This window comes from Pinus tabuliformis, chromosome X (assembly GCF_031772625.1).
Source record: "Pinus tabuliformis cultivar Carrire ecotype Pingquan chromosome X, CPIR1, whole genome shotgun sequence".
In the NCBI taxonomy this organism is placed as follows: Eukaryota; Viridiplantae; Streptophyta; class Pinopsida; order Pinales; family Pinaceae; genus Pinus; species Pinus tabuliformis.
Genome location: NC_142308.1, coordinates 971,688,532 through 971,760,620, shown reverse-complemented (window position 1 = coordinate 971,760,620; position 72,089 = coordinate 971,688,532).

The window sequence follows — 72,089 nt, the reverse complement described above, 5'->3', positions numbered from 1 at the left end:
TTATGCTAAGCCTTGACCTTATCATGCTCGTTTATTCCAATGAAATAGCCTAATTCTTTTGATATTGTGAAGTCTTATTTTGATTTGTGCATGCTCCCAATAATTTGGTTAGCACACTCATGCATATTAAAATCTTAGTTTAGATCCATCTAGCGCTAATATCTTTGGATAGTCTAAGCTTAAAACCTTGCCTCTATCAAGTGTGACATATAACACTATGTTTTTACAGTCATAATACATGAAAATGATATGATTTAGAATAAAGATTTTTGAGCTAACTTTTTTTCTTTTCCATGAATAAATTTGACATTATAGGAATAAGATATCTGTTGTGCATCAATGTATCTTCATCCATGAAAAGTATGCCTCCAGTAATGAGAAAAGGGCCAACAAGGCAAGCAATAAAAAGCAGTATTGAAGGAGTAGTAGATAGTCTTAGGTCCAAACTGTTGATCGTTAATGACATAGATTGCTTCATTTACAAGTCATTATCCTTATCATGGCCTGCAATATTAAAGGAATTCATCAGAAAAGAGATTCAAAAAACCGAAGTGAATACATATATGTTTATATCAATGTAAATAATTCCAGGTTTTATAAAATTGGCGCTCATGCTCCTTTGCTACCATGTGCTGAAACTATAGAGTGGATTATATGACATATTTATAATGAGAACATGATAGTTTTAATATCTATAGGTGTGATCTTTTCTTAATAGTAGTCAACAAACATTCACATGTATTACGAGCTGCCCAAACCATAAGAATATTTAAACTCTAGATGGTATGCCAATTTCAAGAAATTGTCCAAGGAAATCCTCAAGTCATGGTGTCAAGAACCAAGTAAATTCAAACAGAAGCCTAATGATACATATAAGACTAAGAGGCTCAAGAGGGTTTATTAGTATTTGATGGCTATGTGTTGTGGAATTTATGGGTGAGATAATGTTGAATTCTTTGAAGAGTAATGGGTTTACATGGTATACCCTTATGCCACTGAAGGGACTATCTTCAATTGTGTTATGTATGCAGATAAAAAATAACACACAAACATAGGAAAATAATGATCAATGACTAGATAATAGGCCACTTTGAGAGGAAAACCTCCCTTTACATCACATAAATGAACAATTCTTGGATGATTCAAATGATAATACCTCCTTGGTATATATAGGAGTCTAAAGGGTCAAGATATAATTAGGGTCTACATAATAATAATAATGTAAGGGTTCAACAATAAGAATAGTGAGCTGCTATAGGGCACAACAATAATAATATTGGGGCTACACTAGTATTACAGGAACCCAACATGCGCCCCTCCTTCAAAAAAATGTTGTTCTCAAAGCTTGATTAGTTTTGGATGCTTCTGCATGAAATACTCATCCTCCCATGTGGAATATTTAATAGGTAAGTTATTCGACTTAATGAGATATTATAAATGGATCGATTATGTAGCTACTAGATTCTTGTTTCCGTGATTATTTTTCCTTCCTCGTCAAGTTATGGAAATATAGTTTGAATTGGGAGCTTTTCACCTATAGACTTCTTTAAGCATGAAACATGGAAAAATGGGTGTACTCGTGAAGATGCAGGTAGCTCCAAACTGTAGGCCATAGTACCAATATTATACAATACATTGTAAGGGCCATAGTAATTAGGTGATAATTTATTATCCTTCTTATCTTTCTTGAGGGACAATTTTTTTGTATGGTTGTAGCTGTAAAGATACCCAGTCTCCCAAATCAAAACTTATTTCACTACGATGTTGTTATGCCTATTGTTTCATTTGATTCTGCACTAGAGTTAAGTTATCCTTTAAGATTTGGATAATTTTCCTCCCCTTCTTACTCTACTTGACTTAGTTGACAAGGAAAATTTGATCAATCATTAAAAATTATTAGAGTAGACAGTACTAGTTATAGATTTAAGCATCGTAATTTCACTAAGGTTCTCTTTGAGAAAGAACGTATTTTCCATCAGGGTATCAATGGCTAAAATATGCAAGGCCCGTGCAAAGAGAGGGAATAAACAAATAACCAAGCATCGATAGTAGCACAATTTCCTCTTGAACTTCACCATGCTTACTTCGAAACCAAACACAGTCTCATGTGGAAGTTATTTATAATGTAAAGGAAAGAAAAGGGGAGGGAGAAAAGAAAATCAAAACAAAACAAAGAAACAAGAAAAACTACCCCTACTCCTAAACTAACCGAGAATAGGCCAGGCTTATGTAAAATGAAACTTCTAGTGTAACCATCAAAGCATAGACTGACCTATATAGGTGAGAAAATCAAGAGCAATGTATATTTTTAGGAATAACAACCAACTAAAAAGATAAAACACGAAATGATACAACATCTGAAGATTGAAAATGCAAGCAAAAAAATACATTAAGAAAGAACATGCGAAACATTCTTCTAATGCATTGTGGTGTTCATGCACATCACAACAAGCTATCATGTGAAAGCATTCTTCTGAACTTTCAATCTCGAAAAACATAAAGAAAGTGGAAAAATTGTGTTTTGCAAATAGGCTTGCCAGGCATGACTCCTCCAATGATTGAGCGATTGGATAATGCAAAACAAACAGAGGATGTGAAACTTGTGAAATAGATTGATTTTAAAATTATATTATGAAATGATGAGGATTACTAAGAGATAAAGTACTATCCTAATCATGATTAGAAGTAGCATCAAGGCTGCGAGAACTTGACATAACCATTAGCATAGGCTAATGTGCCTCAACAACTTGTGGTAGTTCCAAGACATTAGAAGGTAGATCATCGAAAACTGGTGGCTTAGAAAAATCAACAGTAGAAAATACAGAGTCATTATTGGATGAGTCGATGAATAGGTCACGACAGCCATGATCAGAACTTTCATCATCAAAGAGAAAGGAATTCTCATGATCTGATGAATCATAGAGAGGGGGAGATTGAAAACAATAAATTTCACTCTTTGTTTCTTCACAATGATTAGATGATGGATGGGAGAGATCAAAAAGAGAATATTTTTCCTCTCCATGTTCAAATGTAAAAATGACATTCCACGAGTCCTGAGTGTGATCAAAATTAACATCATTAGAAATTGTTTCTTTGAAATATACAACAAGAATGACATAACCATGGAAGATGTCAGGATAATGAGGGACGGGTGATGAAATAGAGACATCGTCTTTCATCACAGATTCTTGTTCAACAATAGAATCCCACACATAGTCACCGTGAATGATATTACAAGTTTGTTGGTCGATACCAACTTTATCTTGAACTTGATCCTCATGAACATTAGAAGAAACGATTGAAACAGGTGGATATAACAACTCAAAATTAGGAGGACCAAAGGAACCAATAGAAGGAGGTCGAGGAGAAAGAAAATCACTGTAAAAATCAGATTCACAGTCAAAACTTGCACTTAAATTATGAATATGTGGGGTGGGAGAAGATGGTGGTAGATTAACAGATGAAGCATCAAGTCATCTGACCTCAACCTACGTAAATGGGGTTTTTTGATGAGGAGTCACTTGGAATAGAAACTTCCTTCAGCACTGATTTAAGAGTTCCATAACCAATGTATGTTGGGAGACTTGAAGCATTCATATTCTACTAGATTCATCAAAATATGAACAAGGAATTCAAAATTCTCTTTCATGAAATTCCAATCAATATCATCATTGGAAAATTCATAACAAAAATGAATGAAGTGATCATGAAAATAGTCAAGAAATTCATCAGGTGCTTTTCTAAGATGCATGATTTTCTTATAGACAGATTTATAATCATACCTGTCAAAGGTATGGTAGAGCTCCTTGACAAGATGTTAAAAAGAGTGAATAGAAGTGGTTGGAAATATGTAACACCATTATTTAACACGTGATTTGAATGTAAGGACGTGTTAGCGCTTGAAATTTCACCTCAGGCTGAAAAAGGTAAACTCCAAGGCAACATCAAACCACTTAGCCTCGTAGCTAGCCCTACGGGGCAGGAGAGGGCTCTCTCCGGTCTATGTCGGCAAAGATCTTCAACGGGCAGAGATAACCAATAAAGAACACTGATTTTAGGCTAGTAAACTGATAAAAAGGTTTGATTTGGGATTTTTAGGGTTTTGGTGGAAAATTGGGGAAAGGCAATTTTGGGTGCGGGGATTGGACACAGTTTTCGCAGGGGGTTCTTTGGGGCAAGGTAGGAGACTGTATTGATGCCTTTGGAAGAGTTGGATGGATGAGAATGACTGGTGAGGAGCTAAGGAGAGCAAACAATCACCTTGAATTCCCCTTAAACAGATGAAAACATTGATATTAAGCAAACTTAAAAGCAGAGCATGGCAATCATGAATTCTACTTTAACACTCCATTTGCCTAATTTGCAGAAGGAAAATTAAGAAGATGATTCACATAACAAACTTACAAGTACAAAGAGAAACACACCATCAATACATGTAACCACAGGAATCCCGAAAAGGACTGCAAAACCCTGGTCTTTCTTCCTTTGCCAAAATTGTAGAGATACAATGAGTAATACAATAGAAGCTTTCTCCCTCAAGAGTCCAACCATGAAAATGACCAAGAAAGTACATAATATATGCAATCTAACATCTTTCCTTGCCTCTAGGGGTCGAGCTCACTATCCTAGGAGCTGTTTCAACCAATTCCAAACTGAGCACTAAAATCTAGGCAGTCAAAACAACTTGCCTCTATAAGCTAGGAGACCAATTCATTCATTAAATTTTTGCCTATTTCATGAATGAATCTTCTAGAAGAGATAAATAAGTGTCAAAGTATCATAAAATTACATCATTTACATCAAGGAGGATTAAAATCCACTCCAAAAAGTCAAACCTAGTCAAAACTTCGTTTTGTTGAGCTGTAGGTACATTTCTGTGAAAATAGCCTGATGCGTAGCGCCCTAAATCTCAACGCATAGCGCGCCTTTGGGACTGCTTTTTAGGCACTTCCCGGTGTCCAAATAAGGCAAAAGTGGACTTGTTGGAAAGGTCTGGATATCTACTTTCCAACCCAAGTGGAATTTCTGAATTTGGTGACCATTTGCCCCTCAAAAATTGCAATCTCCCAAGACTGCTTCCTGTGTGTCAAAAAAGGTGGCAGAAAGTCATTTTTTGCTTGTTTTTTGACCTTCTGGAGGCTCAAAACTTGATGGAATCTCTTGGAAATTGCTGAGAAAGTGTATTTTTGCATGAAAAATCCAAAAATACTGAGTTTTCATGAAAACGAGTTTCCCATCTTCAGGGTAGCGCGCGGCGCGCTACGCGTTGGGGAGGAAAACCTGTTTTTTGCCCAAAAAATTCACAAATGACCAAAAATGCTCAAATTTTTTTGAAATTTGTGCTGGAGGTAAGTCATTTAGCACCATGCTCCTTCAAGGAAGCCTCAGCCAAGATGTGGAGGGGATCAGGCCTTTTTCTTCGTTTTAGTGCCTTGGCCAACCGTCCTTTGAGCACCTTCATTTTTGCCTTACATATGTGCATTCGAGCCCAATAATGGTTTTTCATGTTCCGGAGCATGTCCTTATCTTTGTTAGCCTTGGCTAGCAACCTCTCCAAATGAGCATTGACCTGGAGAAGCATAGCCTCTCGCTCAATGGGTACCAAATCACCGGGTCTCTTACGAGCCAAGTTGCGGTCTTCATGGACCCTTCGCAACTCATCGAGAGTGTGCTCATCCTCTAATTGCTTGTTGCGCTGCTCTAAATATGTGATTGTCCAATTTTCCATTTCCAACATTTTCTGCAACAAGTCATTTTCAGCCCTCAGTTGCTGGATGATCTCCTTTGGCTCTAGGCTAGGAGAACTGATATCGAGGTCAACAACATCTATGCCTGGATCACCTGATGGCCCCTCATCAATCATGGGCTACTTGCCCCTCTCTGATACCTGTGCTGCTGTCGGAAGCGAGGCCCCTTCCACCTGGTGTGGAGATAACACTCGCGGTGCTGATGAAGAAGGCGAGACCCCTTCCACCTGATGTGGAGAAAATACTCGCCGAGCTGATGCAAATAAGGCCCTATGGCCTCTCCGATATGTGATCAATGGAGGGTCGCTGACATGTCTGGGCTCAGGGATGTCATACTGCTGTGAAGGTCCTCCCTCCTCATGAACAACCTCATGGGGTGGTGGTGCTGTGAAGAAATCTCGAGAGATGAAATCCTCCCATGGAATACCTTGCTGGGCCAACTGATACATGACCACAATCTTGATCAAAGCATAATGGTAGATGCTCCTATGTTGCTGTGCTGGGCTCTTTCTCTGCACCAAGGGCACCATCCTCTCAATATTCCGGCACATGAAGAAAGGAATGTTCATCATCCGTACCCGTGTGAAATGCATCAACAAGCGGATATGGTACGAATACAAACGTGAAAATCTACCTTCACAGGTGAAATAGCGAATGATGAGCCTCATCAAGGGCGCATACTCATCCCTCAAGAATCTGAAAGGAAATACACCAGTCATGTGCCTCATATATACAGGTTTAATGTAGGGCTCATACTGAAATCTGTCCAACAGCTGGCGCTTGTTCCAATCTTCTCCAACATTGGGTATCCCTGTTGCTTGAGCAACAATCTCAGGTGACAATGTAAAATCCACCCCTGTAAGATTCACATGCCCGTTGTGCAAATGCAAAACAAACAAGTGGGCCAATTCCCTGTGGTGCTGGATTTGGGAAATTCTCTCGCAATATTCATAGCATGATTGATGACGGAAACATGTGACTGCAAGTGGACAAGCTTGCAAATAGGCCAAAGAGGTGGGCTCCTCTCTCACATGTTGACCACCCTTACCACCCCTGTGAGGCCTCCTTGGCACCTCAAACTCCGGTGTTGACTCATGGTCATCACTTTGCTCATAGTCTGTTTCGGTTTCTGACATGGTTTCAAGAGCAAAATGGCTGAAATGTACTGCTGCTTCTGCACAAATGACCTGTTGTTTTGACTGTTTGAATGCTGCTCCAAGGGGACAAAAAACACAAGTTAGATGTTAGGGAGGGGGACTTTTGAGGGGATTTAGGGAAAATATATATAAAAGGGAATTTAGGGAAGGAATTATGACACATACACCATCACATAATCATAGTTTGCAGGGGTTTGATAGGAGGTATGGTTTAGGGAGATTTTATTTAATTTTAGGGATAGGTAGGGTTTTAGGGCTTTTGATTTTTTGTTAGGGAGATTAGGTGAAGATGACAAGGGAGGTGATAATGGGAATGTGGGGAAATGAGGGATTGAAAAAGAATGACCTTGGGTAGCAAACTCAAAACCCTAGCTTCACTTGCAATTTGAAATTTTTTAACATAATACATATGACTTTCTTCATGCTTCACACTTGCTGGTATTTGACACATTTTCCATGCTCATTTTCTTTAGGCAAGAAAAAAAAATATTGATGATTGGAGGCCTACCTGTAAAACTTAGGAGATTTGAGGTCGTTTTGAAGCTTCATTGGCGGTTTCTGTAGGTGAAAACCCAATGCGTAGCGCACGGGTCCTGACGCGTAGCGCACGCCCAACGCGTAGCGCGCGGGTCCTGACGCGTAGCGCGTGCCCAACGTGTAGCGCCCGACCAATTCTTCCACTGCAGAGTGTGCCCTGACGCGTAGCGCGCAGGCCCTGATGCGTAGCGCGCAGGTGTTGTCGCTCAATTCGCCCAATTTCACACTAAATCGCCTTTCACACTTGCTCTTGGAGTCTTGGAGGCAAATGAATTGCAAAATGAGGAGAGAGGGGCTTCTATAAGCTTGATTTAAATTAATTTCCCCTCAAACCCACTTTATAATGTTTATGCAATGACACTTTTTAAAACTAATTGCTGCTGACTTGTGGTTTCCTTTTTTGTCATGAAATTGGTTGAAATGATGCTTTTTCTTGAAAATTTTTGCAGGGATAGCTTCTGAGGAGTCTTGACAAAGGAGACCAAGGCCGCATGCCGACTTCTGGAGAATTTGAATTTTTTTACAAAATTTTTTACAAAAATGAGAAAATGACCTTGCCTTCAAAAACAGGGTTTTTGAACTCAAGGTAAAAATTAGCTATATAATATGAAATCATCTGAAGTGATGCTTTGATGGACATCCCTCTGGCCTACTGGGCACTTATTGACCTTAAAAGACATGACCTTAAAAGACAAAATTGGACTAAACCCTAGACCTAGGACTTTGACTTCAAGACAAAACCAATGACCCTGTAAAGAATTTATTGACTGAAACAAACTTAATCCAGCAGTGCCAAGAGGGGAATAAAAGACACAAGCTCCTCCATCAGGGTTATGGCATGCCTAATGGAATGCAATAAGATGACACTGATGAGACACCTACTTATGCAAATGCAAAGAGCTTTGATCGTTGATGGAGGGCTACTAGACCGACTCTAACATTGGCTCCAATGGGGATGGTAGCTCCTTGGAGGTGCCAAGAACCTTAGACCTCTGGGAGAGCAGACCAGTGCCTTTCAATCATTGGGCAATGGAGTCATTAGTTACATATTTGACCCAAACTGGGACAGCTTTATTGACTTGACAACTGACTGAAAATTAGACCAACTTTGACCCAAACTAACTCAACTTTAAACAGAAAATGGACTGATACAAACAACATGACAAACTCACACCAACTAATCTTCATCTTCAGAATTATAGCCTTCACCGCGGGCCCCAGACTAAAGATGAAAGATCAGTTCACACTTGCAGTGGAATCAAAGTAAAATGGTAATTACAATGATAATGACTAAAACAGAAAATGCTCAGACATGGTACCTTTTGAGCAGTCGACCATTGACCGACCCTCCGAGACAATCATCACCGTTCATTTCTTTGAGAAGAAAGGCATTTGGACCACGGTATGCTGCAATTTTGTAGGGACCTTTCCATAGGTTGTCAAACTTTCCATGTTTCCCTTTGTCTTCATTTCAGGCATCCCACCTCAAAACCACATCATCTATTTGGAAATCATCCGGTTTTGCTTTCCTGTCATAGATTTTCTTTATGCTCTCTTGCAACTTGAGAGTATTGTGAAGAACCTCCTCCCGTGTCTGCTGTAAATGAATAATTTGACCAATCCGCCTTTGCATGGGATCCTCCTCACCAACAGCTTCTTGAAGCAACTTTGCTACCGGAATACTAAGTGAAGTAGGAAACACTGTATCTGTCCCGTACACCAGTTCAAAAGGTGACATACCAATTGACTTTTTCTAACTTACACGATCAGCCCATAATGCATTTACTAACTTTTTGTGCTAGCTCTTCTTATTGATTTCCAACAATTTCTTTATGATATTTACCAATGATTTATTCGAAGATTCAGCCAGCCCATTTCCTTGCGGATGATAGGCGGTCAAATGCCCCAAACTGATATTATATTTGTAGCAAAAATCAACCATCTTCTTCGATTTAAACGCTGCTGCATTATCTGTAATCAACTTATGTGGACAGCTGAAACGTGACAATATGTTATTTTCAAGGAAAGAAATAATTACCAAGTCCGTGGCCTGCCGGGTGGGAATGGATTCAATCCATTTCGCGAAGTAATCAGTGGCTGTCAATATCCATCGATGCTGTCCAGAAGATGCTGGATGAATTTCGCCGATGAAATCCAAGCCCCACTGCTGAAATGGTGCGCTGACTTCAATGGGCTTGAGAGGCAATGGCTGTAATTTCTGCTTTCCTTGAAAAATTTGACATTCATGACAACTCTTGACTGCTTTATATACATCTGAAAACAATGAAGGCCAATAAAAACCTGCCCTTAGGATCTTGTTTGCCATGGTCTTCCAAAACAAGTGGCCCCCACAGTCACCTTTATGAAAATCCTCTACAGCTCTCTTAGCTTCCTCCTCGACCAAACAATTCAGCAATATTCCACCGTGGTCTTTCCAATATAGTGCAGATTTTATGATGCAAAATTTGGCAGCCTTTAATTTCAATGTCCTAGCTTTGTTTCGAGGCATCCCGGGAGGTGAAGACAAATTTTGAAGTACATATACAATATCAGCATACCAAGGAGAAGAAATAAAGATGTCAGATACCTGTAGTGCTGAATTCTCCTCGTCTTCATCGGATAGGGCAGCTATCAAATTAATGTCTAGGACATGGAGATTTGTTTCAGCCATCAATTTAGCGAGACCTTGACCCTTAATCAACTTGGTAGGCTTAATTTCCACATCATATTCTAATAGTGCAGCAATCCACTTACCCCGCCTTCCTTCCGATTCTGCTTGTACCAAAACATCTTTAACAGCCGCGTTAGGAACATATGCCAAAATGTGGGAATTCAGTATGTACACACGGAAATCTTTCAAGGCTTTTACCAGCGCCAATGCTTGTTTTTCAATGATATTATACTTCAGCGCTCCGTCCCTTATAATACGACTGAAAAAAGCAATGGGCTTCTCAACTCCATCTCTCTTTTGCATCAGCACAGCTGCCAATGTATGCTCAGAAGCAAATGAAAATAAAATAAAATCTTGTGTATAATCTGGGCTGATTAGAGTTGGGGCTGAAGATAAAATTAACTTTACCAAATTGAAAGACTTTACCGCCTCTTCGGTCCATTTGAGTTGGCTGTCCTTTTTTAGCATGCTAGTGATTTCTCTGAGGTGTTCGACAAGATTCGGAATAAAGCGACGCAGAAAATTCAACTTGCCATTAAAGGACTGAATCTCCTTCTTGTTTCGGGGCTGCTCTAATTGCTGAATAGCTTCCACACGTGCAGGATCTATACGAATGCCATCTTTGGAAATAATGTGGCCCAACAGCTTGCCTTCACTCATAGCGAAAAGGCTCTTCTTTGGATTCAAGGAGATACCATATTTTCTGCACTTTTGAAACACCATTGTTAAATGATACAAATGTTCTTCATCAGATTTAGAAAACACAGTTAAATCATCAAGATAAACAACCAAAAAGACATCCTTCTCATTAGCAAAGGCCATGTCCATCGCCCGCTGAAAGGTAGCACCTGCATTTTTCAATCCAAACGGCATCTTGGCATAATGAAATGTCCCCCATGGAGTAGTGAATGCAGTCTTGTCGCGGTCATCCTCATGCACCAAAATCTGATTATACTCGGAATAACCATCAAGTAGCGACATCCTTGATGCCCCAACTACCCGCTGCAATATATGATCCATCTTGGGCAGTAGATAATTGTCCTTTAGCGACACCTTATTCAGATTTTTGAAGTCTATACACAAGTAGATCTCACCGGTCTTCTTTCTCACAGGCACCAAGTTGGAAATCCAGTCGGAAAATCTGATTGGCACTATAATTCCCGACTTGTACAACTTGTTAACTTCCTTCTCGATCAATGGCAGCAACTTAGGATTAATTCTTCTCAACTTTTGTCGGAAAGGCTTTTGATTTGGCTTTATGGGAATGGTATGTTGAATGATACTTGTGTCATAAGTTTTCAAATCTGAATAATCCCATGCAAAAACATTAGAAAACGAAGACAACAATCTGATATATTCTTTCTTTACCTTTGGCGACAATTCTTTCGATAGTTTCACCATCTTTGGATTTTCAGCTATTCTGACATTCACTTCTTCAACACCTTCTTCCGTTGGCCTCAAAGTTGGTTTGCGGGCCACGTCATCTTGATCGAACAGCTCCTCCAAAGGAATTAATCCTTTAGGAATGAAATTATCTTTAAGTTGCAATACATCCATTTGATTTACTTCCTCAGGTTCTGTGTCTATGGAGATGTCTTTGAACTCACCTTCAACTTGCAGAAAATCCTTGATTTCTTCGTCATCTTGGAAAACTTGCCAACATCTTTGATTGTCTGGAACTGTAGGACGGTGCTTCACATAAATCTCAAACTTATTGCTGGAATTCATGGGGATTTTTAGATTGCTTGCTGCCTTAGCCAATGCATTCGCAACACCATTTTGGACACGGGGCACACATGTCAAAGTATGTTCAGAAAACAACTTCAAGATATCTAGGACAGCATTTCGATATGCTAGCATGCGAGGATGCTTGGCCTGGAACTCACCTTTCACTTGCTTTATAACCAACTCGGAGTCGCCATATACTGCTATCTTCTTTGCCTTTAGCTTCCGAAGGATTTCAAGGCCAGCAATGAGAGCCTCATATTCCGCCTCATTGTTTGAACAATCGAATGCCAATTTGTAAGAACATACTCGTACCTTGCTTGGGACTTTGTTTCGGATAGAAAATGGACTTCGAATCCACACACCTATACCAGCACCATCGCTGCCCACAGCGCCATCAAAATCCATGGTCCAAAGACCATCCTCATCATCTTCTAAGTGTTGAAAATGTGATGTTTCTGCATTTTCTGTTTGCTGCCCATTGATTTCAGCTGTTGGTTTCATGACAGCGGACCTTTCTTCACTTTCCTTTCTCAAAATTTCTCTAAAATTTTCTGTAATGTCTGGTATATCTTCTGCTTGAACTAACTGACTATCTATCTCATTAAAATCATCCGCAAACAAAACAAATGACTCTAAATCTGTATGTACATAATTTACAGGATGATTAACTGGCTTTTCCTTACTAGTGATCATGTATTTCATCTTTTGTTCTCGATATAATTTCCTCATCTGACCGAAGACTGGGATTGTAGCATAAGAAAAACCGAGCTGAAGTGTACCTTTGAGCTTGGCTCCCCAAGATCTCGAAAGCAACATTCCGAATCGCGGAGGAATATCCGCCACCACCACATCCATCAAAACATTCTTTGCTGGGATTTGATCTAGGCTCACTACCAAGTCCTTGATCAAACCAATACATTTTACCCGGCTGGAAACAAACGAATACAAATCATGATATTTCCTCGTGATGTCTAGTCCCAGCTTTTCCATGATTGCTTTTGGCATCAAATTATGTGAAGCTCCCGAGTCAAACATGGCATTATGTAAAACATACTCATGCAATCGAAAACTGATATAGAATGGAGGAACATCACTTTCGGGAGACTCACCATTTAAAGCGGGCCCAAAAATCAATTCCGGCTGATCATCTTCTACATTCACCATGTCTAGCATTGGATCAAAATTCAACATCTTGGAGATTTGGCCTCGGTAAGTGCTGTTCTTCATGATTTCCGTCAAAGGAATGGGCACTTTCAATTTTGAAATTTCATTCTCCAAACTGAAAGCTGAAACCTTCTCACCTTCTTTGGCCGGGACTTCTCTTTTTTCAACTTTATCTCTCGGTGTACTTGATGGCTGATCTATCTTGCTTGCTGATGATGATTGACCTGCTGGAGGATCACTTATCTCTTTCCCTTTTTTCTGTGGGGTAGCTGAACCATTCTTTGCTGAAGTATCTATCCTCTTTTGGATGGGATTTATGGGAACAACTCGGTTTCTTAATTGTCTTTGCTGAGCGGATAAAGCATTCAAGTACCCTCTTTGATACTCTTCCGATTCTTCTTCAAGCGCTGCATCATTTGACAAGATATAATGCTCATCCTGAGGGACGATGGAGTTTCTCACCAACTCTTCTTCTTCTGTAATATAAGTGGGCAGATCATCAGGAGTGAAGAAGTGATTTTCCTCTCCCACCGTATCACCTTCATCCTCGGATTCTTGGCTCACAAAATTTTTCTGAAGTGGAGGTTTAATTTGCTGCTGAACTGCTGCCTCTTGTGCCCTTGTTTCACGCTATTTGATTCTATATTGTGGCTGCTGTGGACCTCGAAAATTTGGATTGCGAATCTGAGGCTCCGGCTTGTCAAGATGAACATGTTCAAGTGCTCTTTCAATCTTTTCAACCTTACGGAGGAGCTGATCTGATGTAGAAGCTTCCTCTTTGATTGTGACTCGCTTTTCCGCCTTCATCCTTGATCTCTTATCATTCAAGTTTGCCTCAACACTGACAGCAATTTTCTGCATATCCTCCAAGGTAGGAGGATCTCTATCTCTCAATGAATAAGCCATCTCCGGATCAAAAATTTGAGAAGTGCTAATTTTCTAGATGGCCTTAAATCATCTGGAATAACATTGTAAACTGTATTAAATCTGATTATGTAATCTTGAACGGACTCACCATGATTACGCTTGAGGTTGTTGTACTCGGCATTAATCTGAAGTGGATCCTTTCTGATTTCCCATCGATCTAGAAACTGCCTCTGAAGTGCTTCCAAGGTGGGTATGCTTCTAGCTGTCAAACCTCTGAACCATTTTCTTACTTCTCCATCAAATGTTTGTACAAACAAACGCATAGTTACATCCTCTTCATCTATCTCATATAGATCAAAGAAAGTCGTCATTTTGTCTATATGTTGTTGAGCAGAGATACTTTGTGGAGTGCCATCAAACATGGGAATTTTACTCTGATAATCGGCTGGCATATCATGCAGATTTTGGGGAAGAGCAAGGGGAGCAAATCGGGCAGCCATTGCTTTAGGTAGATTGGGTCTAGGAGTAGCAGGTGGAGTAGGTGTAGCTGTAGTATGAGGAGTATGAGGAGGAGAAGTGGTATGGGATGTAGAGGGCGAACCAGTTGTAGATTCTGGATAAGTGATTATAGGAGAAACAGAAATAAAAGGAGGATTGCTCTGCTCATGCGCCGTGATAGTGGATCCAATATGAACGGATATAGTTTCAACAAACTCAGCAAGATTGGTAGCGTGAATATCTGACTGAAGAGATCTTAGGATGAAATTGTCAACCAATTTGTTGTGTCTCTCAATTTCAAGGGCAGCAACAAAATTAGGGTTGGGAACTAGAGAATCAAGTGCACTTTCAGATTTGGTTTGGAACAAGGACAACTCAAAACTCTCGTCAAAATCAATGTCTTCAAGATACTCAAAAATAGCTAGACATGAATGAGATTTTGAATATATGACCAGAATCGGAAGCCAGTTTGGATATCAAGGAACAAATAACCAATCAGCCTGTGAAAACTCTTAACTTATCATCCAAAAGTTCAGAGTTTGCAAATATACTGGGGTAAAATGCAATCGAAGTGGCTGTATTCACAAGCTCACGGAGATTGACTGAAGCAGCGTTTATCTACTTCCGCTAATGCAAAGCAAAAGCGTTTCGAAGGCTACCTGGCATAACTTCAGGCTCCGTCTAAGACTTATGAAACAAACACATCAATCAACAGACAAGTTTTTTCTCCCCAGTATGGTCGCCAATATGTTAGCGCTTGAAATTTCACCTCAGGCTAAAAAAGGTAAACTCCAAGGCAACATCAAACCACTTAGCCTCGTAGCTAGCCCTACGGGGCAGGAGAGGGCTCTCTCCGGTCTATCTCGGCAAAGATCTTCAACGGGCAGAGATAACCAATAAATAACACTGATTTTAGGCTAGTAAACTGATAAAAATGTTTGATTTGGGATTTTTAGGGTTTTGGTGGAAAATTGGGGAAAGGCAATTTTGGGTGCGGGGATTGGACACAGTTTTCGCAGGGGGTTCTTTGGGGCAAAGTAGGAGACTGTATTGATGCCTTTGGAAGGGTTGGATGGATGAGAATGACTGGTGAGGAGCTAAGGAGAGCAAGCAATCACCTTGAATTCCCCTTAAACAGATGAAAACATTGATATTAAGCAAACTTAAAAGCAGAGCATGGCAATCATGAATTCTACTTTAACACTTCATTTGCCTAATTTGCAGAAGGAAAAGTAAGAAGATGATTCACATAACAAACTTACAAGTACAAAGAGAAACACACCATCAATACATGTAACCACAGGAATCCCGAAAAGGACTGCAAAACCCTGGTCTTTCTTCCTTTGCCAAAATTGCAGAGATACAATGAGTAATACAATAGAAGCTTTCTCCCTCAAGAGTCCAACCATGAAAATGACCAAGAAAGTACATAATATAGGCAATCTAACATCTTTCCTTGCCTCTAGGGGTCGATCTCACTATCCTAGGAGCTGTTTCAACCAATTCCAAACTGAGCACTAAAATCTAGGCAGTCAAAACAACTTGCCTCTATAAGCTAGGAAACTAATTCATTCATTAAATTTTTGCCTATTTCATGAATGAATCTTCTAGAAGAGATAAATAAGTGTCAAAGTATCATAAAATTACATCATTTACATCAAGGAGGATGAAAATCCACTCCAAAAAGTCAAACCTAGTCAAAACTGCGTTTTGCTGAGCTGTAGGTACATTTCTGTGAAAATAGCCTGATGTGTAGCGCCCTAAATCTCAATGCGTAGCGCGCCTTTGGGCCTGCTTTTGAGGCACTTCCCGGTGTCCAAATGAGGCAAAAGTGGGCTTGTTGGAAAGGTATGGATGTCTACTTTCCATCCCAAGTGGAATTTCGGAATTTGGTGACCATTTTCCCCTCCAAAATTGCAATCTCCCAAGACGGCTTCCTGTGTGTCAGAAAAGGTGGCAGAAAGTCATTTTTTGCTTTTTTTTTTGACCTTTTGGAGGCTCAAAACTTGATGGAATCTCTTGGAAATTGCTGAGCAAGTGTATTTTTGCATGAAAAATCCAAAAATGCTGAGTTTTCATGAAAAGGAGTTGCCCATCTTTAGGGTAGCGCGCGGCGCGCTACGCGTTGGGGAGGAAAACCTGTTTTTTGCCCAAAAAATTCACAAATGACCAAAAATGCTCAAATTTTTTTGAAATTTGTGCTGGATGTAAGTCATTTAGCACCATGCTCCTTCAAGGAAGCCTCAGCCAAGATGTGGAGGGGATCGGGCCTTTTTCTTCGTTTTAGTGCCTTGGCCAACCGTCCTTTGAGCACCTTCATTTTTGCCTTACATACGTGCATTCGAGCCCAATAATGGTTTTCATGTTCCAGAGCATGTCCTTATCTTTGTTAGCCTTGGCCAGCAACCTCTCCAAATGAGCATTGACCCGGAGAAGCATAGCCTCTCGCTCAATGGGTACCATATCACCGGGTCTCTTACGACCCAAGTTGCGGTCTTCATGGACCCTTCGCAACTCATCGAGAGTGTTCTCATCCTCTAATTGCTTGTTGCGCTACTCTAAATATGTAATTGTCCAATTTTCCATTTCCAACCTTTGCTGCAACGAGTCATTTTCAGCCCTCAGTTGTTGGATGATCTCCTTTGGCTCTAAGCTAGGAGAACTGATATCGAGGTCAACAACATCTATGCCTGGATCACTTGATGGCCCCTCATCAATCATGGGCTGCTTGCCCCTCTCTGATACCTGTGCTTCTGTCGCAAGCGAGGCCCCTTCCACCTGGTGTGGAGATAACACTCGCGGTGCTGATGAAGAAGGCGAGACCCCTTCCACCTGATGTGGAGAAAATACTCGCCGAGCTGATGCAAATAAGGCCCTGTGGCCTCTCCGATATGTGACCAATGGAGGGGAGCTGACATGTCTGGGCTCAGGGATGTCATACTGCTGTGAAGGTCCTCCCTCCTCATGAACAACCTCAGGGTGTGGTGGCGCTGTGAAGAAATCTCGAGAGATGAAATCCTCCCATGGAATACCTTGCTGGGCCAACTGATACATGACCACAATCTTGATCAAAGCATAATGGTAGATGCTCCTATGTTGCTGTGTTGGGCTCTTTCTCTGCACCAAGGGCACCATCCTCTCAATATTCCGGCACATGAAGAAAGGAATGTTCATCATCTGTACCCGTGTGAAATGCATCAACAAGCGAATATGGTACGAATACAAACGTGAAAATCTGCCTTCACAGGTGAAATAGCGAATGATGAGCCTCATCAAGGGTGCATACTCATCCCTCAAGAATCTGAAAGGAAATACACCAGTCATGTGCCTCATATATACAGGTTTAATGTAGGGCTCATACTGAAATCTGTCCAACAGCTGGTGCTTGTTCCATTCTTCTCCAACATTGGGTATCCCTGTTGCTTGAGCAACAATCTCAGGTGACAATGTAAAATTCACCCTTGCAAGATTCACATGCCCATTGTGCAAATGCAAAACAAACAAGCGGAACAATTCCCTGTGGTGCTGGATTTGGGAAATTCTCTCGCAATATTCATAGCATGATTGATGACGGAAACATGTGACTGCAAGTGGACAAGCTTGCAAATAGGCCAAAGAGGTGGACTCCTCTCTCACATGCTGACCACCCTTACCACCCCTGTGAGGCCTCCTTGGCACCTCAACCTCCGGTGTTGACTCACGGTCATCACTTTGCTCATAGTCTGTTTCAGTTTCTGATATGGTTTCAAGAGCAAAATGGCTGAAATGTACTGCTGCTTCTGCACAAATGACCTGCTGTTTTGACTGTTTGAATGCTGCTCCAAGGGGACAAAAAACACAAGGGAGATGTTAGGGAGGGGGACTTTTGAGGGGATTTAGGGAAAATATATATAAAAGGGAATTTAGGGAAGGAATTATGACACATACACCATCACATAATCATAGTTTGCAGGGGTTTGATAGGAGGTACGGTTTAGGGAGATTTTATTTAATTTTAGGGATAGGTAGGGTTTTAGGGCTTTTGATTTTTTGTTAGGGAGATTAGGTGAAGATGACAAGGGAGGTGATAATGGGAATGTGGGGAAATGAGGGATTGAAAAAGAATGACCTTGGGCAGCAAACTCAAAACCCTAGCTTCACTTGCAATTTGAAATTTTTTAACATAATACATATGACTTTCTTCATGCTTCACACTTGCTGGTATTTGACACATTTTCCATGCTCATTTTCTTTAGGCAAGCAAAAAAAATATTGATGATTGGAGGCCTACCTGTAAAACTTAGGAGATTTGAGGTCGTTTTGAAGCTTCACTGGCGGTTTCTGTAGGTGAAAACCCAACGCGTAGCGCGCGGGTCCTGACGCATAGCGTGTGCCCAACGCGTAGCGCCCGACCAATTCTTCTACTGCAGAGTGTGCCCTGACGCGTAGCGCGCGCCCAACGCGTAGCGCGCAAGCCCTGATGCGTAGCGTGCAGGTGTTGTCGCTCAATTCGCCCAGTTTCACACTAAATCGCCTTTCACACCTGCTCTTGGAGTCTTGGAGGCAAATGAATTGCAAAATGAGGAGAGAGGGGCTTCTATAAGCTTGATTTAAATTAATTTCCCCTCAAACCCACTTTATAATGTTTATGCAATGACACTTTTTAAAACTAATTGCTGCTGACTTGTGGTTTCCTTTTTTGTCATGAAATTGGTTGAAATGATGCTTTTTATTGAAAATTTTTGCAGGGATAGCTTCTGAGGAGTCTTGGCAAAGGAGACCAAGGCCGCATGCTGACTTCTGGAGAATTTGAATTTTTTTACAAATTTTTTTACAAAAATGAGAAAATGACCTTGCCTTCAAAAACAGGGTTTTTGAACTCAAGGTAAAAATTAGCTATACAATATGAAATCATCTAAAGTGATGCTTTGATGGACATCCCTCTAGCCTACTGGGCACTTATTGACCTTAAAAGACATGACCTTAAAAGACAAAATTGGACTAAACCCTAGACCTAGGACTTTGACTTCAAGACAAAACCAATGACCCTGTAAAGAATTTATTGACTGAAACAAACTTAATCCAGCAGTGCCAAGAGGGGAATAAAAGACACAAGCTCCTCCATCAGGGTTATGGCATGCCTAATGGAATGCAATAAGATGACACTGATGAGACACCTACTTATGCAAATGCAAAGAGCTTTGATCGCTGATGGAGGGCTACTAGACCGACTCTAACAGGACGAACAACCTGTAAGCAATATTCTCACAATGAATTCTGTGATGAGTGAAAAATTCAAGAAAGAAAGCTGTGTGCTCAAGAATTTTTTTTCCACCCTCGCCATCAAACTCTAGATTAGACAAGTCATTAATTATTCTCGTAGACACTTTCAGATTTTTGGTTCTGGAAAAACATGTTAGGGTTAAGATATGGGAAGAAGCCATTTAAATATAGGAATGCTCAAAAAGACATCACGGGCTCAGCTTGTCATTTGACCCTACTTCTTCCACTACAAATGTTGACGGTGCTGGACCCACCAAAATTTATGGGGTCTCCCTAATATGACATCCCAATTAGACCTAAAACTCTTTGGAGTAAGAGACCCATTCAAAATATGAACCAGTAGTTGAGATAGTGGGTTTTAGTGGTATTCCTTGGCTATGATAACGAATAGGATGATGTATTTGTGACTTTGGTGAAACAAGTGTATAACTCTGTTAAGAGTACAGTGCAATGCTTGAAAGGTTCTAACATGACAACGGGAAAGTGAGTGAGGTCCTTAGAATCATGTAATAGTACACAAATTGAAAGGAACATACAAGCATAAAAGGAATCATGTGTTAGCATGCAAAACAATTCACAAGATAGCCATGATTGAAATATATAACAACACACATTTAACAAGATTCATATTAATGCAAACCAAATAGTTCATAAGTGTTAGCGTACATGAAATAACATATATTGCAAACATAACAAGAGTAGTCCTACTATATTCACAACATATGCATGAAAACGTTCTGGCTCTAATATTTTATTAAAGTGAAAGTCCCACACATACATGTACAATTTCCAAGTCACTAGTCCCAATAGTGGAACATGAAGCCAACACTTGCTCCTCCAAAGAAAGATACTCCCTCTATGCTAAGGAGACACCAAGGCTCTAAAAAAAACTCCCAAGCTTCTAATCCTAAGCCAAAAGCTCGACCAAAAGCTCCTTACATGTGTTATGAGGGTATATTTATAACAAATGAGATTACTAATAATCTCCCATTTGTGACTCTTGGACTTCCCTCTTGACTCTTTGACTTCTTTCAACCATGACCTTTGGACTTCATTACAAAATGACTTTTCACATTCCACAATTGATACTTGGAATTTCACTTATAATTAATTACAAAAGAATAATACAATATTCTCATACCCATATAAGACAAAATTGGGTAGAGTCAACTAGACAACCTAATAAGACAAAACAAGCCAGCTTCAATTTGGGGAAACTCCAGCTTAGCCACTTTAACTTGTAGTTTCTCGGTTACATAGTGGTACTAAGCTTTGCACTGTGTGATGACTTACCCAAACTGTGTAATGGGATCAAACTGGAAGTAGAATCTAGCCTCCATTGCATCAGGTTAGACTGCCTTAGAACTAGTCTATGTTTCCTTCTTTAGCAGGAGCAACATGGTATTGATCTAGACATGGCCATTAATGTACTTATGTCATATTATTGTTCACCTCTAGATCTTACTTGGCGGTGATTTGTCTGAGTTGGTGCAAGTATTCTTCAACCTCCTTCCTAACATTATTCCTGCCTTTGGCTTCGATGAGTGAGATAACTGAAGGGATCTTGTTTGAATTCACCATGAAAACCACGTTATTGTACAACAGTGCGTACAATGCTTGAATGTTGGCAATGAATGAGCCAAGTTGTTTGTTACTCTAGTTAAGAATTTGAACCCCTTATTTCTCCAACTCAGCATATTACTTTGTTTTCTTCACAAACGCGGGAGGTGCGCCTTTGTGCTGCATTTCCCACTCATGCATGGTAGTGATGGTTGTATGAACAACCTTGAGAGATTTAGAATTATATTTTCACTTATTCTATGTGTTTTGCAAGTGGAAAAATACTTTGTGCATGGTTACAAGCTCCTCATAGGGGCTTCTCATGGTCTCTCCCAATGTTGGCACTTCCCCAAGTATGGATTCCTTAAGTTCTCGTAGATACACCTATGTGAGAGCTTCTTTCTAGGCCTCTACTTAGAGTTTTTCCAATTGTTTCCTTGCTTCCTGCAAGTTCTTTGCCATTTGTTTGTTCTCAGCCATGTGATACTCTGTGTTTGACTTGGTAGCACCTGTAAATGCCAAGTTGGATGCAATAATGGCTTTTGGATTCCTTCTAGTATCCATCACAATAACCCTTTCTCTAATGAATGCAGGAGACGTGAGATCGTCTGAAAAGTGTTTCTTTATCACTTGTACAATCTTCTTTTGAAGCTCATCATAGGTTAGATTGTACATATCCATGACTGAACCATCATCAAGAGGAATCGTTTCCTCTTCTTCCCCTAGAGCTTTCTCTGCTATCGGAGGAGGGGGAGACTAAATAGTGATCTGTTGCATGCTCGACATGAGATCAACATCTTGGTTTTTCTTCTCCAGTTCCACCTCCATGTCCTATATTACTATTAGATCTTCAATCTCTTGAGCAAGTTCCTTATCTTGCAATTTCTTTCTCTCTTCTTCCAATAGCCGACTTTGTTCCTCTTCCTTGACTTGCTTCGGTGCTTCTTCTTCTTCTTCTTCTTCTTCTTTCTTCCATCTTTCTTCTTCTTTCCTTTTCCATTCTTCTCATTCCTTCTGTTCTTGTTCTGCCTTCTGCTTCAATTATTCCTCTTGCTTCCTCTATTTTATCTTTCTTTATGTTGTTATAGCCGCTTTCAAGATGATTGTGTATGCTTTTCTTTTGCAGCTCTTTTCTTTTGTTGGATTGTGCACAACTTTTTACTTCCCCTTTTCACAGATTAGGTTGTGCCTCACTGATGGTTCTTCTTTTGGAGTTGATTTTTGCTAAGGAGTAACCTGTGATGTACCAGCAAAGCTAACTGGTTGGCAAGGCTTAAGTGCTATAGACATTTTTGGGCCCTACAACCCCAAGCATGAAATGTCCATAAACCAAGGGCTCCTAAGTCCCTAAAAGTGTTGTTCTAACCCCTAAAGGAACAAGGTCAACATATTATAGCTTCTCCCAGAAGTTCTCCATGAGAAACTGCTCAGAGTTGGTCAAAACAAGATCATTGCAGCTGCTCCACTGGCTAGGTGCGTTGCATCTCACCCAAATACACTATGAGGGTGCGTTGCATTTCAAAAGTGCCTTCTGTGGGCTGCGATGGGCGAGAAATGACAAATGGCAGTGTCATTCCGCGAGGTGGAGAGGAAATGGAAGCTTCCAGAATCTTCTCCTATGACACTTGCCTCACTGAATTTGACCAAGGATGAGTAAGAGGCCCTCAGTCTCCAAGTGGAAGCAAGAACTATCAGAGAGAAGACACTAATCAAATCACAAGCTGACTCATCCCCCTTACAGATATCTATATATGGATCCCTCATCCCAGAGATCCGGAGGCTGGAATTTTGCATATTGTAAGGAATTGCTGTTGGTTTCTTGAGACAAACATCAGATTGTTGGGTGATCTAAGCTTTGTCTGAGGTGAAGAGGGGCTTCTTTGCTGGGAGGTTGATGCTGGGTCAGAACAACCAGTTGTAACTCCTCTTGGCTCTTTTCTTGTTTATCAATAAAAGCTATTTGAGTTTTCCTCCATGCTTTTGTGTTATTGATGCTTATCACATTTGTATGGTCAATTTACATATGACCCTAGATTGTTTATGATTATAGATCCATGTCTTTGTATAGTGCCATGCTTCTGTGATCTTATAGGTACTTTGTGAAGTTGGGCGTGCAAGGGAGCAGGTAGCTGAGGACTATCAAAGAAGAGAGGGATCAAATCAGGAGATTGGCGCAAGACAGAGGTTGGTCTTTCTGTTCCTCTCTATCTATAATTCATAAAGGAAAAACAAAAGTAGCTTTTCTCTATTTGTTTCTAAGGCAGCTGTCACACCTTAGTGGGATAGAGCAGTTCTAAATAGACACTTTTCCCTGTAACATTAAGGAACTGTAACAATTCTTTATCCTTTACTCCTCGGGACTTAAAATAGCGTCACTCAACCAGTTGAAATGAATCCTCGCACAATTTTGTTTGCAAAAATTCCTAGGATCATACAGATTGTAATCCATTTTACTGAATGAAAATTTATTTATCTCTTTTCCTTCAGTGTCAGTAACCTTCATATTCTTGATCTTGTACAATCCAATTTTCAAAGGAAGAGTGGGCCAAGGCGCTTTCTTCTTCCTCTGCAACACTCTTGATAACCCTGTAGAAAGGTGATAAGAAACTTCTTTCTTGACCAACTTGTTGGTGGCATACCTTGGTAGAAGATGTGGATACTTCTGACATCCAAACACTTTGAGGTTAGTTCCATCCAGTGAGGCAAACTAATATGCCAATTCTGACACTGCTTCCACGGTCTCACGTGACATGCAAGATGGATCTTCCTCAAAGATCATCTTGTACTATAGAATGAGGAAGTGATATGTCAGTGTCTCCATAAATCCTTTGTGGATCCAATCCAAAAGCAACTAGCAATGAATGTGTACATTAGGTTCCTTTGGTGTCCAAGTCCAAGCCATGCCACGAGAGGAATTTTGAGCATAGTTTGCATCTAGCAAGTAAGCAGACATATAGAACCTAGCTTACTTACCCTTGGGAGGGTTCTTGGCATTATTTACATGGGTCCTCAATTGTTGAGCCAACAAGTCTGACTAGTTAAATGGTTTTCCTTCTTTCACAATTTGATGCAGCAAGAATGCCTAGACTTTGAGAAAGGTCTCAATACTCTTCTGACCATAGATCTGACAACATAGAACTATCAAATACTGAAATTCATTCCTGAGAGATTTGGTCTTGTAATTTTTTCTAGGAGTCTAGCAGAATTTGGATGGCTCTTTCACCCAACTTTTGATGACAACCTTCGTGTTCAAGTAGATGGTGACTGCATAGAAGTGGGAATCCTTGTAAGATTCTTGCGATGGAAAATGATACATAAAATGAAAATCATGTGCCTTAAAATAAGAAAGCCTTCGTCCACTGGAACTGTTGAGAGTCATGGTATTTGTTGTTAAAAATAGCAACAAGAAATTTCAATATAATTTTTCCTTGAATTAAATTGTGAATTAAATTGAAATTATATTCTCATGGCAACTTGTAATAGTTAATTAAGTTAAATTGACTTAATTGACATAGGAAATTTGAGTTGGAAGTCTATCTATATTCATGTATACTGATCCCTAAATTTTAGGAGCCCAAGTTGAGTTCTTTTGAGTTGTAATTAGAGAGCTCAGTCTAATTGAGTTATAATTAGTTAAGCTAGTTCTAACTGTTGGAGGAACTAGTAGGAGTCTAGTAGTGGGGAATTGCACCAGTGCATCCTCAATGCCACACTAGTTAACTGAAGATTCATTCATAAATAACTCATGCATGTCAATTCAGAGGAAGATTCAATTGATATTAGAGTTCAGGGATAGTGTACTATCAGTTGTATAAGTTTCTGAGTTGTACAAATGGTGCATGCAATCAGTAGAAGGCTTATGGATGAATTGTGTAGTTATGGAGAGTGGATTTCCAAATTAAATATGGGCTAATTCTCTCAGTAATTGCACAAGGAAGTAGGGCTTGGTAGGAAACAAAATTGGCTAATTGTTGGCTTGAGCTGGCTTGTGAAGCAGAGAGATAGATTGTACTTGTGAAGGAATTGTTCGGGTTGAATAAACATTGCATTTTCTTCTCAAATCTTCTAGTGAATGCAATATAGATAGTAGGGGTTTTTAGCAGTTTATTTCCCCAGAGATATATTTTGTTATGTACGATTGATATTCTTCCTTTTCTGTTTATTGTTTTCATCATTCAACTTTGGTTTTCGCTGAAGACTAGAGTAGATTCTTGTTTTGTGTTTTAGCATATTACATAAGTTGTTGAATCTACAGTAAAAAGATACATGGTATCAGAGATGAAGGCAATATAGAATAGGAGAATTTGAGTTTGTTTTGAAGGTGAAATAGAATTTGCAAGTTCATACTTCAGAGTCAGCAATATGTCATTCTACGGCCTAAGACTTGAGTATTCCTTAGAGGGTAGCTCGAATTACATAGCTTGGAAGGATAGGATGGAGGCAGTGCTAGAAGAAAATGGCCTCAAGGAACTCATATATCATGAAATTCCTAAACCTCTAGCATCGAATGCGAAAGATCTGGATGAATGGAGGAAGTGTGTGGAGAAAGAGAGAAGGATTATCCTGGAAGGAGTTCGAGACCACATTGTCTCGAGTCTCCATGGTAAGGTCACTCCATACACAATGTGGAATGCTTTCACAGACCTTTTTCAAAATAGAAGTCACCATAGGAAGTTGGAACTAATGGAAAAACTCAGAAAGATAAAGATAGAGAAGGGCAACTCAATTCCGAAGTACTTGACCAAGTTCACCCATTATCAGGATGAGTTTGGAAGTGTCGATATTACTGTTGCAAAAGATGATATGGTGAGACTAGCTCTTTTAGGACTTCCCAAGAGTTGGCACAATTACCAGGAATCAGTTAATGGGTGGGAGAAGCTACCAGATTGGGAGCAAATATGGTTGGATTTGGTACAGGAAGAGATTCGAAAGAACACTAGAGACGGATGCTCATCAAATAATGATGATGAGGAGAATTGTGCCTTAGCGGGTAAGGAAAATAAATATAAGGGGATGTCATCCCATTTCAAATCAGATTCTTGTCAGGGTGGGAAGAAGAAGTACATGTTGAAAGTCAAGTTCTTTCATTGTCACAAGTTGGGACATTTTGCCACAAAGTTCCACTCAAGAACATCGGTAAGAAGCCCTTAGGAGGAGTAGTAGGTGATGCTCTTGCCTCAAAATTCAAATTGGACTTTACCCTCATCATTTATATGGTGGCATCGATGATGGGTAGTGTATGGTACCTAGAAAATGGAGCTTCTTCTCGCATGACTGATAACAAAGAGCTCTTTAGTAACTTGGAGGAGAAGTATCTCCAAATTCATATCGATATGGGTGATGACGGGAGGTATAGCATTATCAGGCTCGATACAGTTACCTTTTAGAGGGATTCGAGTTCTCCCCTCACTTTGTGAGATGTTATGTATGTTCTTGGTTTGAATGAGAACTTGGTATATATTTCCATGTTGGAGGATAGAGGCTATTATGTGATATTCAGTAAGGGAAATGTGTTCCTTCATCACATAGACATAGCACAAGTAAAGAGGGTGTGGGTTCGAGTGAAGAATCTCTACAAGTTGGAGGTAGAATATTGTCCTTCCTTGAGCACGAAATCAGAAAAGGTGCAGAGATGAGACATCGGTGAGTTTTGACATAGGAGGTTGGGTCACTTGCACCATGGTGCTTTGAGGATCATGCAACAAATTTCTACTAGTCTTCCCAAGGGTACACTTGAGCAGGCATGCAAAGGGTGTACATTAGGAAAATACACCAAAGATTCCTTTCATGACAAGGATAGTCAAGAAAAAGTAATCCTCGATTGATTTCACTCGTATGTGTGTGGACCATTCTCAACAACATCCATGGCCAAGCATAGGTATTATGTTATATTTGTTGATGATTTTTATCGCGAGTGTTGGATCTTCTTCATCCAGAACAAAGATCATAATTTTTCAAAGTTTTGTGAATTTAAATCAATGGTCGAGAAAAATACTACAGGAAGGTTAAATCTCTTAGGAGTGATAACGGTGGAGAGTGTGTGTCGAATGAGTTCAAAAACTTCTATGTGTAAGAAGGCATTCGATGAGAGTTTATAACACCTCATAACCCACAATAGAATGGAGTGGATGGAAGGAAAAAAGGAAGCATTGTAGGAGAAACACGGGTGATGTTGCATGATCAGGGCCTACCACTACACTTGTGGGTTAAGGCATGCAACACAGTTGTTTATTTGCATAATAGAATCCCTCATCGAATTCTTGGGATGAGTACATCGAAAGAGGATTTTTAGGGAAGAAACCATATGTGGGACACTTCAAGGTTTTGGTTCATCAACCTATTGCCATGTAACCAAATATGCATGAAATAAGCTTGATCCAACAATAGAGTTGCGGATATTTTTGGGGTACACTGATACACCTCACAACTATCGGCTGTGCCTACCAACCAACAGGATGACAGTGGTTCATAGAGATGTAAAATTTGATGAAGATAAGACCATGAGATGTTCCCTTGAGAGGGAGCTTTAGCTACATGTGGTTGAGGATATTTTAGCTCTAAAGGAGGAACCTCAGGATGATTTGGAGTAGCCACATGCAGAGGATCAGGCAGTGGAGACACCCACTCATGCAGAGTATTACCGAGATGGGATAAAGCACACCGGAGAGGTTGACAGGTTATTTCATGATTCTAGGGAGAATGTGGGAGCACCCACATCGTAACTCAGGTAGAGGAGGTCATTAGAGAGATATATTGGCTACATGGCTCTGATGAGAAGATGTGTAGAGATTGAGCCATCCTCTTTTGAGGAAGTCATGAAACAACTAGTTTGGCTTGATGCCATGGTTGAGGAGTATGAATCCATTGTCAAGAATAGGGTTTGGGATGTAGTCCCAAGACCAACAGACAATTCAATGGTGACTTCCAAATGGATTTACAAGGTAAAGCAAGCAACGAATGGTAGTGTGGAAAAACACAAGGCCAGGTTCTTTGCCAAAGGTTTTTATCAGGTGGAGGGGATTGATTACAATGAGAATTTTTATCTTGTTACAAGGTACTCATCAATCAGATCCATTCTAGCACTGTTAGCACAGATGGGATGGAAGATACACCAGATGGATGTAAAGACAACATTCCTTAATGGTATGATTGAGAAATATGTGTATATTGAGAAACATGAACGATTTGGGACCTTTGACAGAGAGTCGCATGTGTGCCAACTCAAGTGAGCATTGTATGGAATGAAATAAGCACCCCGTGCTTGGTACATCAGGATCAATAGCTATTTCACTGGGTTGGGCTTCACCAAAAGTGAAACAAATGCAAACCTTTACCATATTGTGGTTGAAGGTAAATTGTTGATTATTGTTTTATATGTTGATGATTTGACTCTAATAGGTGATGATAAGCTGATCAAGTCTTGCAAAGAGGATCTTGCAAGAGAGTTTGAAATGAAGGAATTGGGACTCATGCACTAATTTTTGGGTATGGAAGTATTTCAAGCTGATGAGGAACGTTTTGTCTCTTAGGGAAATTATGCCAACAAAATACTCAAAAGGTTTCACATGGAGATCAATAAACCCATGGAGACTCCTCTAACAGGTGGCTGGAGGAAGGAGGATGCTACTTCCAGTGAAGTAGTGGAAGCTACTATTTACAGACAACTTGTGGCTTGACTTGTGTATTTGGTGAACACATGACCGGACATGTGTTATGCAGTTAACCATCTTAGTCAAGCGATGGTTAAGCTGACCAAGATATATTTGAAGGCATCTAAACATGTGTTAAGATACCTCAGAGGCACTACTCAATACGGTTTATGGTATAAAAGGACAGAGGGAGTGAAGCTTCAAGGCTTCACCGATGCATATTGGGTAGGGAGTCCATCTGACAACAAGAGCACATCAGGTGGGACCTTCAATATTTGGTCAACAACTATTTCTTGGTACAACAGGAAACAAAGATTGGTAGCACTTAGGTCAGCAGAAGTAGAGTACATGGGTACTAGTCAAGCAGATTGTGAGGCTATTTGGATGAGGAAGATTCTTGTTGGTTTATTTGGTTAGTAGATGGATCAGTGCAAGCATCTTGATATTCAGTATCATCCTCTTCGAGATTGTGTGCAGAGGAGAATTATGTTGTTGGATTACATTCCCACAGAGTAGCAGGATGCAAATATTTTGACAAAGGAATTGTCAAGATGAAAATTTGAGTTTCACATAGGCAAGATTAGGGTAGCTGATAATCCCTTTCTTGTGGAGAAGGAATGTTAAAAATAACAACAAGAAATTCCAATTTAGTTTGTCCTTGAATTAAATTGAAATTCTATTCTCATAGAAACTTGTAATAGTTAATTAATTTAAATTGACTTAATTGACTTAGGAAATTTGAGTTGGAAGTCTATCTAGAGTCATGTAGATTGATCCCTAAATTTTAGGGGCCCAGGTTGAGTTATTTTGAGTTGTAATTAGATAACTCAATCTAACTAAGTTATAGTTAGTTAAACTAGTTCTAACTATTGGAGGAACTAGTATGGGTCTAGTAGTGGGGAAGTGCACCAGAGCATCCCCAATGCCACACAAGTTAACTAAATATTCACTCATAAATAACTTGGCATGTCAGTTTAGAGGAAGACCTAGTTGAGATTAGAGATCGGGGATAGTGTACTATCAATTGTATAATTTTCTGAGTTATACAAATGGTGCATGCAATCAGTAGAAGGCCTATGGTTGGATTGCGTAGTTATGGAGAGTGGATTTGCAAATTAAATGTGGGCTAATTATCTCAGGAATTGCGCTAGGATGTAGGGGCTTGGCAGGAAACATAATTATCTAAGTGTTGGCTTGAGTCGATTTGTGAAGCAGAGAGATAGATTATACTTGTGCAGGAACTGTTCGGGTTGAACAAGCATTGTATTTTCTTCTCAGATATTTTGGTTAATGCAATATAGATAGTCGGGGTTTTTACCAGTTTCTTTATGTGATTGATATTCTTCCTTTTCTGCTTATTGTTTTTATCGATCAATTTTGGTTTCCGTTGAAGAGTAGAGTAGATTCTTGTCTTTTGTTTTATCATATCACATAAGTTGTTGAATCTACAATAAAAATCTACATTTGTATCCATATGTGAAAGAATCTAGTTGACGATCTCTACACATGGAAAGGCTAGAAATATGCATGCAATATTATGTGACCCTGAATTTTGGACAATAATGTAAACCTGACTGCCTTCAAGATCTACTTTTAAATTTATTACTATGTAAACATCTTTCATTGTGTTTCATGTAATGTCCGAGTCTTTCTTAATGAATAGTTGAGTATCTTAAAGCACTGTCATAGTGGTAGGAAAACTCTCAACTATCTCACTAGTGTTTCTTTTTGTGGTATCTTTTGAGGTAGATATCTTGGGTGGCATGCTGATAACAACTGATGGACAGCGATAACCTCAAAAATATGCAATACCTATATGACATAATGCACTCATGGAAAACATGAATTAACTCAAGCAAAGAAGTCTATTCAGCAAGATTAAGGTAGAAGCTCACACACTGAGAGGAAGGATTGCACAATTCCTGAGCTGAAGGTGGGAGAATGTCCTCATGAAATACACATTGTGCAGTCTCAATAGTCAAGGAGGAAGCTAGAGGCTTGATACTACACAATGTGCATTCCCAGCTGAGCAAAGTGAAGGAAGGAACTGTACATTGCACAATCCTAGTGACTAGGGTTAAGGGCTGAGATTTGTGACTGCGCAATGCATAGTTGGGCAAGAGAGTGACTATGAATTACATAGTCTTAGAGGCCAAGTTCAATGCTTTCCCCTTGAATATGTGAAATGCGCCATTGGGGAAGGCAACTGCTGGCCAAAATTTCGCAAATCTACTCGTGAAAGGGTGAAAACGGTGATAGATTTGAGTGTTGGGTTAGAAAGGAAATTAGATCTGGCTAAGGGAATGTTATATCAGTGAAACTAAGTGATAGAAACAAGCATGAAAAAGGGAAAAATGAACATGCAAAAAGTGACCCCAGCAGTGGCAACTGTTTGTGGGAAAAAGTAAGAGCTCAATGTGACACCTAGAAAATGTGAATGACGGACCGAAACAACACTTGTACAAGCTGACATAAGTTAAAACACCAACTACTATGAAAATAAATATACAAAAAAACTCATAGAATCCAAAATGATAAAAGAAGTAGAAAAAGCGACAATAAGGACACATGCAAAACTCACCCGAAAAAGCGCCCTAAACTTGACTAAAAGTTGCTTTATCTCCTTGCGAAGGATAGAGCTCTAAGATTGAGTGTGAAAATGAGATCTAGGGGCATTTATTAAATATATTTAGGTGGATTAGGGTTTCTGACGCACATACCTAAAATCAAGGAAAACCCACCACTTGTCTGAAAGTCATAATTAACAACTTAGTGGAATTGATCGGACATTAATTGGGAAACTCTTATTTTTTAGGGATTCTAACTCTAAGTTTTTGGGAAACTACATTTTCACATTGGAAAATGGGATTGTGCAATTCCCAGGCTCAATGGCTTGTGCAATTTCTTGAATTAGTGTATTGTGTAATTTCTAAGGGGAAGTATAGTTTTTGCATAGTTTCTGAGCTCAAGGTTGGCCTGCCTTCCAGGATTGCGTAGTTCAGATACTTAAGGTTGCCTTTCCTTCCAGAATTGTGTGGTTCATATCCTCAAGGTTGGCCTACCTTCCAATATTGTGCATTTCAGATCTTGAAGGCTTAGCATGATTTCTAGAGACAATGGATTGTGTAATCCCAAGAGGGAAGACTGACAATGTTGTAAGGTTAGGGTAGGAGATGCCTTTTGTTAAAAAGGTGTCAAAACAGGATCAAGAAATTACATCACAAGCATTGCATCGAATGATAAGTCTTTAAAATAGCATGGATACTTAACGATAGTGAATGACAGACTCCTGTAGACAAAAGGGAGGCTCCAAAATCAAAGCATGGGAAAAATTTTGGAGGGTGGTTGTAGCAGCTACAACAAAAATTCTTCTTCTATCAGGTACAAAATTTGAAGCTTCTATTATGCCAATTCATATTAGTCATAACATTCGCCAATCAAACTAGAGTCTTGACTGGAAAGGGACCCCAAAACATAAACCTTTCACATTTGAATCCTTATATTTAAGGCACCCCTCTTCCTTGATTAAAATGGAATCTTGGTGGAAATAATCCAAATATTTTTTTGAAGGATCCATCATGTACCACTTCCAATGCCAACTAAAATATTTAAAAATGAATATTAAAAACTAGAATATCAAGGATTTTGGAAATATATATGAGCAAAAAAAAGGTTGGAAAAAGAAATGGAATTCATACAACAAAACATTATAGAAGAAGGCAAATCAAAATAATTGATCCATAGAGAAGTGGTCACTCAACTCAAGCTAGAAGAACACCTCAAACAAGAAGATATTCTATGGAGACAAAAGTCCAAAATCCAATGGATCAAGGAATGGGATAAAAATACCAAATTCTTTCACAAGACAATGGTTCATCACTAGCGGTGCAATAGAATTGTGAGCAAAAAGAAATGTCAACAATGGAAGCTAGAGGAGCACAGGGAAATTACTCAATAATTGATGGACTATTTCTAAAATAGTATAATGGGACCAATTTAGGACATAAGGCCCATCATCAGGACAATAACCAAGCACATACCAAAGTTACTTACTCCAGAGAAAAATGAAATTTTATTAAGGTAAATTTCTATGGATAAGGTAGAGAGGCTGTTATGGAAATTCCAAGGAACAAATCATGGGTACCAGATGGATTTACAACTATTTTTTTTAGGAATTCAAGAAAATAAGATGTATGGATGATAGTAGAGGATTTTGGCATATCATCCTTCATATTATTATCTCTAAAAGAAAAATTCATCACCTTTATCCAAAAAAAGTATTAGTCTGAAACTACCTCAAGTTTGTGTCCCTTATATCTTTGCAGTGTTATCTATAAATTTATTTCTAAAGTGATTTCTAACAAGTTGAAGCTGCTCCCCTCTTTAATATCCCCTAAGCATACTGTTAAAATTGGCAACCAGGGAAAAACTTCATGTGGATTATCTTATTCATGGATAATAATATTTTTATTAGATTCCTCTCGTCGAGAGGTGTAGGATTATATAAAGATCATCCGGTTCCGATAAGTATTCATGGAGATATGAATTTATTTTGATTGTGGAATTATTATCAAGCCGACCTACAACTCATGTAGGCTCAGAAGCCCAACAGTCGCATCTATTCAAACACCAATGTTGTATATAAATATAAGAGGACTTTTCCTCATTTTCACTCACTCTTTTCATCACATCTCTCTCTCTACTGCGCAGAAATGAGTCTCTTCTCTACTGCGTAGAAACGGGTCTCTCTCTCACACATGTGAAGCTGGAAGCTGTTGAACCTGAAGCTGTAACTGCAGATCCAAATATTGACCTACGTGGCCTAGAAGATCTCCTCTTTGGAACTGAATTGTAGGTCCATCTGGATCTCCTCTAAAATTCGAAACTTTTGGTGGTGGAATGAAGTCAATCCGATGAACGGTTTGCAAGATATCGACTGCCCTAGTTTGAAGCCGGAAACTGCTGAAACTGAAGCTGCAACTGCATAAGTAAAGATTTACCAACGTGGCCTAGAAGATCTCCTCATCTGAACTACACTGTAGTTTCATCTAAACCTCCTCTAGAAGCCACAACTTTTGGTGGTGGAATGAAGTCAATCCGACGAATGGTTTGCAAGATATCGAATGCCCTAGTTTGAAGCCGGAAACTACTGAAACTAAAGCTGCAACTGCAGAAGAAAAGATTGACCTGTGTGGCCTAGAAGATATCCTCATTTGAACTATGCTATAGGTTCATCTGAACCTCCTCTAGAAGCTGCAACTTTTGGTGGTGGAATGAAGTCAATCCGATGGTCGGTTTGTGAGATATCGTCTGCCCTAGTTTGATAATGAAGCCGCTAATGCTGATGCTATTGATCTAGGGTTTGCCACTACTGATATGAATCAGATTTATTGTACTATTTCTCTTTGCTGAATTATTGAAGATAAAAGAAGATTTGATCAAAGGGTTTCCCCACACATTGTGGGGTTTTTCCTTGGCTAGCTGCCACATCTTGTGTCTCTTGTCTTGGCTTGTTTTTTGTCGATCGTTTAATGTTCTATTTTCACTTTACTTTATGTACATGTGATTGCTAATCTATGGAATATAATAAGAAAAATAAGTACACTGTTATATGCATAGAACATACCATAACTTAACATGGTATCAGAGCTGAGGTGAAGACAAAGCCCGAGCAAGAGCAAGAGCAATCACCGAAGAGAAGATTAGCAAGGCTATCCTAAAAGAACTATGGGGTCCTCAACACTCTTTCCTGCCAAAGACAAGCTCCATGAGAAAGATGACTGTCACGCATGGAAGATGTCTATCAATCTAACCCTAGAAAATCCAGGAGTGCTGGACCATGTAAGAGGCAATATTGTTGAGCCTCCATCAAATGCATCCGCTGCTGCATGGAACAAATGGAAAACCGAAGAAGTCAAAATAGAAGATCATCTGGGACTCTATCGACAAGCACTTGGTGGCCTACATCTCTGAACTAGACACCTCCAAGGAAATCTACGATAGACTGGAAATGGCACTCACGACTCTTGGAGGATTACCATCCAAATGGTACGTGTTCAAGACTACTCTTCTGAACTATAATGTAATTCCTGGTTTCGAGGAATTAATGGCTAGATGCATTCAAGAAGAAACAAGGGAAGAAGAGCAAGGAATGCCCATGCCCAAAGGTCCTCCTGCTGCCTTTTCTTCTCATGCTAAGAAAATAAATAATTCCAGGACTAAATCAAAAGGAAAGGCTGGACCTAAGGGTGGAAGAAAAGGACGATCTTACATCTGCGATAAAGCAGGTCACTATGCAAGGGAGTGCCCTGATAGAAAGGACTCACACTGGGATGATGATCAAAATCCCTTTGATGGCAGATCAAAATCCCTCAAAGGTAAGAGGAGAGCTAGGGATTGAGGAAGAGGACAACCATTCAAGAAGGCTAGAAAGTCCAGGATGTATTAAATGCACCTGACCTCAAAAAGAACCTAGTGTCCATCTCAGCAATGGAAGACAAAGGCTACAAGGTAACCTTCAACAATGGCAAGGTATGTATATGGAAAAATAATGTTAAAGATGCCTTTACTCTTGGGTTTAGTGTTGCTTCATTATATCAGGTCGATGGAAGTATGCTAGGTGTCATATCCTGTGACACAACTCTTCAGTCCGAACTTTGGCATTAGAGGTTTGTCCACCTTCATTACAAAGCTCTACCCAATGTAAGATAGATGGTAACAGGGATGCCCGAATTCCAAGTAGAGAAAGAAGGTGTATGCCCGGGATGTGCCAAAGGAAAGCTCAAAAGGGGACCATTCCCCTCAAGCCAAAGCAGGACCTCCGATATATTACAGTTGGTTCACTCAGGCATATCTGAGGCTAGCATTAAGAGGGAGACTACTACACCACATACTCTTGAACAAAATGGTGTGACCGGAAGGAAGAACTGCACGATTGTGGAAGCTGTCTGGGCCATGCTACATGATGAAAGACTTCCAAAGTTTCTATGGGCTGAAACTACAAACACTGCCATATATGTACAAAATCAATGCCCTCATCAAGCATTGGGTTCCAAGACTCTTGAAGAAAAGTTCACCGGTAAGAAACCTAATGTTTCTCATTTTCAAATTTTTGGAAGCCCTGTATATTTTCATGTGCCGAAAGAGAAAAGAAATAAATTGGGTGCATTTGGAAAGAAGGGAATTTTCGTGGGCTATGGTGAAAATACTAAAGGCTATAGAATCTATGTAGCCGGTCAAAGGGAAGTCATAATTAGTCATGATGTCACCTTTGATGAAGATATGGCTCTCAGCAAGGTGAACAATCTTCCAACTTTGAGGAGCTCTCAAGAAGCCAACAACAGGGAACCGAAAGAAAAGGATGATGAATCAATGTCTGATGTAGAAGAACCCATGGATCTGATTGATCCTCCTCCACATGAGCCTTCCTCTTCTAAGAAGAGGCCTTCATGGCTTAGGGGGCTACTTGGTGATGATGAAGGACATGCTGCACCCCGAGGAACCTTTCATGAAAGTAAGAAACCTAATAGGTATCAGGGATACCTGACCATCATGAGCACAATCAAACAAAATAAGCCTTCATCATTCTCAGACGCCGTCAAGCATCAAGTATGGAAGGATGCTATGACCGAAGAATATGAGTCTATCATGAAGAATGATGTCTGGGAAGTAGTTCCCAGACCCCAGGACAAGAAAGTTGTTACTTCCAAATGGCTTTACAAGATAAATCATGCAGCAGATGGAAGTACGGAAAAGTATAAGGATTGTTTTGTTGCTCGTGGTTTCTCCCAGAAGGAAGGTATAGACTATGATGTGATATTTGCACCTGTTGCCAGATATACGACCATCCACTCGATCATAGCCCTTGCCGCTTCATAAGGATGGAACCTACATCATATGGATTTCAAGACTGCATTCTTACATGGCTCGATCAAAGAAGAGGTCTACGTGGAGCAACCCGAAGGATTTGAAATTTATGATCGAAAATCTCATGTATGCAGGTTGAAGAAGGCTCTCTATGGGTTGAAGCAAGCACCCTGAGCATGGTATGAGAGGATCGACAGCTACTTGATGAAGCTGGGATTCACTAGGAGTGAAGCTGATCCTAACCTTTACTTTAAGGTTGAAGATGACAAGCCTCTCATATTGGTGCTTTATGTGGATGACCTCTTTCTAACAGGTGCAGACCCTCTCATTCACAAATGTAAGAGGGAGTTGGCTATTGAATTTGAAATGAAGGACTAAGGACTTGAAGTATGGAAGAAGCCAAGGGAAATTTTTCTATCTCAAGGAAAATATGTGGTAAAGATATTGGAAAGATTTGGTATGATGGAATGCAAGCCTGTGACTACCTCGAGGATCTTAACTTTTAGAAGTTATATGGTAGTGATGTTGGACCAGATTTGGGAAATGCCTCTGAGTTTCAAAAACTCATTCACGTTGATGTTCTTGGTGAACCTCCATCCGAACATATGTTTTGTAGTTAGCATTGTGAGCTCATATTTGATTGAGCCTCATTGCATTGATGTCAAGAATATTCTAAGATATCTTCATGGCACAATTACTAATGGATTAAGATACTACCAAAAATATGAAACTGCATGATTATTCGAATTCTGATTAGGCAAGTAGTGTGGAGGATCATTGGATCACTTTTTAGTATTGTTTCTCTTTGGATTCTGCTTCAATATAATGGATGAGAAGGAAGCAGAAGTCAGTTGCCATAAGCACCACTGAGACCAGATACATATCTACGAGTGTGATCTCGTATGAAGTTGCCTAGTTGGGGAAGCTCTTCAGTGAGTTGTTTGAACACATACCATTGTGATTCTCTGTAACAACCAAAGGTGGGATTCAATTATTGAGGAATCCTGTATTCATCGATTGCTCTAGCAAATAGACATCATCTGGGATATGGTAAGTCGATGATCAAGGAGGCTCCATCGCATTAAGATGATGTATAGGTTGATACACCTTGTCAAAGCCTTGAGGAAAGATCTAATCTGTGATTTTCCCAAATGACTTGGAGTCGTCAAGAAACCCTTGTACAAGGATCCTGCATGTTGCATACATTGAGCTTTGGGAGCTCTAAGGGCTTGTGGTTCTTACTAGAGCAACATATGACCACAGTGTGACTCACCCTCCCCTAGTGGTGCAAATTGGAACAAGATGACTCGCTCTCTTGTGGGACAAGATTTCGCTCTCTTGTGGAACAGGATGATTCGCTCTCCTGTGTAGCAGGATTGATGTGTCCTCCTATGAGGCCTAGATTGATGTGTTCTCCATGGCAATTGTAGCGGGATTGATGTGTTCTCCTGTGAGGCCTGGATTGATGTGTTCTCCATGGCGGCCTGGATTGATGTGTTCTCCATGGCGGTTGTAGCAGGATTGATGTGTTCTCCTGTGAGGACAGGATTGATTAGTTCTCCTGTCGAGGCATCCTACCCATGCAGTCTGGGACTCATGGGAAGTACCTCTCATCTGATCAATGAGCAGGGAAATGGAGTTAGGGACCATAGTAGTCCCAATGGTCGCATCGTTGTATCTATCATACTCCCTATGCTAGGATGACCTCCATTGATCTGGGATCAATGATACTGGTCTGGGACCAGTGGTAGGATATTTACCATACTATGACGCTGACTTTGGGTCGGTTGAGATTGGTCTAGGACTAGTGGTACATACTCCGAGACTAACTTCGTGTCAGTGCAGTACTGGTCTGGGACCAATGAGAGTGGTACATACTATGACGTTGACTTCAGGTCGGTTGAGACTGGTCTGGGACTAGTGGTACACTCTCTAAGACTACGATACTGGTCTAGGACCAGTGGTGAGAGTGGTACTTACTATGAAGCTGACTTTGGGTTGGCTGAGACTGGTTTGGTACCAGTGGTACGCACTCTGAGACTGACTTTGAGTCAGTGGAGGGTGATACTGGTCTAGGACCAGTGGAGTTGTACTCACTATGACGCTGACTTCGGGTTGGTTGAGACTGGTCTGGGACCAGTGGTACATACTCTGAGACTAACTTTGAGTCAGTATGATACATCCTCGATCATTTCTTCTTCTTCATAATTCAGACAAAAGCAGAGCAGAATAGAACAATGCAAGAGCAGAGCAGAACAGAGCAAAACAGTACCGATCAGTACAGGGCAGAACAAGACAAAGCAAAATAGGAGGAATAGAGTAGAGCAGGGCAAGGGTCAAGCTGTACAGGGCAGTGCATTTTATGGATGAATGGTAACGACCGATAGACAGATTGCAGATGAAGTTCTCCCTGGTTGAGAGGGAGTGTTAAAATTTGCAACCAGGTCAAAAATTCATGTGGGTCATCTTGTTCATGGCTAATAATATTTTTATTAGATTCCTCTCGTCGAGAGGTGTAGGATTGATATAAAGATCATCTGATTCCGATAAGTATTCATGGAGATATGAATTTATTTTGATTATGGAATTATTATCAAGCCGACCTACAACTCATGTAGGCTCAGAAGCCCAACAGTCACATCTATTCAAACACCAATGTTGTATATAAATATAAGAGGAATTTTCCTCATTTTCACTCACTCTTCTCATCACATCTCTCTCTCTCTACTGTGCAAAAATGAGTCTCTTCTCTACTGCGTAGAAATGGGTCTCTCTCTCACACATGTGAAGCTGGAAGCTGTTGAACCTGAAGCTGCAACTGCAGATCCAAAGATTGACCTGCGTGGCCTAGAATATCTCCTCTTTGGAATTTCATTGTAGGTCCATCTGGATCTCCTCTCAAAAGCCGCAAATTTTGGTGGTGGAATGAAGTCTATCCGACGAACAGTTTACAAGATACCGACTGCCCTAGTTTGAAGCCGGAAATTGTTGAAATTGAAGCTGCAACTACAGAAGTAAAGATTGACCTACGTGGCCTAGAAGATCTCCTCATCTGAATTGCACTATAGGTTCATCTAAACCTCCTCTGGAAGCCACAACTTTTGGTGGTGGAATGAAGTCAATCCGACGAATGGTTTGCAAGATATCGACTGCCCTAGTTTGAAGTCGGAAACTGCTGAAATTGAAGCTGCAACTGCAGAAGTAAAGATTGACCTGCGTGGCCTAGAAGATCTCCTCATCTGAACTATGATATAGGTTCATCTGAACCTCCTCTGGAAGCTGCAAATTTTGGTGGTGGAATGAAGTCAATCCGATGGTCGGTTTGTGAGATATCGTCTGCCCTAGTTTGATAATGAAGCCACTAATGCTGATGCTGCTGATCTAGGGTTTGCTACTGCTGATATGAATCAGATTTATTGTACTATTTCTCTCTGCTGAATGATTGAAGATAAAAGAAGATTTGATCAAAGGGTTTCCCCACACATTGTGGGGTTTTTCCCTGGCTAGCTGCCACATCTTGTGTCTCTTGTCTTGGCTTGTTTTCTGTCAATCGTTTAATGTTCTATTTGCACTTTACTTTATGTACATGTGATTGATAATCTGTGGAATATAATAAGAAAAAGAAGTAAACTGTTATATGCATAGAACATACCATAACTTAACACATACTAGTTATGTTGAAGGCAAGGAAATCTTGAACAATATTCACTTAACATATGAACATATTTTCTCAATTAAATATTCGAAAACCCTAGGAATGCTTATTAAACTGGATATGCCCAATGCCTTTTATAGGAACAACTAGTAATTCATTTTTCACATGCTCAAGGATTTTGGTTTTGTTGATTCTTGGTTACATTAGATAAAGGCACTTGTTTCCAAATATTTATTTTCTATCTTCTTTAATGGATCCCTATCCCCAACTCTTCTAGCATCAAGATGCATAAGGCAAGGGAGCCCCCTCTCTCTTTACATTTTTCTCCTCAAGATGGAGGGGTTGGGATGTGATATAAAATCTTTAGTTCATGAAGGTAAACTAAAATATCCCCCTATTGGAATTGTAGACTCCCCATCTACCTATAAACAATATGTATATGACACTCTTCTATTGGGGAAACCTATTGTCCGAGAATATGTCACTTTCAAGTCATCCCTTAACAACTTTTGAAAAGCTCCTTGTACCTCCATTTATCCTTCCAATCAAAAATTTTATTTTTCAATACTCCTTCACTCATGTGTATCCACATATCAATACTTTTATGGATTCGAAGGAGTTCCATTCCATCCAAATAACTTGGATCCCCTCTAAGGGAAAGCCTTTTAAGGAAAAAGAATTGGGAAGATTTATTACAAAAAATTGAAGGGAATCTCTCTTTTTGGAATTTTTGCTATCTTAAATTTGTAAGTAGAATCATTGTCATAAAATCTATCTTGCAAGCTCTCCCTCTCTATCTTCTTTCAGCTTTGGCAGCACTGAAATTCATCCTTTGGAAAACTAGAAATTTACAAAGATCCTTTCTTTGGGGGAGCCAAACTAGATAGGAATTAATCCCTCATTGAATGGGAAAGCTTATGCAAACCCAAATCCATTGGCATTTTGGGTTAGAGAACCTAAAATTCTCAGCTAGACTTTAAGAGCCAAAACCTATTGAACATGGCAAAAAAAATAAAAATCCTTATGGAGCTGATTAAAGAAAGTGAAATATGCTCCGAATATAGAGGAAAATTAACTAATAAGATTGGAAGGAAACACAAGAGGCTCACATCTATGGAACATTGCATGGGGAAATATACATCTTTCAAAATCATAGATTCTAGGAAATTAAAAAAGGAAAATGACCCTCTTCTAGGAAGACTCATGGAAACAATGGCCCAAACTAGATATAGAAGAGAAAAGGTAGAGGATAAAAGAGAAACTAATTTCACAAGGGAAAATTATAGCAGCTAAATAACAGATTCGTCCTTAAGATCAAATATAATGGAGGGAATGAGAACACTACTCCCAATTTCCTATGAGTATTGATCAAATACTTAGGAAGAAATATATAATAACTTGGAAATAAGAAAGATAAAAAACAAATAGACCAAGGAATTTTAATATTCGGTCACAATCTTTTAGGGACTTTCAATCTTAAGGAGGATTACAACATCCTTTTTGGAGCTACGAGGTAGGATACCCAAAGTAAATGGGTGAAGCTCTGGAATTTAAAATTGTGCCCCAAAATTACCCTCTTCCTATGGATACTTATGTTGGAAAATTCATTAATGTGGGATAAAATTCAAAAAAAAGGATTTGAAGGGCCATCTATATGTCATATATACTCATCCAACATAGAAACTATGCGCCTACTAAACACCTATGAAGGTGCATCTCAATTGTGGGATCATATGACCATTATCTTTCAACAATCATATCGGAAAAAAAAGGTAGTCTACTAAAAACTATAGAGGAATGTAAACCCAACCTTTACTCGAACCAAATAGTAAATTTATATTGTGGAAACTCTTTCTCAACTTCATTATGTGGGAATCTTAGAAAGAAAGGAACTGAAAAAATTCCAAAAGAAAATCAGCTCCACCAAATTTTATCAGGTACTCTATCATAAAAATATTATATAACTAGTCTTCCTAATCCCATTTACTAATTGAGACTAGGATTGTAATCAACAGGAGAAGTGTATACTTCACAATATTACCTTACAACAAGATAGCTTGGTGGCTCAAACACCCAATTCCCACCCTAGTTCTTATATTCTTAGTCAGATGGTTTCTTAAACCTTAGATGGAGCCTAAAATGCCAACCCAAGACTAGTGATGAGCCTCAGTATTGGAACAATAATGTTGCAACTCCCAAGGCTACTGACTTAAATTATCAACCCAGGTTTCATATAAACTTAAGAGGTGTCTACACTATATGTGTAGCATACAATGTGTCATTCTTTTGTTGATATGATGCAATGAAGTGAATATCATGAAATCAAGCCTAATCTAATTGAAAATATTGAAATGTTACCCTATTTGAAAAAAATAGGAATTTTTCTCTCTCAAATGTAAATGCTAATCCTAATTGTAGAGATTTAAATGCTATACTACTTGCAAAAATGTAAACATTAACCTAGCAAAATGTAGTTGTTGCATTGAAAGGAAACCTAGTATATGGAATGGAAATAAAAATGCTTGAAATAGAAGCCATAGATTAAGAATAAAAGGAGAAAACTAATATAACTTTCATGAAGGAAAGAGCATGTAATAAATCTCTGCATTTCAAAGAGTTTAGATCCATTGATAGAGTTCATTAGATGTGGCAATCAAGAAAATCATTATTGTGCTATCCAATTCATAAATCTGTCCACTAACCCAAATTGCAGAAGTGAATTACAATGGAGAAGAGGCAAGGATTAAGAGGTATTTGGTCTTAATTAATAATTGATTCAGAGCCCAAGGGTCATGATTCAAGCCTAAGAGACAAGAACCAAGCTTTTGGAGCAAATTTGGTCAAGTTTACACTTGTTACAGGACTGCTACAAGACTACTACTCCCCGGATAACTTGTCGAATTCCCAAGAAAATAAAATGAAAATGATATGTTAATTGTTTTTTTTATAAAGTAGGATGTCATAGGAATCCATTCCAAGTGGAATAACTCAAAAATACCCTTGTTGACACGTGCTACAAAATAACATAAAAATACTACTTTAAAAATCAGAAATTCAAGAATTAGTGAGTTAGTTAACCTACCAAATGCCTAACCTAATCAAGTGAAAATTATATGGGGTAAATAGTTTTTTTCAACTTAAATGTTTTTATGACCCAATCCAAGTATAATATACTCAAATGAATGTCATTAAAATGTTCTAAAAAATAGCAGAAAATTAGTATTATTTTGTTATAAGGGACTTCCAGAAATTATAGATTTGTGAACTAGTAAACTAATCCAAGTAGCTCAATGATGATGATGACTTTCCAAATATGTTATAAGGATGCATCATGCTTATGTCTCTGTAAATAACCTACAAAAAAACTCACTTCAATCATTTAACCAATGTAACCTACAATAAAAGAGGCATGAATGCTAAATGTAGAAATAAGAGATGCAAGTGAAAAGGACATTCAAAGGAAATAAAGAGATAGTAAAACAGGGATCTAAGGCTCTTAGGATGGCCAAGCCCAAGGATAATCAGAGCCCTATGAAGGATACCAAGCTTTAGAATATAAAAATGGCACCAACCTTCATTATTTGAATCAATCCAAGTACATCCCTTCTAGAAATGAAAGTAGAGCTCCTAAATAACAAGTATTCTCCACAAGAAGACTAAGAAATACATTCCCCTAGATGAAAATTTGAATTGGTACTTATACAAAGTTATGAGGAAGAATTCTCCTTGAAGGGAAGCAACTTTCCCCTCTAAAATTCCTCAAAATGTGGATCTGGTTCCCAACATTAGGAATCTTCATTAAATGACAAGAACATATTCCTAGATTTTCTCAATCAATGGAGCTCCAGAATTTGTCAATAATTTCATGATATTTTGTACATTTATTATTCAATCTTGTTCCATCCTGTAGTAGGGAGCAAGTCCCTATATTATCTCATTCATAATTTACTTGATATTCTCTCAATATTCTGCAAAAATAAATAATATTAGGCACATAATATACAATTATCTACAAACATTCCTAAGAACATATTAACGATAAAAAAAATTATTACGTGTAGAAGGATACATTTAATATAGCTTTAATGTGTTTAATAAAGGTTATAGGGGCCTTAATTTGTGTCTAAATTGGAGGCCCATCATACCCCCCTACTGAAATTGTTTCTCATCCTTTGAGCAACTTATCCATCTTCTTACCTTGTTGTTCTTCTTTTATGCCTCAGATGACTTTTCTAATGTTCCCCACTAATGTGGATGTAGCTTTCTTTACTGAATGGAACCCTGCATGCTCTTTAATTTCTTCATTTTTCTTTGGCTCCATTTTTATTTCAGCTCCTTATTTGATTTCTCCCCTCTCAATCTCAACCTCTTCTTTTGTTAAGTCCTTCTTCTTAGGTTTTGAGGGAAATTTTGTCCACTATCAAGCTTCCTGTATCAACTTGTGACTTTCATGTAGCACTTTCTCTTCATCCTGTAGAACCTCTATTCTTTCCTATAGCAGCTTTGTTCCTTCCTGTAGCAGCTCTGTTCCTTCTTGTAGGAGATCTGTTTTCACCTGTAGCATGCATAATTTACTCAACAATTGTATGCAAATTGGAAGGAAAATATGCCACTTACCCCTCTTAGGATGAATTATTTATGTTTGAAGGGGTTTTGAGGAAGTTTCTCAGTGGTTTGGACCCTTTTTACCTCTCGGCCCAATCCTATAACACCTCGTCTACAATCCTGTAGCACTGCTACTACTCCTGTAGCACTGTTTCTACTCCTGTAGCACTTCTGGTACTCCTATAGTAGCTAATCCAAATCATGTAGCAACAATTATTTTCATGCCAAGGGGTGGTGGGTCCACCATTTTATTTTTATTTTTGTTTTTTTATTATTTTTTTCTTTGTTTTTCATTGCATGCAAAATAAACTCAAAGTGCTTTGAGCTAACTGAGTTGTCCCTCACTTACCCCTTTTCATTCCTTATCCTCCATTACGACTAAGTTATTACAACCCAATTTCTTAAGCTCTCTTCACTTTTATCTCATTCCTCTCCCACATGTGGGTGTGTTGGTGGAAAGGTGAGGTTAATTGATAGATAAGGTTGAGGTTGCTCTGCTACTTATTTTGGCTATAAAAAAACATTTCCCTTCATACACTTGCAACTTTTTTCAGGCTAAAATAAGTTCATAGAAAATTTTTTTAGAGGTTTTCAAACCCGAACCTTACCCTAGGTGTGTTTTTGTAGGTGATGTTAGAGTTGCTGATGTGGCTATTGGAATACTGATATGATTGTTGGAACCTAATATATTGCTAGTAGGTTTCCTGACGTGATTGCTGGAGCTTAGATGTAGTGGTTGGAAGGTTGATGTGACTGTTGGAATTTGTTCTAAGGTATGATTTATAATCTTCAGTAGTCCTTTCATTGGCCTTGAATTTTTTATTGCTAATGGAAATTCCCCTGCTTCAGGTTTCCAAGGTACTATTGTTGAGCTAACCTAGTGTGGTTGATTCCTCCTAATGAATGATCCTGCAACAACCTAGAGGAAACCCTGTAGCTACAGGGGTACAAGAAGTTATATAGGAGTACTATCAGTGCTACAGGATTGCATAAGAGGTTCTGCAGGATCGGGTTGAGAGGTAGAGAAGGGTCCAAACCCTCCAGAAATTTCCTTCAAACCCCCACGACCATAAGAAAACCATCCCAAGAGGGGTAAGTGGCATCTTCTCTTTCCAATTTTGATACAATTGTTGAGTAAATTTTGCCTGCTATAGGAATCCTATAGCAAACCCTTGTAGGCTTGAATTTAATTAAAAAACAAATTCTTGCACAAGAAGGGGAGGTGTCAAAGTATGCACTGTTTTCGTCCCTATTTGATTCATTTCTTTTACTTTTTTCGAAAACACACAAAAATTTCATTAGGCATATGTCATTTCAAGAACATAAAATTGCATTGCATTGGTGTTTTCATTAAAAAAAAAATTATAAAAACAAAAAAATTCTTTAATACCACACCCCCCAACTTGATCACATGGTGTAGTAAGCTCCACATCGTGTAGTAAGATCTACATCACCATCCAACTTTGTAGGTAGAAGGAGAAGAGGTGGTAGAGAAGGTAGAAGAAATGGATGGAGATGATGAAACTTAGGAAGATCCTCTTGGATTTCCCATTCAAGATACCAATATTAGTGTTCATATGAAGAGCATCTCTCCATCTTTCCTTCCCAAATCCCACAGTATGAGGTCAGAGGATCCGAAAACATTTCTCTTTGAATTTGAAATCCTTTGTAGATCTTATGGTTACTTATTAAACATTAAAAAATTGAGATTGTCCCCGACAATGGCGCCAAAAAGTGATGAACCCCAGTATTATAACAAGAATGTTAAAACTCCAAAGGCTACCAACTTAAATTATCAACCTGAGGTTCATACAAACTTAAGAGGTGTCGACACTATATGTGAAACATATAATGTGTCCTTCTTTGATTGATTTGATGCAATGAAGTGCATATGATGAAATCAAGCCTAAACTAATTGAAAAATGGAAATGTTACCATATTTTCAAGAAATAGGAATGTTTCTCATTCAAATGTCAATTCTAATCCTAATTGCAGAAATGTAAAGGATATACTACTTGCAAAAATGTAAACATTAAGCTAGCAAAATGTAAATGTTGCATTGAAAGGAAACCTAGCATATGGAATAGAAAAGAAATGTTTGAAATAGAATCCATAGCTTAAGAATAAAGGAAGAAAACTAATTTAAATTGCATGAAGGAAATAGCATGTAATCAATCACTGCATTCCAAAGATTTTATATCCATTTACAGAGTTCATTAGATGTGGCAATCAAGAATATCATTATTGTGCTATCCAATTCATAAATTTTTCCACTAACCCAAATTGTAGAAGTGAATTGCAATGGATAAGAGGAAAGGCTTTAGAGGTATTTGGTATTAGTCAATTTTGGGTCTGTCAAGGGACTTCGTGTTTCATTTTCAGAGGTGAAATTCTTGGATTTATGAAAGACATACCATTGTGAAAGCATTTTCCAATGATGTTTTTATTAATCAAGAATGAAGGCTCCACACAAAAGATGATTAGATACCGTCCTAGTCTCAAACATAAATGAAGTCCCCAATACTCAATCATGGATTCAGAGCATAGGGGTCATGATTCAAGCCTAAGAGACAAGAACCAAGCTTTTGGAGCAAATCAGGTCAAGTTTACACATGCTACAAGACTATTACTCCTCAAGATAATTTTCCAAATTCCAATGAAAATCGAATGAAAATAATATGGGACAATTTTTGTTACAAATTAGGATTTCCTAGGACTCCATTCCAAGTGGAATTAGTAAAAAATACCCCTATTAACATGTGCTAAAAAATAACAAAAAAATACTACTCTAAAAACCATAAATTCAAGAATTAGTGAGCTAGTTAACATACCAAATGCCTAACCTAATCAAGTGAAAATGCTATGGGGTATATTTTTTTATTAACTTGAATGTTATATGACCCAATCCATGTGGAATCAACTCAAATGAAGCTCATTAACTGTTGACACCTAATCTTTGGGATTAGGTAAATCCATGTAAATAATGCAAATAGGAAAATAAAGGGAATTTGATGATGAAGAGACATTGGGAGGTGAAACCCAATTGCCTCCCTCTCCATGTACATATTCATGTTGCATGTTAATGTAAAAATACAATTCACTTTGAGTAGTTACCTCTTGGTTTGACATGGTATCAAAGCCAACCCCATTTTCGGCTTCCTTCCTGCCCCTGTAACTCCTTCTTGCCTTTGTTCTACATTTCTGCACACTAACACCTCTATCATATTCCTGCAAAATCATGTGCTTTGTTGTTGAATGCATTGGTCGACACTGCATATCATATTCCTACTATTGAAAGGGTCCAATTGTTGCATTGAGGTAATGCTTTTCTACCTAGTGCATAGAAGGTTGAATAAATGTGAAGACTAGAGCAAGGTGTTGCATTGAATGGTTCAAGTTCAATGGCATTTTCCCTATGGTAAGTATGTCTTAAGAGAATGAGAAGTTTGTTGATAAATTTCTAGAACGTATATGTTGGAGTCAAGTCTGTTTTAAGAGCATGAATGTGTCTGTGTATTGCATCAATGTCCATTTCCTGCACATTCGAGCCCCCGCTTATTCCCAAAACTTATCATCACGTACGACCTATCTGTCTGATTTTTCTCCATCTGTCTCACAAAGGATTTAGAAATCAATCCAACATGTAACTTCATTGGTGTAGACTCCTCCTCCAGCAATTAATGGAGCCTCCCACTCCCAATTCTAAGTTGAAACTCACTCCTAGGGAGAAGGTGTCGATTACCCCTCACCTTCACCTCCATGTATCTCAGTGACTTGGCCATCATTGTTTCCATTTATTTTGTGTTGAATTCTCTTCATATTGTTACCTAATTTGCAGTTAATTTACTGAAATATCTGCAGAAACCCTTCAACATATAGGAACCTCCGTGTCGAACTTGTTGGAGCATTTGGTTCTGAGCGAGATTGAAAAATTGACTTTTGACTTGTAGAAATGTATATATATTACTCCATAAAACTTCGTTGAAAATGATCGCAAATAAGATCAACATCAGTTGAAAATTCCAGAAGGTCAGGTTGCGATATTGCAGGGATTAAGAATAACAAGGGTGTTATAATTATCAGTAATCTATATGATTTTTCCCCAGAGAAATGGGTAAGATTGGTAAATCTTGTGCAATGTATTTGTAGTTCATGGTGCAACCTTGATGTCATCTTGTGTTGAAGAATATGATGCGGTGAATGGTATGTCCACTCCTTTTTTAAAGATTGTGCATATATGTTGACTGTGTTGTGTGTATATGTTGAATGTATTGGTGGCATAAGTGGCATATAAAGTGTGTTGAGTGATTTTTATAAGGTCATGGTTTATAAAGTGAAGGTTTTGAAAAAAAAAAGTTTGGTATGTTATTTATATGATATGAAATTGCATGGATTTTAGAGGAATATTAAGGGTTTATTCTCTTAATTGAAGTTTTTTTTTTACCTCAATTTTTTTTGCAAAGTATTTTGAGCCCAAATCAGTTTTTATGATGCATTCACTAATTTCCATTGTGGGAGTAGTTCTCTCTGGAAAAGAGAACTATCTTGAGTGGTCCCAGAAGATAAAAATACCCTCATTTTCAATGAGTTGTGGAAAGGGTCCTGTGAGGGAGAAGGAGACAAAGCACCTGTAAAACCCACTTCAAATAAGGAGCTTTCCATTTGGAAAAATGAGAATAGAAATGTATCTACCTTGATTGTAGCATCAATAAATGAAGAGGTGAGTCACCATATTTCTCCATTTTCAAATGATTTTGAAGCCTTAAATAAGTTGAAGGAATTGTCTGACTCACACTTTGAACTTGAAGTTGTTCAATCGATGATTAAGTTTTTCAGTCTTGAATTAAAAAATGATGACCCTCTTGCCTTAACATCAGAAGTAAGATCCATTATGCATGATATAAAAAATATTGATGTTGAAATATATATTTCTCTCATAGCTTATGTCAAGGCAATATATCCCACATACTCATATTATCTTGAGTCATTTCAAGCAAGTGGAAACCTTAAGGAGATTACCTTTGACTCCCTTGAGAAGAAGTTTGTTGAGGGAGAGAAGGATTTTAGGAAGAAGACAACTCTTCAGTCTTTTGAAGAATCTATGTGTCTTTCACATAGAGAGAAGAATCACACACAATATTCTTCTAGAGGAAGAGGTTGCTGAAGAATAAGAGGAAGGATGAATTTTAGAGGAAGGGGGGGAACAGTTCCAAGGCGAAAAGTCTAATCTTCATTACATATGATGCAATATAGATGGACATGATGCATCCACATGTAAGTTGCCTTGGGAGAGAATTAAGAAGGAAATAAATGAAGGAAAAGGTAAAACCAATGACAAAGGGAAATGTAAAGCACCCAAATTCACTCACTATGTTGTGGCACATTGTGTTAGCCTCCTGTTGCAACAGGTTTCATATTTCATGATTGACATTTTTACATGCCAAATATGTCATCTTTCTTGCAGCAAGGTTCCATATTTCCCGAGGAGAAAACCAGAGAAGAAGTAATAGAGTATGCCAATTCAAATGTTACTGTTGTTTCCAATTTTGATGAGTTGTTCCAGTTTTGAAGAAGTTCTTAAAGGGAGGTCCAGACCGTCTAATCCTGGCCTCCCTAGGTTTCAATTTCCTGTTTTAGAATATAGAGAATGACATCTGTCCAAACAGTTTAATCTTGGCAGATTTGTAGATAGGTAGAGAATCAGAGGGACCCAACAATTTAATCTGGGCCCGACAGAAATAAGTGCAGATCTAGATAGGATAATGCAAAAGAAAAAGTGTGAATCTGGGTCTGCAAGTCTAAGTGCACCCAAAAAAAAAAAAAAAAGAAGAAAAAATGTTAGGACAGTAGGCTGGGTAGGTAGCTTTGATGTGGCAGAATCATGACTAGCGATCAATTTTGTATTCCACAATGTCTTATCTTTTCTGATCACAGCTATCAGGCAGTTTTTTGCAGTTTCATGTAGGTACTCAGGCTGGAGATTCATTAACATCCCCTTCTTCTCATTTCCCCCCAAAGTCACTTACTAACACCCCCGAGGAGGTCAAGATCTGCTTGAGCCTCTCAGTTTCATCATCCCCATGTCATTTTCCTTAGTGAGGACCTCCTTCACTCAAGGACTGCTCACTCATCATCTGTGAGTCTTCTTTTCCCCAAATGGCATAAGGTCTCACACCTTAGCGCCCTCTCTTCATCTTCATATTAACTTTTAACTTTATTATATAGCTCCCTAACAATTTTCCCTGTCCCCTACTAAAAATCAGGTATATAAATCCCCCTATGTAAATATCCCATCCCTGGCACTATAGCCATAATTTTACTAAGTCCAGGAAATCTCAGTCCATCTGGGACTGTTTTTAGCCCATCCGAGTCATTGAGGAACTGGTTTGACATCTGGTCAGCTAGTAACCTCTCCCTTAACCCCAAAAAACCCATATTTTCACCTTCCCCCTTGTAAAAATTCACCCCACCACTGTAGAACCCACATTTCGCCCCTAACCCAAAGATCATGTGCATAAACATTAACGCGCGCATTTATTTAAACCCGTAAACCCGTTTCCCTAAGTTCTAACCCACCCATCGCGCATATTAAACTCAGAATATTCCCGTGAATATTCCCACCCGTTAACCCCCCATCTCGTTGCGTCCGCCGCCAGCCATCCGATCCACAGCCCCGCAGATCTACGGCTGGCGGGCACCCTTATCTCTGACGCGCCCAGCCTTTAACGTCCGGGAGTTCGGCGATTTTGCCGCCGTACTCCCACCACGCGTCAGACGTCGGGCTGTGGCAGAGCCCCTCCCTCCGAAACCACCATCCTCCATAAGCGGTGCGCCACATACCGCTTACCGCCCGGTGACGTCACCAACCCATGTCACCCCCTGCACAGTCAACAGCCCACGTCACCCCCTGTACAGTCACCCGCCTGCGTGGCCTCCTGCCACGTGTCCCGCCACCATACTTGCCATGTCATTGACCGTACGTGATGACATCATGCTGACATCATCCCGCCACGTCGCCATGCTGACGTCACCCGCCGTACAATGCTGACGTCATCAACCCTTTTTGGATGCAGAGGCGCGAAAATCGTACTTCGGAGCCCCGGAATCGAATTCTGAGGCGCGCAAATCGCTCATCGCAGGATTTTTTGGGCCAAAATGGAGAATCTTCAGGGAATCTTTAAGGAATCTTCGCTCCATGCAGCCCCAGGAAGCCCGAAAAGGCGCAGAAATGATCAGTTTCCTTCACAGAGCATGCCGAAAGGATCAGAAAACAATTTCAAAGGTGCAGAGGCCGAACAACGGCCATTAATTCGTGATTAGACCCGCAGTACATCAGATCAGCAGCCCAGATTTTGTCAAAGAGTATCAGAGAAGGAGAAGATGCCAAAGAATATCAGCCGAAGATATTTTAGTGGCTCGAAGCATGCTAAGAATTAATGAGCCCATCAGGAAGTCAAATCAGGCAGCTAAAGCCCATTCCTGCACTCAGATCACAAGCTTAAACTTAAATGCAGGCAGACTTCGAGGGACAGAAACCCATGCACATTTATTGCAGAAAACACTACAGCAAGCCACCAAGGACCACATCATTCATTTATTTCTGATACGGCAACCCTCAGCGCCGTTCAGGAGATTTTTGCATTTTTTCTAGATAGGATTAGGTCAAGTAGTCATTTTTATGACCTAATTAGGTCAAGATGTAATAAAGGAAACTCTGCAGAGAGTTTTGCCCTATATATACCACCCTCTGTATAGTTTTAAGGGTTGGTCAATTGAGAATTTCATTAGAGACTCGCATTGTACACCTGAGTTCTTCCATAATCAAAGATTGCTGAAAGCTCGGAGAACGAACTGTCTGTTGTTGATGAATGTTTTGAAGAGTTGAAGATGGAATTCCTGCGCTGCGGCCTGAAGCAATAAGTGTCTCTTTTCTCTGTCTATGTGTTTGCCATTATCTAAATAGCAGGAAGAAAGAATAGCCTAGAATAAGTTTAAACACTCTCTATGCTCAATTTCTGCTATTTCTCTGTGTTTTCGTCTCAATGAATTGGATATGAATATGAATTCCTCCCGGCTCATATTTACCCCAATTTACCTGTGTTTGCCAATTATCTAGGGATTCTTAACTGCCCCTAGGTAGTGCTCTGTCATCTCCTCTGTTAAGTCAATTGAGAGATTCTTAACTGCCTCTCATTGCTTGGCATCTCTTCCATCCATGAAACCTGAAAGTTGCTTCAACCTCAGCTATCCTACTCCATCTCCCCTCACTTTGCTTAAAGAAAGATAACAACTTTTCTTATCCTTGACTCCACGCCCAATGATTCGAGAAACTTAGACTATACACTGCCTCTCCACCTGAAGAATCAATTTTCCCACCAAAACAAAACAAAGAACCCCTGAACCCAAGACCTAGCCTAAAATCCTTTCAAACAAAGTTAAATCTAAAAGACAGAGCCCTCTCTGATTGCAGGTTGGCTAGAACCTGCAGTCCAAAGTTGGTTTGTGGTTACCTCGGCCGTATCCCTTTCTTAACCTTCAGGGACAACCTGAGTGATAACATAATGGCGACTCCACTGGGGAACTTCCTCAGTTAATTTTACAAAGTTTCATGAAGAAGGTTAAAAGAATCCCTCATAAAAATTGATTTTCTAATTGCTGTATATTTCCTAAAACTACAGATGAAGCCTGAATGTCAGCCAGGAAGCCTTTGAAACTGTTTTTGTTTTACATTAACAGGTTTAGATAAAATCTGCTTCAATCAATCTTCATGCTAGTTTTAAGATATACACAGCCATTCCAAAATCTTATCTGGCCCCTGTAAATACAAAAATATTCCAAAAAATATACCCTAAAAACAAGTTTGGAAGCTGGCTCCCAAGAAAAATCCGCGATATACAAGGTCAAACCCAGACCCAGATCCTCCAGCTATTTTCCAAAACCCTAACATAATCCCTAAAATCCTTAGGAAGCAGCAAAGACAGGAAAATTTTGCTAATTTGAGTCCTGAAACAACTTACCCTAGCTCTGTCCCAACTCCTGTCAAGGTTTTATTCCGGTCCACCCCTGCTTCCCCTAGTTCATCATCTACATCTCAAAGCCCTCCCTTCACACCTTCATTCACTACACATATTCCCATTACAACCACTGTTGTTTCGACCGTTCATATCACCCCTGTTGTACCAGTCGTTCCTGTTGTTCCTATTATCCCCACCAATATGGCCAATAGATATGCACCCCTGCAGTTTCCTGCTAACGCTGCAGCCTTACCTCAGGACTACCAATCCAAAATCACATATTTTGATTCCATTGGCCCTCTCACAGCTATTCAGCATGCCAAAAAGATGTAAGACCATTTTGAGAACTATGAAATAGATGATGACAGCGTGAGAATGAGAATTTTTGTTCAGAGCCTGACAGGTGATGTAAGAACTTGGTTCAGATCACTTGCTGCAAATTCCATAACCACTCCTGATGAGCTTTACCTAGCCTTTATCAACAGATGGGAGAAAAAGAAAGATCCTCTGCACATACTAGCTGAATATGATACAATCAAACGAGGTCCTCAAGAGACCGTTTTGGAGTACTGTGCAAGATTCAACAATGTATATAACGCGATACCACAGAATTTAAGACCTCCACTCGATTTAGCCCTATACAAATTTCCCGACGGTTTTGACCCTGATATGGCATATCAGTTGAAAGAAAGAGCTCCAGCAACCCTTGAAGACGCGCAAAAGGTCGCTGTTACGGTAGAAGCCAACTTAATTGCCAAACGAAACAGAGCGAGAATGGAAAAGAGAACCACATTTAAGGAAGAACCCTCAGCCTTTGACCAGAAACTTGACGCTATCATTAATGGCCTGCAAAGACTAGGAGAAAGAGTAGAACATGTTGAGAGAAAAGCATCATGGGAAGGGCAGCAGTCCAACACTATAAGAAACCCGAATTTTAGGAAAACACAGAACATAAATGCTGGTAGGCCTAACCAAGACCAGGATATTAGACCCCCTTTTCAAGATAACTACGTAGAAGGATCCACATCCAGTCAGCCTATAGAAGACGATCACATAAATGTAATGGATCTAAAGGGTGAGCATCAAACTTTCCTAACACAAGAAGACCAAAATGAACATGATGATAATCAATTTCAAACTAAAACTGGCGAATCTTTCGATTTTAAACAAGGTTATGATACTGCTGTATATGAAGTACACAGACAGTATAAGCTCAGAACTAGGACCATCGACATCTCTGAGCCCAGCAAGACAAAGGAAACCAAACAGCCCAACAAGATTAAAAACACAGCTGTTATAACCCAACCAGCTGACACGACTGCTTCAAACTCCAGTCAAGTGACCGTAGAGGACATAACAGACACACAGTCTGCTGTTGAGCAGCCTTTGACACCTCCTTTCTCAAAACAAAACTCAAATAGCGTCCCGAAAAGTACTCCTAAAATTGCCAAACTGTAAGCAAATACATCCCATAGCATTGATAAACAAGAGCAAGTTGCTGAGAATTCAAATGAAGAGGGAAAAACTGCCAATGCCAATACCAAGACTCCCTTGGAGAAGCCTTTTAGTTTAGAAACAGAAATTGGAAAACTCAAGATAGCCATTCCTCTTTCAGAATTGGCTAAACACGATATGTATAGGCAACAAATTCAAAGATCATTGCAAATGTCAGAAAATAAAGATGATGTAAATGTTTTGGATGATTCCCCTGAACTGCTATTTGGCCCAGAAGTTAATGGAAAATCTACCTATGGACCTGTCCCACCCTTTTATGTCAGTCTACATATACACGACAAAGTTCTACACAACGCTATGTTTGACTCAGGGGCATCACACAATCTTATGCCCAAAGCAGTGATGGAAAAACTGAACCTCGACATTACAAGACCTTACAAAGATTTATACTCATTTGACTCAAGTCAAGTGAAATGTCTAGGTCTCATCAAAGATCTATGTGTTTCCCTAGTCCAATATCCAAACAAGACCATTCTCATGGATGTAGTGGTCGCTGATATTCCTCCCAAGTACGGTATGCTCCTGTCAAGATCATGGGGAGCGAAGCTTCAAGGATCCCTTCAATTAGACCTTTCCTATGCTACCATTTCAGTCTTTGGGCAACCAAAGAGACTGTACAGAGAAACGCTCATGAAATATGTAGTAAGTAGTAAAAGCAAGCCTGAAAATTTTCCCATTTATTCGATCCATTCCGATATGGATTCTTTCATTTTATTTAATGATGATTTGGATCTGCCCACCAATAAGGAGCCTTTCGCTCTAGAACAACAAGGGCACAATAGTGAAGAAGTGGTTACCCATAATAAAAAGATTGCCAAAACAGTAAATGCAACTAGCATGTTACAAGAACCTCCCCAAACAGAAATTCTAAATCTGCCCAATCCTAAAACAGCTCAATCCCTTGATACTGACGACAAGCAAGAAATCACATGGTTCTTAGAGTTTGATGGTTCTGTTAACAAGTTAGGAGCAGGGGCAGGTGTCTGGATTCACAATACATATGATAACCATGCAGAAGGACATGCCTATAGACTGAATTTCAAATGCACAAATAACATGGCAGAGTATGAGGCTCTGCTGTTAGGCCTTAAACTGCTGAAAACTCTAGGTGCTGTAAAAATATCTATCTTAGGTGACTCTGATCTAGTCATACAACAGATAAAAGGTAATTTTGTTACAAATGACAATAGAATGAGAGCCTACAGAACAACTGCTATTGACATACTCCAGTCATTCACTGAATTCAAGCTTGACAAGATTTCCAGAAATCACAACATTCATGCACACAGCCTAGCCACCTTCGCAAGCACATGCAAGCTCCCTTTCGACCTGAATCATCACTTCACAACTGAAATAAAACATAGACCCACCGTCCCAAATAATGTAAGAGATTGGCAAGTATTCGAGAATGATACCCAGATTAACAATTTCCTCACCCTTGCGCACGAATTCTCAAATATTCACCATGACACGGATGCCATGACAAATTCTGAACAGCAGAGAAATGAAAGTCAGCAAGCTTTAGATGCTGCAACAGCCAAACTAATTCTGAAGCCAACCGTTTTTGACAATGAAAACATTGAACAGCTAAGACAAACACAGGCAGAAGAAATAGACAAAGCAGAAGTAGAAATCATTGACCTAAAGGATAATTTTTTGCCCGCTGGGCTAACTCCACTAGAAGACATGTTTGACTCTAATGACGTTCCCAGAAAACCAAAATTGCAACCAATAAACACGGAACTTGAAGAACACAACATTGGGACACCAGAGAATCCAAAAATGATCAAACTGTCCAAAAACTTGCCACCCGATCAAAAGCCCAAGTACATTGACTTATTCAAAGAATTTCAAGACGTATTTGCTTGGAGCTATGAGGACTTGAAATCCTATGATACATCAGTGATTTAGCACACTATCCCATTGAAGCCCAATCAGAAGCCCTTCAAACAGAAATTGAGAAGAATCAACCCCGTGCTGCTTCCCCCGATTGAAAAAGAAGTAAAAAGAATGTGGGAAGCAGGCATCATAGCACCTATCAGATTCTCTAAGTGGGTGTCCAATCTTGTTCCTACAAGAAAGAGGACAGGTGAAATCAGACTTTGTGTAGACCTCAGAAACTTAAACCAAGTCTCCTTAAAAGACCACTACCCTTTGCCCAAAATGGACCACATATTGCAGAGAGTAGTGGGATCATCTAGAATCTCTTTACTAGATGGATTTTCAGGTTTCAACCAAATACTTGTTCACCCAGATGACCAAGACAAAACAGCTTTTACCACACCCTGGGGAACATTTAAGTATGTAAAGATGCCATTTGGACTTAAAAACACTGGTGCTACTTTCCAACGAGCAATGGATATTGCATTTGCAAAAGAAATACACGATTTTTTAGTTGTGTACCTCGATGATTTAACCCCATTTTCCAAATCTGATGAAGAACATTTGAAGCATCCTAGGAAAATCTTCATAACATGCAGAAAATATGGAATTTCCTTAAATCCTAAGAAGTCCTTATTTGGCCTTGAAGAAGGAAAATTACTTGGCCACATCATATCAAAAGACGGGATCAGGATCGATCCTGAGAGAATACAAGCCATCCTCCAAATTCCATACCCCAGAAACATAAAAGAACTACAAGCATTCCTTGGGAAAATCAACTTCTTGAGAAGATTCATTCCAAATCTGGCTGAATTAATAAGACTATTAAGCAACATGTTAAAGAAGGATGCCAAGGTAAGATGGTCCCTGGAAGCTAAGCAAGCATTTGAGAGTATCAAATCTGCCTTAACTCAAACCCCTGTCCTAACTAGTCCACAATTCGACAAAGATTTCATCATATTTTCATTTGCATCCGAGCATACGATAGCTGTTGTCCTGCTGCAGAAGGATGAACAGGGAGCTGAAAAGCCAATTGCTTTTTCAGCCAAGCCTTGAGAGACGCCCCATTGAAATACCCGATAATGGAAAAACAGGCCTACGCACTTATCAAGGCCATCAAGGATTTTAGAGTGTATATACTGTACTCACACGTGATCGCCTACGTCCCACACGCTGCTGCAAAAGACATACTGACTCAAGACGAATTAGAAGGCAAAAGAGGTAAGTAGATTGCAAGTATCCTCGAATACGACATTGAAATAAAACCAACAAAGCTGATAAAGGGACAAGGTTTAGCTAAACTGATGTCCGAAACAAACTTTCAAGTCTTAGACATTAACCAACTGGACAATGAACCGGAGCTGGTGACTCCACAAATCAGTGAAATATTTCTGCAATGCCCCTGGTACACTGATATTTGCTTTGTATTGTTAAACATGTGTGCTCCCCCAGGATTGTCCAGAACAAAGAAAATATTTTTGAAGATGAAAGCTTTGAGATTTTGTGTTGTTGATGGTGCATTATTTTGGAGAAATCATGAAGGTATATTGTTAAATTGCTTAACCATGAATGAAACCAACAAGGTCATGAAAGAATTCCATGCAGGTGATTGTGGAGGACATCTCTACTGGAAGTCCACAGCAGACAAAATCCTGAGGGTTGGTTTCTACTGGCCCACTCTTTTTGCAGATGTTAAAAAATTTTCCACAACATGTCATAAGTGCCAAATTTTTGAAGGCAAGAGAAAATTATTGCCCCTGCCCCTTAAACCAATCTCCACCGAAAAGCCTTTTCAACAATGGGGTCTTGACTTCATTGGAGAAATCCATCCCCCTTCCTCAGGCCAACACAAATGGATCCTAACAGCCACCGATTATTTCACCAAGTGGGTTGAAGCCATTCCCTATAGACAAGCCAATGATACCATCATTATCCAATTCCTTGAATGCAACATCCTTTCTAGATTTGGCTGTCCTGAGAAAATCATCACTGACAATGCCGCTGCCTTTAAGTCCAAAAACATGATCAGTTTCTGCCTTAAGTTTCATATCACCCTGGGCCACTCTACAGCATATTACCCTCAAGGCAATGGATTGGCCGAATCATCTAACAAGAGCCTCATCAACATCATAAAGAAGATGCTAGAAGAAAACAAGAAAAACTGGCACAAAAAGCTGGTGAATGCCCTATGGGCAGACAGACTTTCAAGCAAAAGATCAATTGGAATGAGCCCTTATGAGCTGGTATATGGCATGGAGGCTAGATTTCCTTCATCCCTGGGCATTCCCACCATCAAGCTGTTACAAGAGGTTCAGGCGGAACCAAATGACATTCAAAGAAGAATTAATCAGACGATCCATCTCCAGCAAACCAGAGAACAAGTATATGACAGAGCACAGATTTTGCAAGAAAAGCTCAAAAAGATGTTTGATAAGAGAGCTAAAGCTGAAGATTTCAGAATTAATGACAAAGTTTTAAAGTGGGACTCAAGAAGAGAAGACAAAGGCAAACATGCGAAGTTTGATTTCCTGTGGAAAGGCCCATTTATTATCTCTGCTGTTCAAGGAAACAACACCTATTTTCTCAAATCTATGGAGGACAGCACTGTTGAAGAAGGCCCTGTGAATGGAAGGATGTTGAAACATTATCACGATCCTTGTTGTTAGAACAATGAAAGTCCTGTAAATATCTTTGTACAGTTACATTGTGTATATATGAGCACTGTTTTTAATTCATTTTGATAAGCAGGCCGATTATTGAAGGAACAGTAGTAAATTCATGGAGGCACAGCCAGTGCTGATTGTCCAGTTTTCAAGGACCCATCTCTGTATCAATCTAAGCAAGGCAGCCAAAGTAACAACGTCACAACAACAATTCGGGTCGAAGAGAAGCTCTTTTGCACTTGCAATTTTCAGGCAAGAAAAGGTTAACACGAGAGGAAAGATTTCAGCAGTTTATTTCACACCTAAGTTGAATGAAGTACATCAAATTACAATCCATGTTTTCAAAGACATATTCTCAGACAAGATTGTACATAGTAATACATCACGCAGAAGAAAGCAGGCGTTGCTGAGCAGTTCACAAAGATTCAATTGAGGATAAGGTCGTTTTGTCACAAAGTTTCACATTTCTAAACAGCCAGAGCAAAGAAGTTTTTCAGTCTACAATGACAACAGAGACCAAGGCAGTCTGACCTGCTGTTCTTGACTTTTCACAAGGAAAATCCATCCCCAAGTGGAGCCACTGTTAGCCTCCTGTTGCAACAGGTTTCATATTTCATGATTGACATTTTTACATGCCAAATATGTCATCTTTCTTGCAGCAAGGTTCCATTATTCCTGAGGAGAAAACCAGAGAAGAAGTAATAGAGTATGCCAATTCAAATGTTACTACTGTTTCCAATTTTGATGAGTTGTTCCAGTTTTGAAGAAGTTCTTAAAGGGAGGTCCAGACCGTCTAATCCTGGTCTCCCTAGGTTTCAATTTCCTGTTTTAGAATATAGAGAATGACATCTGTCCAAACAGTTTAATCTTGGCAGATTTGTAGATAGGTAGAGAATCAGAGGGACCCAACTGTTTAATCTGGGCCCGGCAGAAATAAGTGCAGATCTAGATAGGATAATGCAAAAGAAAAATTGTGAATCTGGGTCTGCAAGTCTAAGTGCACCCAAAAAAAAAATAAAAAGAAGAAAAAATGTTAGGACAGTAGGCTGGGTAGGTAGCTTTGATGTGGCAGAATCATGACTAGCGATCAATTTTGTATTCCACAATGTCTTATCTTTTCTGATCACAGCTATCAGGTAGTTTTTTGCAGTTTCATGTAGGTACTCAGGCTGGAGATTCATTAACATCCCCTTCTTCTCATTTCCCCCCAAAGTCACTTACTAACACCCCCGAGGAGGTCAAGATCTGCTTGAGCCTCTCAGTTTCATCATCCCCATGACATTTGCCTTAGTGAGGACCTCCTTCACTCAAGGACTGCTCACTCAGCATCTGTGAGTCTTCTTTTCCCCAAATGGCATAAGGTCTCACAACTTAGCGCCCTCTCTTCATCTTCATATTAACTTTTAACTTTATTATATAGCTCCCTAACAATTTTCCCTGTCCCCTACTAAAAATCAGGTATATAAATCCCCCTATGTAAATATCCCATCCCTGGCACTATAGCCATAATTTTACTAAGTCCGAGAAATCTCAGTCCATCTGGGACTGTTTTTAGCCCATCCGAGTCATTGAGGAACTGGTTTGACATCTGGTCAGATAGTAACCTCTCCCTTAACCCCAAAAAACCCATATTTTCACCTTCCCCCTTGTAAAAATTCACCCCACCGCTGTAGAACCCACATTTCGCCCCTAACCCAAAGATCCTGTGCATAAACATTAACCCGCGCCTTTATTTAAACCCGTAAACCCGTTTCCCTAAGTTCTAACCCACCCGTCGCGCATATTAAACTCAGAATATTCCTGTGAATATTCCCACCCGTTAACCCCCCATCTCGTTGCGTCCGCCGCCAGCCGTCCGATCCACAGCCCCGCAGATCTACGGCTGGCGGGCACCCTTATCTCCGACGCACCCGGCCTTTAACGTCCGGGAGTTCGGCGGTTTTGCCGCTGTACTCCCGCCACGCGTCAGACGCCGGGCTGTGGCGGAGCCCCTCCCTCCGAAACCACCATCCTCCATAAGCGGTGCGCCACATACCGCTTACCGCCCGGTGATGTCACCAGCCCACGTCACCCCCTGCACAGTCAACAGCCCACGTCACCCCCTGTACAGTCACCCGCCTGCGTGGCCTCCTGCCACGTCACTGCCACGTGTCCCGCCACCGTACTTGCCACGTCATCGACCGTACGTGATGACATCATGCTGATGTCATCCCGTCACGTCGCCATGCTGACGTCACCCGCCGTACAATGCTGACATCATGCTGACGTCATCAGCCCTTTTTGGATGCAGAAGCACGAAAATCGCACTTCGGAGCCCCGGAATCGAATTCTGAGGTGCGCAAATCGCTCATCGCAAGATTTTTTGGGCCAAAATGGAGAATCTTCAAGGAATCTTTAAGGAATCTTCACTCCATGCAGCCCTAGGAAGCCCGAAAAGGCGCAGAAATGATCAGTTTCCTTCACAGAGCATGCCGAAAGGATCAGAAAACAATTTCAAAGGTGCAGAGGCCGAACAGCGGCCATTAATTCGTGATTAGACCCGCAGTACATCAGATCAGCAGCCCAGATTTTGTTAAAGAGTATCAGAGAAGGAGAAGACGCCAAAGAATATCAGCCGAAGATATTTTAGTGGCTCGAAGCATGCTAAGAATTAATGAGCCCATCAGGAAGTCAAATCAGGTAGCTAAAGCCCATTCCTGCACTCAGATCACAAGCTTAAACTTAAATGCAGGCAGACTTCGAGGGACAGAAACCCATGCACATTTATTGCAGAAAACACTACAGCAAGCCACCAAGGACCACATCATTCATTTATTTCTGATACGGCGACCCTCAGCGCCGCTCAAGAGATTTTTGCATTTTTTCTAGATAGGATTAGGTCAAGTAGTCATTTTTATGACCTAATTATGTCAAGATGTAATAAAGGAAACCCTGCAGAGAGTTTTGCCCTATATATACCACCCTCTGTATAGTTTTAAGGGTTGGTCAATTGAGAATTTCATTAGAGACTCGCATTGTACACATGAGTTCTTCCATAATCAAAGATTGCTGAAAGCTCAGAGAACGAACTGTCTGTTGTTGATGAATGTTTTGAAGAGTTGAAGATGGAATTCCTGCGCTGCGGCCTGAAGCAATAAGTGTCTCTTTTCTCTGTCTATGTGTTTGCCATTATCTAAATAGCAGGAAGAAAGAATAGCCTAGAATAAATTTAAACACTCTCTATGCTCAATTTCTGCTATTTCTCTGTGTTTTCGTCTCAATGAATTGGATATGAATATGAATTCCTCCCGGCTCATATTTACCCCAATTTACCTGTGTTTGCCAATTATCTAGGGATTCTTAACTGCCCCTAGGTAGCGCTCTGTCATCTCCTCTGTTAAGTCAATTGAGAGATTCTTAACTGCCTCTCATTGCTTGGCATCTCTTCCATCCATGAAACCTGAAAGTTGCTTCGACCTCAGCTATCCTGCTCCATCTCCCCTCACTTTGCTTAAAGAAAGATAACAACTTTTCTTATCCTTGACTCCACGCCCAATGATTCGAGAAACTTAGACTATACACTGCCTCTCCACCTGAAGAATCAATTTTCCCACCAAAACAAAACAAAGAACCCCCTGAACCCAAGACCTAGCCTAAAATCCTTTCAAACAAAGTTAAATCTAAAAGAGAGAGCCCTCTCTGATTGCAGGTTGGCTAGAACCTGCAATCCAAAGTTGGTTTGTGGTTACCTCGGCCGTATCCCTTTCTTAACCTTCAGGGACAACCTGAGTGATAACACATTGTAATAGTGGAGTAACTGAATACTTGTTTAATGTTTCACTTGCTTCTTGGAAAGATGATTGGTTGCTTGATTCATGAGAAAATTACCACATGAATTTTAGAAGATATTTTTTTGAAAAATTCACTGACAATGTTGATGGAGCAGTATACTTTGCAAACAAGTCAAAACTCAAGCCATAAGGGCTTGGCACCATCAGGCTCAAACTTCTTAGTCTTCCATACTTTCCCTTGCATGATGTTTTATCTCTCCCAGGGATGAGGAGAAACTTGTTGTCTTTTTTCCACATCTTCCAGCAAAGGCACTCCATTCATATGTTTGATGGCAAGGTTGAGGTTAGAAAACCATCAGATCACTCACTTTTCATGATGGGGATAGAAGAAGAAAGACTTCTGAAGCTGCAAGGTACTTATGCTCGTGCACAAAAAATTTCATACAGTTTTCACTATGATGAAGGTAAGTTTCCATCAAGTCTTTTATGGCATGCTAGATTTGGACACTTGAACTATGACAACCTTCATTTTTTGAAGAAAAATGGTGTTACTGATTTTCCTACAATTCCTAGGAAACTTAAGCAATGTGATGCTTGTATCTTAGGAAATCATAACAACAGCCTTTTCATGATTCACATTCCACAACACATAGAAAAATTGAACTCATTCATTCAGATTTATGTGGCCTAATTCCTGTTACTTCCGCAATTGGTGAAAACTAAATGATGACATGTATTGATGACTACACCAAAATGTGTTGGGTTTATTAATTGAAGAACAAATTTGATGCTTTTTAAACATTCAAGAGCTTTCATGCATGGATTGAAAATGATTCACAATCTCATATTGGCTCTATTCTCACTAATAATGGAAAATAATACACTTCAAATGAATTTGGAAACTATCTTTTCAATCATGGGATCAAACATCAAACAATTGTGCCTTATAATCCTCAGCAGAACGGAGTAGCTGAAAGAATGAGCAGGACAATATTAAATGTGTTATGTTCCATGATGTTTTTCAAGAATGTTAAGTTGATGTTTTGGGCTGATGCAATTATATGTGATGTGTATATAAAGAATAGGTGTCCATATAATACTATAAAAAACAAGACTTCCTATGAAATGTGGTATGGCCACATTCCTTCGGTAAGGCATATCAAGGTTTTTGGTTCCACCTGCCTGTATACCCAAGGAAAAAAGAAACAAACTCGGTGCAAGGAGTCACAAATGTATATCCTTGGGATACTAAAATACCTCCAAAGAATATAGACTCTATGATGAAGTGAACATGAAGTTTATAATATCTAGAGATGTGATATTTCTTGAATCTTCCAAGACTGACAATGTTGTTGAGTGACAACTTGATCTCTTGGATAGTTTCAGACATGCAAAATATTTTCAATAGTTTGATAATGAAATTCCACATCTTGAAGGGGGTATCGCTATACTAGATCAGTATGTTGAATCTTCTTTTGAATCACTCTCTACCCCACATGAAACTCCAACCACTGATGACACTTTGAGTGATGTGATTAACATAATTGGGAGAGTAAATCTTGATTCAGCCACAAATTAGTCAACTGAGCTACCTGGGCCATCTTAGAAAGGTCCTCCAAAATGGATAACAAAGACACTCGAAAGTGTTCATCCTGATGAGGTTGGAAAGACAAGAACAAGAAGCTCAACCAGATATAATGGAGGTGATGTAGATGATTTTGATTCACCGGTTGATATGGATGTTTCTTATGATTGTGAATTGAATTTTTCTATAGATTTTTAACCAACTTAATTGAAGTAAGTTGTTTCTCATGATGAATGGAAAGAAGCGATGTAGAAAGAATATAATGCCTTGATAAATAATGGCACTTGGAAGCTGGTTGATCCTCCATTAGGAACCAAACCAATAGGATACATGTGGATCTACAAGAACAAGTATAAATCTAATGGCTCACTTTACTATCACAAAGGTAGGCTTGTGGCAATAGGTTTTGCACATAAGAAAGGGGTCAACTGTGAGGATGACTTTTCCCCCACAAAAAAAATATGCTACCATCCAGACACTCTTTTCCTTGGCAACACAGAACGATTGGAAAGTCCATCAAATGGATGTAAAAACTACTTTCTTAAATGGAGATCTGAAAGGGAATGTTTTTAAGTCCCAACCATAATGATTTGTTGTGAAGGGTGAGGAACATAAAATATGCAAGCTTGTAAAATAAATGTATGGACTCAAGCAAGATCCGCAAGCCTGGTACGAGAAGTTAACTGAGCATCTTCTGAAACTCAACTTCAAACATTATGATCTTGATGATGCAACTTTATTTGTTAAGAAAGTTGGCAAAACAATTGTATATATTGTGGTGTATGTAGATGATATTTTAATGACAAGGAACAATGAGAGCTACATTGCATCCATAAAGAAGAAATTGATGAAAGGTTTTGAAATGACATACTTGGGCTATGTTCACTACTATCTTAGTATTGAAGTAACTCAACATCCAAATTTTATATTCCTGTCTCAGAATAAGTACATTGGAGATATGTTTAATAGGTTTGGCATGGCTGAGTGCAATCCTCTGACTACTCCAATGGAATAGAAATTAAAGCTCACATCCACTGAAGGAAAAGAAATTTAGGATGCAACAAAGTATAGACATCTTGTAGGAAGTATCCGTTACATGACTACTACCAAACCATACATTTCATTTATTGTTGGAATCCTCTCATGTTTATGCAAAGGCCTTGTGAGGGACATTTTTCTGCTGTGAAAAGAGTTATAAAGTACTTGAAGGGAACTCAATACTTTAGACTTAAGTATACACAAGTGGGTGACTTTAGCTTGATTGGATACTATGATTCAGAATTCAATGGAGATAAAGAAATTGGGGTATCTACTTTAGGTTATATTATGAGTCTTGGTCAAGAGCTATCTCCTAGAGGTAACACAAACAATCAGTTCGAGTAGATTCCATAAATGAGGTAGAATATGTGGCAATAGCTGAAGAAACAAAGGAAATTGTGTGGCTCGGGAAAATTCTAGAAGATTTGGAGGAGAAACAAGTACATTCAAATCCTCTCATGATTGACAACACTTTTGCAATAAATTTGGCCAAGAATCCAAAGTTCCATGATTGGAGGAAGCACATCAATACAAAATACCATCTGATTTGACATCATGTTGAGGCCAAGAAAATCCACCTATGCCATTATTCCACAAATAAGAAGATAACATACATATTCACCAAAGCGCTTGGAAGAGAAAATTTTGAAAGATTCAGAATGATGCACGGACTCACCAACATCCCTTCGAATTAAGGGGGGGAATGTTGACACCTAATCATTGGGATTAACTAAATCCATGTAAACAATGAAAATAGGAAAATAAAGGGAATTGGAAGATGAAGAGACATTTGTAGATGAAAATCAGTAGTCTCCCTCTTCATGTATATATTCATGTTCCATGTTAATGAAAAATTACAATTCTCTTTGAGGAGTTACCTCCTGGCCTGACATTAACACGTTCAAAAAAAACAACAAAAAATTACTACTATTTTTCTACAAGGGACTTCCAGAAATTCTAGATTTGTGAACTAGTAAACCAATCTAAGGAGTTCAATAATGAATATGATTTTTCAAAGTTGTTCTAAGGATGCATCATTCACGTGACTCTGTAAATAACCTGCAAAACATCTCACTTTAATCAATTAACCAATATAACCTACAACAAAAGAGAAATGAACACTAAATGCGTAAATAAGGGATGCAAGTGAAAAATACATTCAAAGGAAATAGAAAGATTGTACAAGAGGGCTATGAGGCTCTTGGGATGGCCAATCCCAAGGATACTCATATACCTATGAAGGAAACCAAGCTTTAGAAGCTAAAAATGGCACCAAACTTCATTATTTAAACCAATCCAAGGGCATCCCTATTAGAAACGAAAGTGGAGTTGTTAAATAATAAGTTTTATCCACATGAACATTAATAAATACATGCCCCTAGAGGAAAATTCGAGTTGGTACTTAAAAAAAGTGATGAAGAAGCATTCTCCTTGAAAGGAGGCAACTTTCCCCTCCAAAATCCCTCAAAAAGTGGACTTGGTTCCCAACACTAGGAATCTTCATTAAATGATAGCGAACACATTCCTATATTTTCTCAATCTTTGGAGATCTAGAGTTGGTCAATAATTTCATGATATTTTGTTCATTTATTATCCAATCTTGGTCCATTCTGTAGTATGGAGCAAGTCCCTATATTATCTCATTCAAAATTTACTCAATATTCTCTCAATATTCTACAAAAATAAATAATATTAGACACATAATATGAAATTATCTCTAAACCTTCCTAAGAACATATTAAATCTAAACAAACATTCTTAAGTGTAGAAGGAGAGATTTAATATAGCCTTCAAGTGCCTAAGAAAGGTTATATGGGCCTTAATTTGTGTCTAATTTGGAGTCCCATCAATTGGCCAACTTTGTGTTGGACAATTGGTAGTTTGGATGGCTAGTGGTTGTGATAGTGTTGGAATTGATGTCAACTGGGATTAACTCGTGATTAGGAGTCCATGAGGAATCCCATGGTAGTTTCAGGCTTCTAGTAGAGAATCATCATAGTAGAAAGCTTATTGAAAAGCCATAAAATTATGACTACTATGGTGATTGGTAGTCCAGGCTCAGGAGGAATACTATTGTAGCTGTAGGCTTCATGTAGAGAATCATCACAGTAGTAAGCTTACTTGAGAAGCCATAAAATTAGGAGTATGATGGTTGGGATTCCAAGATTATAGGAACAAGAAGAAGATTCAAGGGGAAAAGAATGGCAGAGAGTGTTGGGATGGGGTCCCCTAGGCTAGTTTTGGGGAAAATGCCCAAGTTTTGGGGCAAAAGCCTAAGCTTTGATGTAAAAAGATGTAAAGTCTCCGCAAATTGTGGTCACGGAGTGCATAGCTAGTTAAGAGTCAAAAAGGGTTTTACCCTTCTTTTATGTAACTTGAGTCGGCTTTTGAGATCTACCCATGGTCCGTAGACCATGGGATTGTATAAATAGGAGTGTCTTAGAGAGTCTAAGGCAAGTAAGTAAGAAGTTTATGGGTACGAGTGAAGAAGCTTAGCATAGAGATAGAAGTCTTAGAGTAGGAAAAGGCTCTGCAGCTAAGTGCGCAGAGGCTTAGAGTAATGTCTGCAATTGAGTGCACAGACCCCTGTAGTTGAGTGTGCAGGGAAGTTTCAAGTTTGTAAACTTTTGCTGAATATCAATAAAGAAGATTGTTACAGAAATTCCTGTGTTTAGTTCCTTTACTTCTATTATGTATGAATGTGCTATATGTTGTGATGAATGATGGTTTTATAAAATAATGATGTATTGATGTGCAACTTTACATGATTTGTATAGTTATCTGAATGCAATTAATGTTAAGTGATTACACGAATATCCTAACACTCTCTGTTAAAGTTATCGAAAACTTAGGTAATTCTGAGTAATTACTGATCTAAGGGTAATCTAAAATGCGTGTAAGTAGCTAATTGACCTGTTTAGGGTCCGCAAAAGCTAGTCATAGACCTTCATGACAGTATAGAGGATGATTAGAGGAAATTACAGCATTAGGTTGCAGGGGCATAGAGGTCTGCGCGAAGACAGATCTAGGTTGCCAAAAAGACATTGCACTGATCTTTGGGTGCGGAAACTTGGTTCCAGCATCCCCCCATACTGCTTCAGGTGAGACTTTAATCCGCACACTATAGATTGATGTCGAAAGGGCCAGTAGTGTAGGGATTTGTTTGGCGCAACTAACTATGAACCTGAGTTAGGACCCCCTAAGCCAACAAATGGTTTCATTGTCAGGACCAAGATCTGCATAAAGAACTGTGTGATTTTGCATCACTTGAATCCGACCAAGGAGGAAAACAAGAAAAACAAGAATCGGCATAGGAAAACAAGAATCCGTGCCTGACAAAAGAACAGTGATTGGAAAGATATTTATACACAGAAATACATGAAATCTTCTTCTGCACCTTCCCAATCAAACTATACAAGTGGATCGCTAAATTGGTAGACGATCAAGGAAGGTGGAGGCTTGACAGTCCAATAGTGTGGACCCTGGAGCTCGTGCAGAGATTGGAAGCTTCTGAAGATAAGATCATGTGCACTGTTGACCATTGGCTCGATCAAGTTATAGGAGGATTTGTTACAGAGTTTGTGATCAAAACTTGAGTTAGTTACAGTGAAGCAGAGCGACGCTTCTTCAAAGGACCACGAGGTAAGTATCTACGATCTTTGAATACTTGGATTAAGATGTCGTTGTGTGAAAAACAGGTTATGCCATTGCCTTGATGTTTGGAGCTATGCGAAGTGGGAAGTTCTTCAGGGATAGGGGGAGAACAGGTCCTGAATATAGCCCGTTGATTGAACCTCCTGTGAGTGATGACGAGGGAGAAACACAGGGTTCACTGCAGAGGGTTGTCCAGTTGATAAGGTAGGGTTTTATGCGAATACATCATATTTCCACACCACCTCCACCTTCACCTCCACAACATACACCTTTTCCCACACCACCACCACCACTGCCACCAGTCAATATGTTGAATACAATGAAGTTTCCAGTTTTCAAGGGCTTAGGAAGTGAGGATCCAGATCAATTTTGGTTTGTTGCGAAGGATGTGTGGACAACACAACAAATAACAAATGATAATATAAAAGAGGTGAAGTTGGTTATTGCTCTGTAGGATCGCGTGACGACATGGTACATTAAGTACTACACTGATAATCCGTTGGCATCATTAACAGACACTCAGACCGTATTGAACAAGGAATTCGGTAAGCGCAAGTCAGCCTCGCAATCGGTAATTGGATTTAAGGAAATCATGATGAGGCCTGGTGAAATGTCATGGGAGCTAGATCAAAGACTAAATTGTGGGATTTGCGAAGATAATATGAATCTCACAGATAGTCAGCACCACGATTGGTTTATAGCCACACTCCTACCCCACATAAGGATTGTTTTATCACAGCAAAAGATAGGAACCCAAGCGGAAGCCCTTGAAATTGCAATGAGATTGCATGAAACTCCTATTTAGGATGCATCATTGGGGGTTCAACATATACATGCAGAGCTACAAAACCTTTTCTTGGAACTGTAGAGCTTGAAAAAAGAAAAAGTGGCTCGGTCGAAGGTGTGCAAGGAAATTTGGTGTCTCAAGTGTAAAAATCAGGGTTATGATAAAGATCATTACCCTATTTTTGCGAATTATATAACAGGAGGGGGTTGATGCCCCTAATGTAGGAAGCTCCAACAGGACCAAGTGCAGGGCCTGCACTATGGTACGCTATCTGTTAGGTGGTGGGAAAACATGTAACAGATCATTGTCACTTACTACAAAAGTTTGTACAAACATCACAATAATTGTTCTACGATTTATACAAATTGGTGGGCCACAATGAATGCCACTGTAGAATCTCTGAATTAATGATGAAAAGGATGCCTACGGATGCAAGTTGAAACTCAGCCTCTGGATCAGGGTGTTGGGGGAGCGTGTGGGGGATATTAGGGATGTGGATGAGGCCGAGGAGGAGGAGGACCTGGTAGGGGTCGTGGACAAGTCATTTTCTACAATTGTAGAACACCAGGATAGTACGCATGAGAGTGTACGAATCAAACAAGCCCATCATGTCAATATTGCACCCACTGATGACACAATCAAAGAATTTCCTATGCTGATGGCCAAGATGTAGAAGAATAAGGCACAACCTTAGCATCCTACCCAGAACTTATAGATGATGAGGGCCAAGCCCCGCAAAGAGGACTCGAATGTGAATATCATGCTACGAAGCGAGATCGCAATTGGTGACGATAAGGGAAAACAACCTGAAGAAGGTGGATGGGTTCACAAGGATCTAGAAAAGGAGGTTGGGTTTGATCTGGAGTGCGCAAAGGAAACATTCATGGAAGAAAAGGAAAGCTTCACCGAAGTCTCTACCTCTTGGAGTCAGAACAAACTGCCAGATACCAACATGCCAACAAAGGTTGACCCCTCTCTGCTTACTACCTTCTCGGAGACTTGTATGAAACTAATACACGATAGCAAGGGTATGATAGGACTATAGGAGTTGATAAACAAGTGTGTTGGTAAGGATGATTCTCTTGACCCTGCGCAGTCAGAAAGATTGGTAAGCATAAGGCGAGAACAGGGCGTGAGATGAGGCTTACTGCACAAATAGGAGACTATGAGATGGACCAAGTTATTTTGGATTAGGGGTCTGACACGAACGTATTGC